General features: G+C 43.9%; 2 protein-coding genes across 2 annotated transcripts; both read right to left on the bottom strand.

The window, feature by feature from the left end:
* Positions 1 to 3,973: 3,973 nt before the first annotated feature.
* On the bottom strand, positions 3,974 to 21,220 carry LOC124281699. The gene is made up of 5 exons (XM_046717650.1): positions 21,183 to 21,220; positions 5,553 to 5,628; positions 5,193 to 5,339; positions 4,810 to 5,028; positions 3,974 to 4,030 (listed from the first exon to the last, which is right to left on the bottom strand). Exons 1-5 carry the CDS (start codon positions 21,218 to 21,220, stop codon positions 3,974 to 3,976), a joined length of 537 nt encoding a protein of 178 aa, XP_046573606.1.
* A 17,740-nt stretch (positions 21,221 to 38,960) lies between these two features.
* On the bottom strand, positions 38,961 to 40,202 carry LOC124281698. Its single transcript, XM_046717648.1, has one exon. It carries the CDS (start codon positions 40,200 to 40,202, stop codon positions 38,961 to 38,963), a length of 1,242 nt encoding a protein of 413 aa, XP_046573604.1.
* Positions 40,203 to 60,948: the final 20,746 nt, after the last annotated feature.

The following is a 60,948-nucleotide window of genomic DNA, read 5'->3' as shown; positions in this document are numbered from 1 at the left end:
ATCTACCCAGGGATGTCAGGGTGACAGTATCACCCTGCTCCCCACCCCCAAACAACCCCTACACGATACACGATCTACCCAGCGATGTCAGGGTGACAGTAACACCCCTGCTCCCCACCCCCAAACAACCCCTACACGATACACACGATCTACCCAGGGATGTCAGGGTGACAGTAACACCCCTGCTCCCCACCCCAAACAACCCCTACACGATACACACGATCTACCCAGCGATGTCAGGGTGACAGTATCACCCCTGCTCCCCACCCCAAAACAACCCCTACACGATACACACGATCTACCCAGCGATGTCAGGGTGACAGTAACAGCCCCTTCTCCCCACCCCAAAACAGCCCACACGATATAGACGATCTGCCCAGGGATGTCAGGGTGACAGTAACACCCTGCTCCCCACCTAAAACAACGTTACCCCTACACGATACACACGATCTACCCAGCGATGACAGGGTGACAGTAACACCCCTGCTCCCCACCCCAAAACAACCCCTACACGATACACACGATCTACCCAGGGATGTCAGGGTGACAGTAACACCCTGCTCCCCAACCCAAAACAACCCCTACACGATACACGATCTGCCCAGGGATGTCAGGGGTGACGGTATCACCCCTGCTCCCCACCCCAAAACAACCCCTACACGATACACACGATCTGCCCAGGGATGTCAGGGTGACAGTAACACCCTGCTCCCCACCCCAAACAACCCTACACGATACACACGATCTACCCAGCGATGTAAGGTGACGAGTATCACCCTGCTCCCCAACCCAAAACAACCCTACACGATACACGATCTACCCAGGGATGTCAGGGTGACAGTAACACCCCTGCTCCCCACCCCCAAACAACCCCTACACGATACACGATCTGCCCAGCGATGTAAGAGTGACGTATCACCCTGCTCCCCAACCCAAAACAACCCTACGATACACACGATCTACCGAGCGATGTAAGGTGACAGTATCACCCTGCTCCCCAACCCAAAACAACCCCTACACGATACACACGATCTGCCCAGGGATGTCAGGGTGACAGTATCACCCTGCTCCCCAACCCAAAACAACCCCTACACGATACACGATCTACCCAGCGATGTCAGGGTGACAGTAACACCCTGCTCCCCACCCCAAACAACCCCTACGATACACGATCTACCCAGGGTTGTCAGGGTGACAGTATCACCCTGCTCCCCACCCCAAACAACCCCTACACGATACACGATCTACCCAGCGATGTCAGGGTGACAGTAACACCCTGCTCCCCACCCCAAACAACCCTACACGATACACACGATCTACCCAGGGATGTCAGGGTGACAGTAACACCCTGCTCCCCACCCCAAACAACCCTACACGATACACACGATCTACCCAGCGATGTCAGGGTGACAGTATCACCCCTGCTCCCCACCCCAAAACAACCCCTACACGATACACACGATCTACCCAGCGATGTCAGGGTGACAGTAACAGCCCCTTCTCCCCACCCCAAAACAGCCCACACACGATATAGACGATCTACCCAGGGATGTCAGGGTGACAGTAACACCCCTGCTCCCCACCTAAAAACAACGTTACCCCTACACGATACACACGATCTACCCAGCGATGACAGGGTGACAGTAACACCCCTGCTCCCCACCCCAAAACAACCCCTACACGATACACACGATCTACCCAGGGATGTCAGGGTGACAGTAACAGCCCTGCTCCCCACCCCAAAACAACTCCTACCTGATACACACGATCTACCCAGGGATGTCAGGGTGACAGTAACACCCCTGCTCCCCACCCCCAAACAACCCACACACGATACACACGATACACACGATCTACCTAGCGATGTCAGGGTGACAGTAACACCCCTGCTCCCCGCTGTAAAACAACCCCTACACGATCCACCCAGCGATGTCAGGGTGACAGTAACACCCCTGCTCCCCACCCCAAAACAACTCCTACACGATACACATGATCCACCCAGCGATGTCAGGGTGACAGTGACAGTGCCCACGTATACCAGCGCGTGGGCTGCGCGAGACAGTCACGAGCCCACAACACTACCTCATACCCCCCTAAAGGCCCCTCCTCCCCCGCCCCCTCGCCACATAAACGGCTAGCACGCGACCACGTGCAAACACTGTCACTGTGCCAGTCCTGTTAATACACGAGACGAGGAAGTGCAACCGCTATACAAGCAATCCGTAAAATGAGACAGACAACGGGGATATCAGATGCGTTTGACGCGTGCGCGGTGACCTCGGGGTGTACTTCCTGTTCGATCGCGTGGACCAGCGTGGCTGAGACATTAAGCCGAGTGACGACATGAGCGTTGACGGAGTCGGCGACAAATCTTATCGCATCATCTCTAAATATTGGCTTTCCTGTGGTTTATCGTATTTGTGACTTGAGGCTGCAGGCCGGTGTTTGCTTTGTTTCTGAACAGAGTACGTGAGGTAGATAACTATCGGTCATGCGATGATGATTGTGTCAATTTCTAAACTTCACAAATGACACAAGTGAGTGGGTGAGCTAACGAGTGAGTGAGTGAGTAGTGAGTGAGTGAGTGAATGAGTGGGGAACTATCAAATGAGACGAATGTGATTTACAATCAAACAACTGTTTGCCAGTCGTGCACTTGTATTACTGAATCACCGGGTAGCACAGCTTCGCCATTTATCTGACAGACGCCTGTTTGGAGTATCCACTTGCTTTCCGTCATAGTGGCAAGTTGGAGTGTCCAAATCATGCCTTTAAAACCTACCCTAGCTATAGTTCAACTAAACGCCAGTCCTGTCAATTATACAAAAATGACATTCATTCAGCAATGTTAAAATGGATAATGTCAAATGTAGGCTGGAGATGTAGAGACCGACCGTGTCTTATTATAGGGACTGGGGAAGGTGGACTGCACATTGCCTGAGGAAAACCATCACATTCTGGACCCATGATGTTGAAAACCTGACATCTAACATATTTTCCATGCATTTTCTAGATTATTCAAACAAACCTTTTCGGTATCACAATATCTTGCTATGAGCTACGTCATTGTGTCCTCCACCTTGACTGGTGGACAGGAGGAGGGGATGCATCAAGTCATACCCAGTCGTTACCGACGACGTCGTTGTTTTGAGGACGACGCCAGCTGACAGTTTCATTAAACTCCGATCTCTGATGACGCAATTCCTCACTGCCTCGCGATGTGATGACACTTCCTCAGTCTAAATTAACCAATCCGATGTCAGCTTTCTCAAACGATTTGGTTCATTGTTTTCCCACGTCGATTCAGAATTGTGATTTTATTGAACAGTCAGGGAATAGTCCCTACTTCACAACCTGTTGTAACCGTTATTTAAACATATACAGAAAAACTTGTATTCCCTTACCGTTATTTAAACATATACATAATTAATTTGTATTCCCTTACCGTTATTTAAACATATACAGAAATAACTTGTATTCCCTAACCGTGATTTAAACATATACAGAAATAAGTTGTATTCCCTAGCCGTTATTTAAACATATACAGAAATAACTTGTATTCCCTAATCACTGATCTGTCAGGTGGGGTTATGGTGAGAGTTGGAAAAAAACAGAAAACAATTAATTTTCGAACAAGAAAACAAATGTGTCGTGTTTTTCATCAAGGAACACAGACAACACATAATTGCTTTGTTGTGGCCTTATAAAGTTTTCATCTTATTTTTTCTTTACCTTCAACAAACAAACCCCTTTCAGCACCCATGATTCGAGGACATTGTTCGTTATGTCATATCTGCCATAGCGGCCATTTTGAAAACGGTTTATGAAAGTTTTTGTTGCGTGTATTATAGACCGTGCGTGCATACAAAGGACCACTTTCATTGGAGCTGTTGTTTCTGTGGCGATGTATTCGTCGCTTGACAGACAGCTCTTCAAGGTGGAAGGTGTTTCAGTGGGGAGCCATTGTATGCACCTAGTTGAGATGTCCGGATGACTGGCGCGGCAATGGTGGAGTGTGGGCGCGTTCGGCCTTAAACCAAACATACAAGCACTTCACAGTGGCAAAAAATACTTCAGGGCTGAATGCGTGGATGGAATATTTTTTTTATCATAGACTTGGGAAAAACTAATGTTCCCAGTCCACATCTGATCTTGCGCCATCAGTGTTAAAACCAATATTTGGCTTTGGGCCAGGTGAGCTAAACTCAGATGGAAAATTGTGCTGAATGTGCAAATGTTCTTTTCAACAAGTTAAAGATCATTAAGTTTTTAAAACAACTATCGAAAACAGCTGAATCCAACTATGCGACAGGCACACAAGCGTTCCTTGTCCTTTGCTGTTGGAGAGTATACTCGCCTTGTTGATACAGAGTATACATCCATTGTTGTTACAGGGTATACTCCCCTTGTTGTTAGAGGATATACCTCTCTTGTTGTTAGAGGGTATACCTCCCTTGTTGTTAGAGGGTATACCTCCCTTGTTGTTAGAGGGTATACTCGTCTTGTTGTTAGAGGATATACTCCCCTTGTTGTTAGAGGGTATACTCCCCTTGTTGTTAGAGGGTATACTCATCTTGTTGTTAGAGGGTATACCTCCCTTGATGTTAGAGGGTATACCTCCCTTGTTGTTAGAGGGTATACCTCCCTTGTTGTTATAGGGTATACCTCCCTTGTTGTTAGAGGGTATACTCGTCTTGTTGTTAGAGGGTATACTCGTCTTGTTGTTAGAGGGTATACTCCCTTTGTTGTCAGAGGGTATACTCCCTTTCTTGCTGGAGGATATACTCGTCTTGTTGTTGGAGGGTGTACTCGTCTTGTTGTTAGAGGGTATGCTCCTCTTGTTGTTAGAGGGTATGCTCCTCTTGTTGTTAGAGGGTATGCTCCTCTTGTTGTTAGAGGGTATACTCGTCTTGTTGTCAGAGGGTATGCTCCTCTTATTGTTAGAGGGTATACTCGTCTTGTTGTTAGAGGGTAAACTCCCTTTGTTGTCAGAGGGTATACTCCCCTTGTTGTGAGAAGGTTTACACCCTTGTTGTTAGAGGGTATACTCGTCTTGTTGTTAGAGGGTATACTCGTCTTGTTGTTAGAAGGTATACTCGTCTTGTTGTTAGAGGGTATACTCCCTTTATTGTTGGAGGGTATACTCCTCTTGTTGTTGGAGGGTAGACTCCCTTTATTGTTGGATGGTATACTCGTCTTGTTGTTAGAGGGTATACTCCTCTTGTTGTTAGAGGGTATACTCGTGTTGTTGTTAGAGGGTATACCTCCCTTGTTGTTAGAGGGTATACTCGTCTTGTTGTTAGAGGGTATACTCCCCTTGTTGTTGGAGGGTATACTCCCTTTATTGTTGGATGGTATACTCGTGTTGTTGTTAGAGGGTATACTCATCTTGTTGTTAGAGGGTATACTCGTCTTGTTGTTAGAGGGTATACTCGTCTTGTTGTTAGAGGGTATACTCCGTTTGTTGTTAGAGGGTATACTCCCTTTATTGTTGGATGGTATACTCGTCTTGTTGTTAGAGGGTATACTCATCTTGTTGTTAGAGGGTATACTCGTCTTGTTGTTAGAGGGTATACTCCGTTTGTTGTTAGAGGGTATACTCCCTTTATTGTTGGATGGTATACTCGTCTTGTTGTTAGAGGGTATACTCGTATTGTTGTTAGAGGGTATACTCGTCTCGTTGTTATAGGGTATACTCCCTTTATTGTTGGAGGGTATACTATGTGACATCCCGTCACCTACAACGCTAAACGAAGTTATAGATATCAACGTATCCACCCACCCCACAAAGTAGCAGGTAGGATCTCTCGGTGAAGTATTTATTGACAAAAGCTAGTGTTCACACAAAAACCTGTCTTCCCTCAGAGTTAAAAGGGTGAGATTGCCTGTGGCTATTGCTTCAACTGTTACACTGCACTAATGGTCGGCTTTTCGGGAGTTTTAATTTCCCTGATTACCACGCCATGGTGCCTCTGAATTAGTCCAACATAAACGCCCATAATACAAAACAAGTAAAATGTAACAACTTTAATCCGATTTTCATTCAAACGATGCAAAAAGAGAACCCCTTTCCTCAAAGGGCCTTTCACCCTTCGCTGATCTGGCCAAATGAAATTGTCATAAGGCAGCGCCATCTATTGACAGCGCTCAGCAACACTTCTTCATCTGCATAACGTACGACGCAGTAGATTGACAAATACTACTAAATTCAGATAAATTCAAACCAATAAGTGACTTTAATCACAATATACTAAACACTTTGAATTTGGGATCAATGGGTTCTCTAAAAAGCAAGGTTTGCGAAGTGAAAAAATATTATTTTTTTAGAAATGGCCTTTTTTGGCGACTCTCTGTCCTTGTAAAAATGTTGTACATCTGGCCTTGGTATTTAGTACAAACACGCAGAGTCTTTGTACTTTGTACTTTTAAACGTTATGACGCAGTTGGTCCCGAGCCATTGTATCTGGCCCGGGTATGATCCTTAATACGCGCGTGGGGATTCAGTGTAGATGTCCCCAGTAATACATGGTGGGGGTGGGGGTGGGGGTGGGGGTGGGCGTGGATGCTGGATCTGAGGGTAAAGCTCAGTCACTTGGTTGATATCGTAACTCTGCTCTCAATATCAATGACTGGTTGGTTTGGTCCTTCCTATTCTAGGAAAAAGAGAGGGAGGTAGAGTAGGAGGATGAAAGAAAGAGAGGATGAAGGAGGCGGAGAAGTAGGGATGACGGACAAAGAGGAAGAAGAAGATGAAAGAGGATGAAGGAGGATGAGGATGAAGGAGAATAATTGGTTGAGAAGGAGAAGATATAGAGAGATAGAAGAGCACGAGAAGTAGAAGAGCTGGAGTAGAAGGAGAAGGACGAGGAAGAAGAGAAGAAGGACGAGGAAGAACAGGAGAAAGAAGGAGGGGAAGAAGAAGAAAGCAGAAGTATAAGAGCAGAAGTAGAAAAGCTGGAGTAGAAGGAGAAGGGAAGAAGAATTAGAAGCAGAGACGGAGGAGTTCTGTAATAACGTGTTAAATGTCCTGGACTAGACTAAGTGCTGGCGACTTCTAGTGTCCATCGTTCTGTATATGAACAAGACATTGTATTTGCTGGGGTGGCACAGTGGATGTATTTGTATCTATGTGTACAGGCGTACATCGTTTCGTCGATCTATGCCATTGAGACACGGTCACACATATACTCGAGAATGCAACCTCGGGAAAACACACACGCGTTTCTTAGCGGTTTACGCTTGTTTTCATTGCTAGCTGATTGTAAAAGTTTTGTTAAAATGAATGTCTTAAGTTTCCTTGATATCGTGTCTGGCATAGAATAATCATTTTGGCATTTCAGAATTTAGGCTTCGTTCAAGTTATTCACAATATTACACTTTACACCTCAAAATGTTTGTGAAAGAAGCAGTATGGCTGTTGATATCAGCTGATTCTTGGACGGCGGGCGTGGCTTACACTGGTACAACTGCCTACAGTCGCAGGGACTTGTCCTGGAAACACCGAGTCCTGAAGCCGTGCGCCAATGTGTAGGCTATTAGCAGGGGTAATACAAGCCCCATTGTACACGTCACAACACCCGGTGAACGCGGGGGTGGGTGCTTTGATTGTAACGGGCAAGGTGCAGCGGGAGAAAGTGCTTTTTGTGTTCGGTTACGCTGAACGCTACACGCGAACACCCAAACATCTGGTAAATTGTGTTGTAAGTTGGTATTCTTAGCAGTGTTATGACAAGCTTTACTTGATGACGTTGTTATCTGTCATCGTTGCCGAACACACCGGTAGCTGACGTTTGTTAGCAACATCGTTGTGAGACATGCACAATATGTCTAACTTTACATACATACATCTCTTGTCTCAAAAGAGGTGTCCACATTTCTTTATCCCAGATTTCTTATGGTCAGCTTCAGTCTCTTTACTTCATCAACGTTGTCTTGAGAGTTATCTAAGCATGCGTGTCCTGAGAGTTATCTAAGCATGTGTGTCTTGAGAGTTATCTAAGCATGCGTGTCTTGAGAGTTATCTAAGCATGTGTGTCTTGAGAGTTATCTAAGCATGTGTGTCCCGAGAGTTATCCAAGCATGTGTGTCTTGAGAGTTATCTAAGCATGCGTGTCTTGAGAGTTATCTAAGCATGTGTGTCTTGAGAGTTATCTAAGCATGCGTGTCTTGAGAGTTATGTAAGCATGTGTGTCTTGAGAGTTATCTAAGCATGTGTGTCTTGAGAGTTATCTCAGCATGTGTGTCTTGAGAGTTATCTAAGCATGTGTGTCTTGAGAGTTATCTAAGCATGTGTGTCTTGAGAGTTATCTAAGCATGTGTGTCTTGAGAGTTATCTAAGCATGCGTGTCTTGAGAGTTATCTAAGCATGTGTGTCTTGAGAGTTATCTAAGCATGTGTGTCTTGAGAGTTATCTAAGCATGTGTGTCTTGAGAGTTATCTAAGCATGTGTGTCTTGATCTAAGCAGTGTCTTGAGAGTCTAAGCATGTTGTGTCTTGAGAGTTATCTAAGCATGTGTGTCTTGAGAGTTATCTAAGCATGTTTTATCTAAGCATGTGTCTTGAAAGTTATCTAAGCATGTGTATCTTGAGAGTTATCTAAGCATGCGTGTCTTGAGAGTTATCTAAGCATGCGTGTCCCGAGGAGTTATCTAAGCATGTGTGTCTTGAGAGTTATCTAAGCATGTGTTTACTTACTTTACTTACTGCCAAATCCATCAGCAGCAGCAGACCATTTTTCTTCTTCAGAAAGAGCCACCATTTACTACTGTTAAGCTACACAGCATTGCTCTTCATGCTCCTGCTTTACTAGCCGGTGAGCAGCTTGTTCTGACTACATACAATGTGGAAGTCCGGTGTCCCCCAATCGTTTGTTAAAGTGAGTAAAACAAACCTACTTCCCACTCCACTCACTCACTTCTACTTCCACTTCTCACTACTGCTACTACTACTGCTACAACTCTACTGTCTCCTGTTGCTACTTACTACTACTGCTACTTCACTACTACTACAACCACTACTACTGCCACTGCTATTTCTCACTAGTTGTTGCTACTGCCATGTGGAGCACACTTTCAGAACATTTTACTTCATAACCACTACTATTAACTACTTCACTTCACTACCACTACTCTTCAAGCACTGCCACACTACTACTTACCACATTACCACTGTTTGTTGCTACTGCTACTCACACCACTTCACAATCCACATTTACTACTTACTGCTACTACAACTACTACTACTACTGCTTCTGCTACATTTACCTTACTTCACCACAACTACTACTACTACTACTGCTACTTGTATCTATTTTTACTGCTTCTTGTTTTTGTTAAGCATTAATTACTTTCATTAACTTTAACATTGCTTCTAGGGCACACATTACTGTCTTTACATGACTTACTTACTTACTGCTTACTGCTTTACTATAATCCAGCAGCAGAAAATATTTACATTTATTTACTTTACTTGCTATAACGGATTCATTGTTAAGCATTACACAGCATTATTTATTACACATTACTTGACATTACAGCATGCTTGACAGCAGCAAGAAAGCATTTCATTACTACTACTACATTATTTACCATTTTTATCAGAGTTTAATAACCTTACTGTGGTTGTAATTAATCACATCTTGCATTAATTTTAATTACCATTAATTTTAGGAATTACCTGCCTTTGACTTTCTTGCCTGTTTTTACTCCTCCTTTTCCTTTATAGTTTACTTTTCACTTGTCTACTACACTCTTTACTATCCTATTGCTACTGCTGCTGCTTTACTTCATTGCTACAGCCTTTACACCTTATCCTTCTGCTTTACTACTGTCTGACTGCTGTCTCCACAGCCTTTAATTCCTTCTACTAGCTTTACTGTCTCCTACAGTTATCCTTTTCTGCTTTACTTCATTAAGTCTACTACAGGATCCCCATTGCTTCTACTGTCTGCCTGCTTCTACTTCATTTTGTCTCCCATAGCTGCTGCTGCTGCTACTTTATACCCATGCTGCTTTTACTGCTGCTCTCTGCCTTACTGCTGCTCCAGCAGCTTACATGCACTTAACGCTTAACGCTGCTACTCCATCCTTTCAGCAACGCTTGCTCATTTGTCTGCCTGCCCCCATCTTTACTGTCTACTCACTACTGTTCACTGCCTTTACACCCATCCCTGCATTAGCTTTTGTCTGCTGCTGCTTACACCCATCCCTTCTACTAGCTTCTACTACTAGGTTCATCATACGGGGTAGCCCCATCCCTTCTAGCCGTTTCTACTTCCCCACATGGGCCAAAATGGTTCTCCTAAGTGTCCTACAGCCGTGATCCTTTTCCTGGAATATTAGCTTTCTAGTGGCGTAAAATCTAACTTACTCAGCCTTTCCTCCTTCTGCTACTACTGCTCTACTGCTTCATGTCACAGCAATTCTACTGCTTTTACTACTGCCATAGCCTTTACGCTTTCTGCTACTACTTGCTGCCTACTTGCAGCCTTTATTAACCTCCTTTCTGCTTCATTTACTAAGTCTCCAATAGCCTTTACTGCTACTGCTGCTGCTACTACTGCTGCTGCTGCTTACTGCTGTTATGACCCATCCTACTGGTATAGCTACTACTGCTTGTACTGCTATTGCCTTTACCTCCTTCTACTGCTTCTGCCCATTACTGCTTTTACACCCATGCTGCTGCTAGTCCCTTCTACAGCTTCTACTACTAAGTCTCCTACAGCCTTTACCCCATCCCTTCTACAGCTTCTACTACTAAGTCTCCTACAGCCTTTACACCCATCCCTTCTACAGCTTCTACTACTAAGTCTACTACAGCCTTTACCCCCATCCCTTCTACAGCTTCTACTACTAAGTCTACTACAGCCTTTACCCCCATCCCTTCTACAGCTTCTACTACTAAGTCTACTACAGCCTTTACAAGTTCTACTCCAACGCCAGTTACAGCTTCTACTACCAAGACCTCATGCAGCTACAACTATCACGTCTACTACAACAACAGTAAGTAAATCAATACTGGCTATCTCCCGTCACCACGATGCCGTCATTGACGAACGGTGAGACACGCCCACACATATCTGGGGCGACTTGGTTAGCATCCAGTTTGTTTCAGGTTGTCCCATCATGTTTGTGAGCTGAGGATGCACATGGATCTGGATGTTACAGCTCAGCTCCACACAGTGTTCCCATGTACCCGACTAGGCCTTGATAATGGATTTGGATGTTACAGCTCAGCTCCACACAGTGTTCCCATGTACCCGACTAGGCCTTGATAATGGATCTGGATGTTACAGCTCAGCTCCACACAGTGTTCCCATGTACCCGACTAGGCCTTGATAATGGATCTGGACATTACAGCTCAGCTCCACACAGTGATCCCATGTACCCGACTAGGCCTTGATAATGGATCTGGATGTTACAGCTCAGCTCCACACAGTGTTCCCATGTACCCGACTAGGCCTTGATAATGGATCTGGATGTTACAGCTCAGCTCCACACAGTGATCCCATGTACCCGACTAGGCCTTGATAATGGATCTGGATGTTACAGCTCAGCTCCACACAGTGTTCCCATGTACCCGACTAGGCCTTGATAATGGATCTGGATGTTACAGCTCAGCTCCACACAGTGTTCCCATGTACCCGACTAGGCCTTGATAATGGATCTGGATGTTACAGCTCAGCTCCACACAGTGATCCCATGTACCCGACTAGGCCTTGATAATGGCCAACCGGATCCTAGTCTTCTCGTCAAACGACGACATGTGGACATTCTCTGTGAACCGCCTTCTGCTAAATACGAATACAGATTCTTGACGACAACTCCCGCAGGCACTACGTCCATGGGCTGACATCATTAGCGAATGAGCTGGCTTTGAAAATAACTGTACTTGCATCTCGGCGCGTTATGTAGAGCACACATCACCGCACTGGTAGGACGCAGGAGCCGGGCATACCAGTCTGTGATTCTCACCTACGCAAGGCGTACAAGGGACATAACTCTTCACAACTAATTACGGCGGCTTTGACGACGTGGCCTCTACAGCACCAGCTGTCACAAACGTATACTGTTAAAAAACTTCAGAACCACTCGATTTTTACTATTACTGTAGTTAATATGCGCAATGAAGACCAACTGTTGAAGTATGAAAGGATGGGGTGGTACTGTACTGGTTCTATGTTCACCACTTGCAAGCATGACGTTACCGCTCGGGGGAGTCATTATGTGACCAAAAGCTTTTAAACCGTGAACGCCAGAGCGGCGACACAGAGACGTTGACAGAAGGAGTGCCTGCCGTTGTGCTTCTACTTGTCTGTCTTGCATTAATTGCCGTTGACAAACAATATTCAGCTTGTCATTGAAATGAAAACTATGCGAGGTATTCCAACATCAACATACCGATCGCAACATTTGTTGGCCGGGATTCCATGAATGTTATTATGGAGTATTCAAATTAACATAACAATCATTCAATCTGTTTCACATTAAATATATTTAACACCGTTTTGTTAATTTTCAAGTGTGTACATAGTTGTCGATCTCTCAAAACCGTTATAGTAATGACATGTTCGTTGATATGGTCGACACTTCCTAATGGGCCTATAGAACGGTCGCCAGCTGTACCTCTTGTAAAGGGGCGTAACTCTAACATTATCTCATGTAAGAGTCGAATGGTGTTGAAGAATTAACACACCTTTGTTGCTCAAGTGGACTGTAAGTATCACATTCGTTGTGTAAAGTTGACAATAGTAATTTACACAACATTCTTAATTCCACGGTACGTTTCCGTTCTTGATGGTTTAGGAAAGTTCCGGAAACAAAGCAAAGAGTGTATGATATGCACATGCGCAGCATGCATTATGGGTGTCTGGAAGTTGAAAAAAGCGAATTAAGAACTAAAAGAAACATATGCTCACATGTGATAAGAAAAACAGAACGTTTTCAATGGTGGCATGTTTGGGCCCAGCGATGATGGCGGCTGGCGATGACGTATTCTGGGATTGATGCTGTTGTAGCAGACCGATCTAACGGTTAAATGCTGCCGTCTCAGTTAAATCTGCAGATTAGGTGGACGTGGTTTCATATTCTAGTCACACATGTCCTCAAACAGATGTGATCCTGAAACAAGATGGTTTTCTCTTAAAGAGGCATTTTCTGTTCTCGTGACCATGCATTAACTGAACTCTAAGAGTTTCCGAAAGCTGCCATGTCTGTGAGGCCGTCAAGGCGCTTGTAGCCTACGAACACACGTATTATTTTATTAGCATATTTCAATTTAGTCAAATTCGATTCTCAGCTGTAGCTGGGGAAAAAGTCAGGAATTATTGTGAAAAACTTGGACAAGCATCGAAGCGAAATGGTTAATCTCCATTCTCATGTGGAAATTATAATCGTTTGTTTGACGTGTCATTGGATCTGACGATGTTGGGAGACGCATACAATTAGAATTCAGCTGTTGAAGACATAAAAAACATTTTGGACGAAATCATACCATGAAAAGTAGTCCCTATGCGAGTGACGCCCTCTTCATGCTAAAAGAAATGTTGGGTAGTATGGTAAAATCTTTTCCTTTCATAAATTTATGCATGACATTTTTTACGCCTCACAATCGGTAAAAACAACCTTTTAACTCCCCTTCTAAAGCAGGCTTTGTTAGTATAGGGTTGTATTCGACAAGGTGTTCAAAGAGGGGTATTTTTTTGGGTTTAATATCAGAAATCGCGGCATTATCAATTGCCTGCAGAGAGTTGAGTTTTAAGGTAATTGTAGCGGTTTGAATGAAATGAGAAAAAAATAGCCTCAGCTGCCCATTCTATTATCTTTGGGCAAATTTACAGCAACTGAAAGTTTCCTACACTTTTTAAAGAGCCGCCAAAATACAACGCGAAGCTTTCAAGCTTGCAGAGCACGGCCGAAGTTTGACAAAGTTTTGAATTTGCCGCCTGGCTAAAGAGCCGTGGCCAGGACTAAGCGGGAAGTGCTGTTTGCAGCGTTTTGGCGCTGCTTTTAGACATGGAGCGGGGCGTTTCAAACAGTCGGTCGAAACGCGTGCCGATGTAACAGTTTAATCAGGATAGCTATTATCATCGTGAGCTGAAGAGTACTGTTATACGAGATGCAATGTCGGGAGTTCCTGCTGATTCTGGAGGACCTGGGGATGTGGCGAGGTGGGACTGATCTCAGCCTCCCCGGACGGTGATGGCAGCAAGGCAGTCCGTGTTGTCGGCAATGTTATATATAGTATTACCGTATTCCAATAGTACTGTGATTCTTAGGTGAAAACGTTTCAGTCCAGCTGATTGTAAAACAAACACTTTGAGAGTTCATTTTGAAACTTTAACAATATTTTCACACTTGTTTATGTCTTGTTGACAGGTTGAACAGTGCGGTGTTCCGGGTCAGCCGAGTTGATACTTTGTGTAGGAAGCCGTCACTCCGTCTACATGGATAGGCCAGCATATCACCCACCCACCCATCAACAAAGCGAACAATGAAATCCCAGCTAAAGATTAACAGTAAATAATTTCGTTAGAAATTCCGTTAAAACCATTCCGTTAAATATGAAATTTAACGTTTAAAATTAATTTGCTAGTATTATTTGTTGATAAGTTTCTGTTTTAATGAATGATTTAGTTGACGTTCACGGGGAGTACGCTAGCTGCAAACATAGACGCCAACACCTGCCCGTTTTGCAATAAGTGATCATGTAACAGCAGACGATTCCTCGGTGGTCACTGTACTGGAGAGAACACTTCATACAAGGACACAGTTCTATACAAACTACAAAATACAAGGACACAGTTCTGTGCAGACTACAAATTACAAGGGTACACAGTGCTCTACAAACTACAAAATACAAGGTTACACGTGCTCTACAAACTACAAAATACAAGGATACACAGTGCTCTACAAACTACAAAATACAAGGTTACACAGCCCTGTACAGACTTCAAAATACAAGGTTACACAGTGCTCTACAAACTACAAAATACAAATATACACAGTGCTCTACAAACTACAAAAAACAAGGTTACACATCCCTGTACAGACTACAAAATACAAGGTTACACAGTGCTCTACAACCTACAAATATACACAGTGCTCTACAAACTACAAAAAACAAGGTTACACAGCCCTGTACAAACTACAAAATACAAGGTTACACAGTGCTCTACAAACTACAAAATACAAGGTTACACAGTGCTCTACAAACTACAAAATACAAATATACACAGTGCTCTACAAACTACAAAATACAAGGTTACACAGCCCTGTACAGACTTCAAAATACAAGGTTACACAGTGCTCTACAAACTACAAAATACAAATATACACAGTGCTCTACAAACTACAAAAAACAAGGTTACACAGCCCTGTACAGACTACAAAATACAAGGTTACACAGTGCTCTACAAACTACAAAATACAAGGATACACAGTGCTCTACAAACTACAAAATACAAATATACACAGTGCTCTACAAACTACAAAATACAAATATACACAGCTCTGTACAGAATACAAAATACAAGGTTACACAGCTCTGTACAGACTACAAAATACAAGGGTACACAGTGCTCTACAAACTACAAAATACAAGGACACAGTGCTCTACAAACTACAAAATACAAGGATACACAGTGCTCTACAAACTACAAAATACAATGTTACACAGTGCTCTACAAACTACAAAATACAAGGTTACACAGTGTTCTACAAATTACAAAATACAAAGATACCCAGTGCTCTACAAACTACAAAATACAAATATACACAGTGCTCTACAAACTACAAAATACAAATATACACAGCTCTGTACAGACTACAAAACACAAGGTTACACAGCTCTGTACAGACTACAAAATACAAGGTTACACAGTGCTCTACAAACTACAAAATACAAGGACACAGTGCTCTACAAACTACAAAATACAAGGATACACAGTGCTCTACAAACTACAAAATACAAATGTACACAGTGCTCTACAAACTACAAAAAACAAGGTTACACAGCCCTGTACAGACTACAAAATACAAGGTTACACAGTGCTCTACAAACTACAAACTACAAATATACACAGTGCTCTACAAACTACAAAATACAATGTAACACAGCCCTGTACAGACTACAAAATACAATGTTACACAGCTCTGTACAGACTACAAAATACAAGGGTACACAGTGCTCTACAAACTACAAAATACAAGGACACAGTGATCTACAAACTACAAAATACAAGGATACACAGTGCTCTACAAACCACAAAATACAAATATACACAGTGCTCTACAAACTACAAAAAACAAGGTTACACAGCCCTGTACAGACTACAAAATACAAGGTTACACAGTGCTCTACAAACTACAAAATACAAATATACACAGTGCTCTACAAACTACAAAATACAAGGTAACACAGTGCTCTACACTCTACAAAATACAAGGATACACAGCTCTGTACAGACTACAAAATACAAGGTTACACAGCCCTGTACAGACTACAAAATACAAGGTTACACATTGCTCTACAAACTACAAAAAACAATGTCACACAGCTCTGTACAGACTGCAAAATACAAGGATACACAGCTCTGTACAGACTACACAATACAAGGTTACGAAGCCCTGTACACACTACAAAATACAAGGATACACAGCTCTGTACAGACTACAAAATACAAGGTTACACAGCCCTGTACAAACTACAAAATACAAGGTTACACGTGCTCTACAATCTACAAAATACAAGGATACACAGTGCTCTACAATCTACAAAATACAAGGATACACAATTTTGTACAGATTACAAAATACAAGGGTACACTGTGCTCTACAGTCTACAAAATACAAGGATACACGTGCTCTACAAATCTACAAAATACAAAGATACACAATTTTGTATAGACTACAAAATACAAGGGTACACAGTGCTCTACAATCTACAACATACAAAAAGGATACACGTGCTCTACAATCTACAAAATACAAGGATACACAATTTTGTATAGACTACACAATACAAGGGTACACAGTGCTCTACAATCTACAAAATACAAGGATACACGTGCTCTACAATCTACAAAATACAAGGATACACAATTTTGTATAGACTAGAAAATACAAGGGTACACAGTGCTCTACAATCTACAAAATACAAAAAGGATACACGTGCTCTACAATCTACAAAATACAAGGATACACAATTTTGTATAGACTAGAAAATACAAGGGTACACAGTGCTCTACAATCTACAAAATACAAAAAGGATACACGTGCTCTACAATCTACAAAATACAAGGATACACAATTTTGTATAGACTACAAACTACAAGGGTACGCAGTGCTCTACAATCTTCACAATACAAGGATACACAACTTGGTACAGACTACAAAATACAAGGGTACACTGTGCTCTACAATCTACAAAATACAAGGATACACGTGCTCTACAATCTACAAAATACAAGGATACACGTGCTCTACAATCTACAAAATACAAGGATACACTTGCTCTACAATCTACAAAATACAAGGATACACAATTTTGTACAGACTACAAAATACAAGGGTCCACAGTGCTCTACAATCTACAAAATACAAGGATACACAATTTTGTACAGATTACAAAATGCAAGGGTCCACAGTGCTCTACAATCTACAAAATACAAGGATACACGTGCTCTACAATCTACAAAATACAAGGATACACAATTTTGTATAGACTACAAAATACAAGGGTACACAGTGCTGTACTTTACGTTAGAAAATGTAGCTTGACTTTGTAGTGGCGGTGGTTGTATTGCTGTTGGATGGTGTCCGTTGTTATGGCGGTGGTTGTATTGCTGTTGGATGGTGTCCGTTGTTGTGGTGGTGATTGTATTGCTGTTGGATGGTGTCCGTTGTTACTGCGGTGGTTGTATTGCTGTTGGATGGTGCCCGTTGTCGTGGTGGTGGTTGTATTGTTGTTGGATGGAGTCCGTTGTTATGGTGGTTGTATTGCTGTTGGATTGTGTCCGTTGTTGTGGCGGTGGTTGTATTGCTGTTGGGTGGTGACTGTTGTTGTGACGGTGGTTGTATTGCTGTTGGATTGTGTCCGTTGTTGTGGCGGTGGTTGTATTGCTGTTGGGTGGTGACTGTTGTTGTGGCGGTGGTTGTATTGCTGTTGGATGGTGACCGTTGTTATGACGGTGATTGTATTGCTGTTGGATGGTGTCCGTTGTTATGGTGGTGGTTGTATTGCTGTTGGATGGTGTCCGTTGTTATGGCGGTGGTTGTATTGCTCTGGGTGGTGTCCGTTTTTGTGGCGCGTTGGTTGTATTGCTGTTGTATGGTGTCCGTTGTTATGGCGGTGGCACTGTGGCAACAAGGGCTGTAGTGATATAAATGTTAGTCTCCGCCAGACAATCCAGTGTTTGTCAATATTAACATTGATCTACGCAATTTGAACACGCTGAAAATATTGATTTCCATATATTTCAAACATGTTTTGATTGTCAGTACTACAAACTTGTTAAAATGCGCGGAAAGTATAACTAGTGGACTGAATAAATAGGAATTTATCTTCAAATCTTGACAATTTCAATCATTGCTGTAATGTGTGGTTTCCATTCCCTATTAATGTGAGTGAGTGAGTGAGTGAGTGAGCTGGGTTAGACGCCGTGTTGACCTGTGCCCTACTCACAGACGCGTCTGCTTCAGCTGAGGAGAGAAGCCCGAAGTTATGTTGGTGTCAAAACTCTAGAACAGGAGTATGGTGGGAGGCCAAAGATCATAATTGGGGTGAATGTGGGATTAGAACCACGACCATAGGATCAGTGCACATCTAAGGGAGACAACTCTACACAGGGATTGGGTCACATCGAAGGGAGATACCTCTACACAGACTGAGGCACATCTAAGGGAGACAACTCTACACCGTCACGGGGACTAAAAAAGCGAGTTCAGTATTCTGTTTATTACTGTCCAACATAAATTGATAGCAACTGCCTACAGTGTGATGACTCTCAGCTTTCCGTGAGTCAAACAAGAGGCTTTAGCATTGCGACATTATTACTGTAAACCATTATGACGTCATACCTCTAGCGGTATTACTCTAGTGTAATGTTGTCGTAAAAATATACACTGCAGTATTTTACACGGGCGAGTAATAAGAATGTTTACCACACATTCTACGTCATGGTGAATATTGCTAAATATCAGTGAGAAATTGTATATGATCCATTGGTGAAATAAACTCATAACCGTGACAACGCATGAAGCAGGTCAAGTGTATTACAGGGAGTTACCATGCACCTGTAAAGCTGAACGATCGAGCATTAATGTAAAACGTGTGTAAAATAGCTAAATATTCGCACGTATGTAAAACAACGCTTCAGCTGATGAAAACGTTTCATGAACTGAAATGAAACTAAACGTAAAGATGCCGGCACCAGCGTGACTGGACCATTGATGCCGTTAGTAAAGTGACTGGACCATTGATGCCGTCAGTAAAGTGACTGGGCCATTGATGCCGGCAGTAAAGTGACTGGACCATTGATGCCGGCAGTAAAGTGACTGGACCAATTGATGCCGTCGGTAAAGTGTCAGGACAATGATGCCGGCACCAAAGTGACTGGAACATTGATGCCGTCAGTAAAGTGACTGGACCATTGATGCCGGCACTAAAGCGACTGGAACATTGATGCTGGCAGTAAAGTGACAGGACCATTGACGCCGGCAGAAAAGTGACTGGACCATTGATGCCGTCATTATAGTGACTGGACCATTGATGCTGTCAGTAAAGTGACTGGACCATTGATGCCGGCAGTAAAGTGACTAGACCATTGATGACGTCAGTAAAGTGACAGGACCATTGATGCCGGCAGGTAAGTGACAGGACCACTGATGCCGGCAGTAAAGTGACAGGACCATTGATGCCGTCAGTAAAGTTACAGGACCATTGATGCCGTCAGTAAAGTGACAGGACCATTGATGCTGTCAGTAAAAGGAAAGGACTATTGATGTTGGCAGTAAAGTGACAGGACCATTGATGCCGTCAGTAAAGTGATATCAATGTAACGGTACGATTGTAAATTGGGGAAAAGAAATAACCGCTTAAAGAGTAGAAAAAACGGCAACAATTCATATCCATATTCAAAATCCATTCCTGATCGTGTGTTGGACAGAACGACTCGGTCGCTCTAGGCTTGCAAACAAGCAACCCTTGACTCGGACGCTCTTTAGTCTTGTATTCAAGCAGCCCTTGACTCGGACGCTCTTTAGTCTTGTATACAGGCAGCCCTTGACCCGGACGCTCTTTAGTCTTGTATACAAGCAACCCTTGACTCGGACGCTCTTTAGTCTTGTATTCAAGCAGCCCTTGACTCGGACGCTCTTTAGTCTTGTATACAGGCAACCCTTGACTCGGACGCTCTTTAGTCTTGTATACAAGCAGCCCTTGACTCGGACGCTCTTTAGTCTTGTATACAAGCAGCCCGTGACTCGGACGCTCTTTAGTCTTGTATACAAGCAACCCTTGACTCGGTCGCTCTAGGCTTGCAAACAAACATCCCTTGACTCGGACGCTCTTTAGTCTTGTATACAAGCAACCCTTGACTCGGACGCTCTTTAGTCTTGTATACAAGCAACCCTTGACTCGGACGCTCTTTAGTCTTGTATACAAGCAACCCTTGACTCGGTCGCTCTAGGCTTGCAAACAAACATCCCTTGACTCGGACGCTCTTTAGTCTTGTATACAAGCAACCCTTGACTCGGACGCTCTTTAGTCGTGTATACAAGCATCCCATGACTCGGACGCTCTTTAGTCTTGTATACAAGCAACCCTTAACTCGGACGCTCTTTAGTCTTGTATATAAGCAGCCCTTGACTCGGAGGCTCTTTAGTCTTGTATGCAAGCAACCTTTGACTCGGACGCTCTTCAGTCTTGGACACAAACAACCCTTGACTCGGACGCTCTTTAGTCTTGTATACAAGCAGCCCTTGACTCGGACGCTCTTTAGTCTTGTATACAAGCAACCCTTGAGTCGGACGCTCTTTAGTCTTGTATACAAGCAACCCTTGACTCGCACGCTCTTTAGTCTTGTATACGAGCAGCCCTTGCAGAGAAACCCTCTCTTCCGCGAAAGTCAAAATTCCCCGAGTAAGGGAGCAGGTGTCTGTAACAGCCCGCCCCTCCACGCCCACTGTTCCTCCTCTGGGCAGGCGCAGGCTCCACACGACATACCGTATCCCTGCTACAAATAGAACCTCTTCTGTGTAACTGCAATTGTAAGGAATAGTGCTTCCGGCTGTCGTTAACAAACATCACAACGACACTTTCAGCAGATAGATGGTCTTATATTTTGGGTCGATTGTGGAAATAATCAAAATCGGAAAATTCGTGGTTAAACCCTTTGATTGCTTCATCGAAGGACGGGGTTCGGTTCCCCTCGCAGTTGCAATGTTAAAAGCCCAGAGCTCCCAGCCGTGATATATCTGACGTAGTGTTAAAACAAGCGTAATACCTGCTGCGGACTGCAGAGAGTGGGTGGGTTGATATCTGACCAGGATTGTCGGAGGTTGATGGGTTGATATCTGACAGGGATTGTAGGTGGTGCATGGTGTGATATCTGACAAGGATTGTAGGTGTTGGATGGGGTAATATCTGACAAGGATTGTAGGTAGCGGATGGAGTGATATCAAACAAAGATTGTTTGTAGCGGATGGGGTGATATCTAACAGGGATTGTTGGTAGCGGATTGGGTGATATCTAAAAAGGATTGTTGGTAGCGGATGGGGTGATATCTGACAAGGATTTAAGGTAGCGGATGGGGTGATACCTGACAAGGATTGTAGGTGGTGTATGGGGTGATATCTGACATGGATTTAAGGTAGCGGATGGGGTGATACCTGACAAGGATTGTAGGTAGCGGATGGAGTGATACCTGACAAGGATTGTAGGTGTTGGATGGGGTGATATCTGACAAGGATTGTAGGTTGCGGATGGGGTGATACCTGACAAGTATTGTAGGTTTTGGATGTGGTGATACCTGACAAGGATTGTAGGTGTTGGATGGGGTGATATCTGACAGGGATTGTAGGTGTTGGATGGGGTGATATCTGACAAGGATTGTAGGTGATGTATGGGGTGATATCTGACAAGGATTGTAGGAGTTGGATTGGGTGATATCTGTCAAGGAGTGCAGGTGTTGGATGGGGTGATGTCTGACAAGGATTGTAGGTGTTGGATGGGGTGATATCTGACAAGGATTGTAGGTAGCGGATGGTTGATATCTGACAAGGATTGTAGGTGTTGTATGGGGCGATACCTGACAAAGATTGAAGGTAGCGGATGGGGTGATACCTAACAAGGATTGTTGGTAGCGAATGGGGTGATATCTGACAAGGATTGTAGGTGGTGTATGGTGTGATATCTGACAATGATTATCGGTGTTGGATGGGGTGATATCTGACAAGGATTGAAGGTGTTGGATGGGGTGATATCTGACTAGGATTGTAGGTGGTGTATGGTGTGATATCTGACTAGGATTGTAGGTGATGGATGGGGCGATACCTGACAAGGATTGTAGGTAGCGGATGGGTTGATACCTGACACGGATTGTTGGTAGCGGATGGGGTGATATCTGACAAGGATTGTAGGTGTTGGATGGGGTGATATCTGACCAGGATTGTAGGTGTTGGATGGGGTGATATCTGCCAAGGATTGTAGGTTGCGGATGGGGTGATATCTGACAAGGATTGTAGGTGGTGTATGGTGTGATATCTGACAAGGATTGTAGGTGATGTATGGGGTGATATCTGACCAGGATTGTAAGAGTTGGATTGGGTGATATCTGTCAAGGATTGTAGGTGTTGGATGGGGTGATGTCTGACAAGGATTGTAGGTGTTGGATGGGGTGATATCTGACAAGGATTGTAGGTAGCGGATGGTTGATATCTGACAAGGATTGTAGGTGTTGTATGGGGCGATACCTGACAAAGATTGAAGGTAGCGGATGGGGTGATACCTGACAAGGATTGTTGGTAGCGAATGGGGTGATATTCGACAAGGATTGTAGGTGGTATATGGTGTGATATCTGACAATGATTATCGGTGTTGGATGGGGTGATATCTGACAAGGATTGAAGGTGTTGGATGGGGTGATATCTGACTAGGATTGTAGGTGGTGTATGGTGTGATATCTGACAAGGATTGTAGGTGATGGATGGGGCGATACCTGATAAGGATTGTAGGTAGCGGATGGGTTGATACCTGACACGGATTGTTGGTAGCGGATGGGGTGATATCTGACAAGGATTGTAGGTGTTGGATGGGGTGATATCTGACCAGGATTGTAGGTGTTGGATGGGGTGATATCTGCCAAGGATTGTAGGTTGCGGATGGGGTGATATCTGACAAGGATTGTAGGTGGTGTATGGTGTGATATCTGACAAGGATTGTAGGTGGTGTATGGGGTGATACCTGATAAGGATTGTAGGTAGTGGATGGGTGATATCTGACAAGGATTGTTGGTAGCGGATGGGGTGATATCTGACAAGATTGTAGGTGTAGGATGGGGCGATATCTGACAAGGATTGTAGGTGGTGTATGGGGTGATATCTGACACGGATTGTTGGTAGCAGATGGGATTAGACCTAACAAGGATTGTAGGTGGTGTATGGGTGATATCTGACAAGAATTGTAGGTAGCGGATGGATGATATCTGACAATTATTGTAGGTAGCGGATGGGGTGATACCTGACAAGGATTGTAGGTAGCGGATGGGGTGATATTTGACAAGGATTGTAGGTAGCGGATGGGGTCATACCTGACAAGGATTGTAGGAAGCGGATGGGCTGATACCTGACAAGGATTGTAGGTAGCGGTTGGGGTGATATCTGACAAGGATTGTAGGTGTTGGGTGGGGTGATATCTGACAAGGATTGTAGGTGTTGGATGGGGTGATACCTGACAAGGATTGTGTATCCGCTACCTACAATCCTTGTATGGTGTGATATCTGACACTGATTGTAGGTGTTGGATGGGGCGATACCTGACAAGGATTGTTGGTAGCGGATGGGGTGATACCTGACAAGGATTGTTGGTAGCGGATGGGGTGATATCTGACAAGGATTTCAGGTTTTTTATAGTGTGATATCTGACAGGGATTGTAGGTGTTGGATGGGGTGATATCTGACAAGGATTGTAGGTGTTGGACGGGGTGATATCTGACAACGATTGTAGGTAGCGGATGGGATGATATCTGACAAGGATTATAGGTGGTGTATGGGGTGATATCTGACGAGCGTTGTAGGTGTTGGATGAAGTGATATCTTACAAGGATTGTAGGTGGTTTATGGTGCGATACCTGACGAGGATTGCAGGTGTTGGATCGTGTTATACCTGACGAGGATTGTAGGTAGCGGATGGGGTGATATCTGACAAGGATTGTAGGTGGTGTATGTGGTGACATCTGACAAGGATTGTAGGTGGTGTATGGGGTGATATCTGACCAGGATTGTAGGTGTTGGATGAGGTGATATCTGACAAGGATTGTAGGTGTTGGATGAGGTGATATCTGACAAGGATTGTAGATAGCGGATAGGTTGATATCTGACAAGGATTGTAGGTGGTGTATTTGGTGATATCCTACGAGGATGTAGGTAGCGGATGGGATGATACCTGACAAGGATTGTAGGTTTTGGATGTGGCGATACCTGACAAGGATTGTAGGTAGCGGATGGGGTGATACCTGACAAGGATTGTTGGTAGCGGATTGGGTGATATCTGACAAGGATTGTAGGTGGTGTATGGTGTGATATCTGACAAGGATTGTAGGTGTTGGAAGGTGTGATATCTGACAAGGATTGTTGGTGTTGGATGGGGTGATATCTGACAATGATTGTAAATAGCGAATGGGGTGATATCTGACAAGGATTGTAGGTAGCGGATAGAGGACATCTGACAAGGATTTTAAGTAGCGGAAGGGTGATATCTGACAAGGATTGTAGGTACCGGAAGGGGTGATATCTGACAAGCGTTGTAGGTGGTGTATGGGGTGATACTTAACAAGGATTGTAGGTCGCGGATGGGGTGATATCTGACAAGGATTGTAGGTGTTGGATGGGGTGATATCTGACAAGGACTGTAGGTAGTGGATGGGTGATATCTGACAAGCGTTGTAGGTGATGTATGGGGTGATACTTGACAAGGATTGTAGGTGTTGGATGGGCTGATACCCGACAAGGATTGTTGGTAGCGGATGGGGTGATATCTGACAAGGATTGTAGGTGTTGGATCGGGTGATATCTGACAAGGATTGTTGGTAGCGGATGGGGTGATATCTGACAAGGATTGTAGGTGTTGGATGTGGTGATACCTGACAAGAATTGTTGGTAGCGTATGGGGTGATATCTGACAATGATTGTAGGTAGCGGATGGGGTGATATCTGACAAGGATTGTTAGTAGCGGATGGGGTGATATCTGACAAGGATTGTAGGTAGCGGATGGGGTGATATCTGACAAGGATTGTAGGTGATGGATGGGGTGATATCTGACAAGGATTGTTGGTAGCGGATGGGGTGATATCTGACAAGGGTTGTAGGTGTTGGATGGGGCGATATCTGACAAGGATTGTAGGTGGTGTATGGGGTGATATCTGACGAGTATTGTAGGGGTTGGATGGGGTGATATCTGACAAGGATTGTAAATAGCGGATGGGGTGTTATCTGACAAGGATTGTAGGTTGCGGATGGGGTGATATCTGACAAAGGATTGTAGGTGGCGGATGGGGTGATATCTGACGAGGATTGTAGGTAACGGATGTGGTGATATCTGTCAAGATTGTAGGTGTTGGATGTGGTGATATCTGACGAGGATTTTAGGTAGCGGATGGGGTGATATCAGACAAGGATTGTAGGTAGCGGATGGGGTGATATCTGACAAGGATTGTAGGTGTTGGATGGGGTGATATCTGACAAGGATTGTTGGTAGCGGATGAGGTGATATCTGACAGCGATTGTAGGTAGCGAATGGGGTGATATCTGACAAGGATTGTATGTAGCGGATGGGGTGATATCTGACAGGGATCGTAGGTGGTGTATGGGGTGATATCTGACAATTGTAGGTAGCGGAATGGGGTGATATCTGACAAGGATTGTATATAGCGGATGGGGTGATATCTGACAGGGATTGTAGGTGGTGTATGGGGTGATATCTAACAGGAGATGTGTCAGTAGCGGATGGAGTTGATATCTACAGATTGTTGATATTGCGGTAGCGGATAGGGTGATATCTGACTGGGATTGTAGGTAGCTGATAGGGTGATATCTAACAAGGATTGTCGGTAGCGGATGGGGTGATATCTGACAGGGATTGTAGGTAGCGGATGGGTGATATCTAACAGTGATTGTAGTTGGTGTATGGGGTGATATCTGACAGGGATTGTAGGTGTTGGATGGGGTGATATCTAACAAGGATTGTAGGTAGCGGATGGTGTGATATCTGACTAGGATTGGAGGGTGTTAACGGGACGACTGTGTACACCACCAAGAATTCTTCAAATCATTGAGATCCAAGCACTTAAGGATCATTAGTAGAAATGTGTGGACCCAGGCGGCCATTACATTGAAAGATAATGAGACACCGTCTTAAAATAGTTGGGACTAACCGAATATTTAAATACACATCATGTGCTGCAGGAACCGCTAAACTGCTCGTGTATAATGTACGGTACACTTGAGCTGGGCGCTCCTTGTCGCCGATAGCATGTGCAGGGTTACCACACAACCAGGGACAGCCAAGGGGCCATGTTAATCCGGGGTATTGGTTTGTGTCCCTTCAATCACAAAGTCATTGACTTTTGTCGGACACCTGAGTTTAGTCAATGGGAAAACATGATTGAAATTCATTTTGGGTCGGCATTTGTGGCGCAAACGGGATCTTATTCTGGGGAGTTTAGTGGCTCCTGACGAATCGATGTGGGGCAGGACTGAGGGGTGTGAATAGATGTGGGGGCAGGGCTGATGGTTGTGAATAGATGTTGGGGCAGGATTGAGGGGTGTGAATAGATGTGGGGCAGGATTGAGGGGCGTGAAGCGATGTAGGGGCAGGATTCGTGAGTGTGAATAGATGTGTGACAAGATTGAGGGATAGGGGCAGAATAATGGGGTGTAGATGAGTGTGGGGCAGGAATGTGGGGTGTGAATAGATGTGGGGGAAGGATTGAGGGGTGTGAATACATGTGGGGGCAGGATTGAGGTTTGTGAATAGATGTGGCGGCAGAATTGAGGGGTGTGAATAGATGTGGGGCAGGATTGAGGGGTGTGAATAGATATGGGGGCAGGATTGAGGGGTGTGAATACATGTGGGGAAGAAGTTGAGGGTGTGAATACATGTGGGGGGCAGGATTGAGGTTTGTGTGAATAGATGTGGCAGCAGGTGAGGGGTGTGAATAGATGTGGGGCAGGATTGAGGGTGTGAATAGATATGGGGGCAGGATTGAGGGGTGTGAATAGATGTGGGGGCAGGATTGTTGGGTGTGAATATATGTGGGGGGCAGGATTGAGGGTGTGTGAATGGATGTGGGGCGGGATTGAGGGGTGTGAATAGATGTGGGGCAGGATTGAGGGGTGTGAATAGATGTGGGGCAAGATTGAGGGGTGTGAATAGATGTGGGGGCAGGGTTGATGGTTGGGAATTGATGTGGGGAAAGGACAGGGTGTGAATACATGTGGGGGCAGGACTGAGGGTGTGAATACATGTGGGGGCAGGATTGACGTTTGTGAATCGATGTAGGGGCAGGATTCGTGAGTGTGAATAGATGTGTGATGGATGGGGGCAGAATAATGAGGTGTAGCTGAGGGTGGGGCAGGATTGACGGGTGTCGGTAGGGGTGGGGTAGAATGTAGAGGTGTGAATGGAAGTGGTTCAGTGTTGAGTGGTGTAGATGGGTTGGGTTAAAGGGGAGTAGATTGTGGTGCTGTGAACTGTGGAGAGGGGTTTAGATTGAGGGGAGTAGATTGTGGTGGGTGTGAACTGTGAACATGGGTTGAGTTTGAGGGGAGGGGATTGTGGTAAGTGTGAGCTGTGAACATGGGTTTAGTTTGAGGGGAGGTGATTGTGGAAGTTGTGAGCATTGTAGAGGGATTAGTTTGAGGGGAGGGGATTGTGGAGGTTGTGAGCTTTGTAGAGGGATTAGTTTGAGGGGAGGTGATTGTGGAGGTTGTGAGCTGTGTAGAGGGATTAGTTTGAGGGGAGGTGATTGTGGAGGTTGTGAGCTATGTTGAGGGTTTAGTTTGAGGGAGGGATTGTGGAGGTTGTGAGCTATGTTGAGGGGTTTAGTTTGAGGGGAGGTGATTGTGGAGGTTGTGAGCTTTGTAAAGGGATTAGTTTGAGGGGAGAGGATTGTGGAGGTTGTGAGCTGTGTAGAGGGATTAGTTTGAGGGGAGGTGATTGTGGAGGTTGTGAGCTTTGTAGAGGGATTAGTTTGAGGGGAGGTGATTGTGGAGGTTGTGAGCTATGTTGAGGGATTAGTTTGAGGGGAGGTGATTGTGGAGGTTGTGAGCTTTGTAGAGGGATTAGTTTGAGGGGAGGTGATTGTGGAGGTTGTGAGCTTTGTAGAGGGATTAGTTTGAGGGGAGGTGATTGTGGATGTTGTGAGCTTTGTAGAGGGATTAGTTTGAGGGGAGGTGATTGTGGAGGTTGTGAGCTGTGTAGAGGGATTAGTTTGAGGGAGGGGAGGTGATTGTGGAGGTTGTGAGCTTTGTTGTAGAGGGATTAGTTTGAGGGGAGGTGATTGTGGAGGTTGTGAGCTTTGTAGAGGGATTAGTTTGAGGGGAGGTGATTGTGGAGGTTGTGAGCTTTGTAGAGGGATTAGTTTGAGGGGAGGTGATTGTGGAGGTTGTGAGCTTTGTAGAGGGATTAGTTTGAGGGGAGGTGATTGTGGAGGTTGTGAGCTTTGTAGAGGGATTAGTTTGAGGGGAGGTGATTGTGGAGGTTGTGAGGCTATGTTGAGGATTAGTTTGAGGGAGGTGATTGTGGAGGTTGTGAGAGGGATATGTTGGGGAGGTGATTGTGGATTAGTTTGAGGGGTTTGAGGGGATTGTGGAGGTTGTGAGCTGTGTAGAGGGATTAGTTTGAGGGAGGTGATTGTGGGGAGCTGTGTAGAGGATTAGTTGAGAGGTGATTAGTTTGAGGGAGGATGAGTTTGTGGGAGGTGATTGTGAGGTTGTGTTAGTTTGAGGGGAGGTGATTGTGGAGGTTGTGAGGCTTGTAGAGGGATTAGTTTGAGGGGAGGTGATTGTGGAGGTTGTGAGCTTTGTAGAGGGATAGTTTGAGGGAGGTGATTGTGGAGGTTGTGAGCTGTGGAGAGGGGTTTAGTTTGAGGGAGGTGATTGTGGAGGTTGTGAGCTGTGTAGGGGATTAGTTTGAGGGAGGTGATTGTGGAGGTTGTGAGCTTTGTAGAGGGGATTAGTTTGAGGGGAGGAGGTGTGACAGGGCTTGTTTGAGGAAAATTGTGAGGATGTGGAGAGAGGGATGAGAGGTCAGGAGGGTAGAGGTTGTGGTTAGGGTTTAGAGGGGAGGGATTGTGGAGGAGGTGGGCTGATGTAGAGAGCTTGTTTGAGGGGAGGAGGTGATGATTGTGGAGGTTGTGAGCTTTGTAGAGGATTAGTTTGAGGGGAGGTGATTGTGGAGGTTGTGAGCTGAGTAGAGGGGGTTTGAGGGGAGGTGATTGTGGAGATTGTGAGCTGTGTTGAGGGATGAGTTTGAGGGAGGTGATTGTGGAGGTGAGCTTTGTGGGGATTAGTTTGAGGGAGGTGATTGTGGAGGTTATATTGAGGCTGTGGAGAGGGATGTTTGTAGTTTGAGGGGAGGTGATTGTGGAGGTGATTGTGAGGCTGTGAGCTGTGGAGGGATTAGTTTGAGGGGAGGTGATTGTGGAGGTTGTGAGCTGTGTTGAGGATTGGTTTGAGGAGGTGATTGTGGAGGCTGTGAGCTTTGTAGAGGGATTAGTTTGAGGGGAGGTGATTGTGGTGGTTCTGAGCTGTGGAAAGGGGTTTAGTTTGAGGGGAGGGGATTGTGGATGTTGTGAGTTGTGTAGAGGGGTTTATTTTGAGGGGAGGGGATTGTTGAGGTTGTGAGCTTTGTAGAGGGGTTTATTTTGAGAGGAGTGTGGTTGAAGAGGGTTACTGAGGGTAGGAGAAGGCGTGGGGGTTGTAGTGGGGTTTAGGGTGTAGTTGGGTTTAGGGGTGTAAATGGGGTGGGGGAAGGCTTGTAGGGTGTGGTGGACATGGGATGGGTCGCCGGTTACCTTCTAGGGTAATCTGGAACAGGGGGAAAGTGGGAGATGGTGTTGGAAGGGGACGGCGTGCTATTGAGAGTACTGTCAGGATCTTGTCAAGGAAAGAAGTGTTTGCTTTGATTCAGATTACAGATACTGATAAATTGTTTGCCTTCACAACCCACGAGCTTGTGTATCTTGTGGCGCAGAGTAAGTGTTTCAGGACATTTTACCTGGTGGTGCCAAACGCAAGCGAGGCACGTTGTCAAACAGTCAACTTTACTAATCTCCTTGTTTAGTCAGGGGCCAGGAATATGTGACTATAGGGAAAACTACATCCTAAGCCTCACGAAACTACATTTCAGCAAAAGAGACATGGTTAGTTAATAAGACGTTCTGTTACACTGGTCAATAGAGAGAACCAGAACTAACATGGATTCGGCGTTAAACCCTGTTCACTCACTAACTCATTTTTGAAGGGGTATGGTGTATAGGAGTTTAACACAGACCTCGTCAAACATGTATAGGAGTTTAAAACAGACCTCGTCACACATGTATTGGAGTTTAACACAGACCTCGTCAAACATGTTTCGGAGTTTAAAACAGACCTCGTCACACATGTATAGGAGTTTAACACAGACCTCGTCAAACATGTATAGGAGTTTAACACAGACCTCGTCAAACATGTATAGGAGTTTAAAACAGACCTCGTCACACATGTATAGGAGTTTAACACAGACCTCGTCACACATGTATTGGAGTTTAACACAGACCTCGTCAAACATGTATAGGAGTTTAAAACAGACCTCGTCACACATGTATAGGAGTTTAACACAGACCTCGTCACACATGTATTGGAGTTTAACACAGACCTCGTCAAACATGTATAGGAGTTTAACACAGATCTCGTCACACATGTATTGGAGTTTAACACAGATCTCGTCACACATGTATAGGAGTTTAACGGGGTCAGCCCAGTTGACTTTGATGTGCTTTTATGGTCGACACGGTGGACTGGCCAGCAGCTATCTAACTATAGCATGGTGTCACAAGAAATATTTATGACTTTGATATGCGTTTGATATATTCTATTGAACTTTTGTTAGGGACAACTCAATGTTACCGCCAGTTTGTTAATGTTGCCAGTGACATTTGATATTGCCACAGGGTTTTGTTGGGGATATTTAGTGTGGAAACCAAATGTTGCTGCCAGCTGGAATACTTCCAATAAAGACTTACTGGCGCATGACGAGCTCCAGGATATATTTCCATACAACATGCCCTTCTTTAGTAAGCATGTGAACTAATTCAGTATCCTTAGCAAAAGTAGAGCAGAATATCAATGATATTTCACACAAGTATGTGTGTCTACATACCGGTATCTGTCGACGTGTATATATTTCACACAAGTATGTGTGTCTACAAGCCAGTATCTGTAGACGTGTAGATATTTCACACAAGTATGTGTGTCTACATACCAGTATCTGTAGACGTGTACATATTTCACACAAGTATGTGTGTCTACATACCGGTATCTGTAGACGTGTACATATTTCACACAAGTATGTGTCTAAATACCAGTATCTGTAGACGTGTACATATTTCACACAAGTATGTGTGTCTACATACCAGTATCTGTAGACGTGTACATATTTCACACAAGTATGTGTCTACATACCAGTATCTGTAGACGTGTACATATTTCACACAAGTATGTGTGTCTACATACCGGTATCTGTAGACGTGTACATATTTCACACAAGTATGTATGTCTGTATACCAGTATCTGTAGACGTGTACATATTTCACACAAGTATGTGTGTCTACATACCGGTATCTGTAGACGTGTACATATTTCACACAAGTATGTGTGTCTACATACCGGTATCTGTAGACGTGTACATATTTCACACAAGTATGTGTGTCTACATACCAGTATCTGTAGACGTGTACATATTTCACACAAGTATGTATGTCTGTATACCGGTATCTGTAGACGTGTACATATTTCACACAAGTGTGTGTGTCTACATACCAGTATCTGTAGACGTGTACATATTTCACTCAAGTATGTGTGTCTACATACCAGTATCTGTAGACGTGTACATATTTCACTCAAGTATGTGTGTCTACATACCAGTATCTGTAGACGTGTACATATTTCACACAAGTATGTGTGTCTACATACCAGTATCTGTAGACGTGTACATATTTCACTCAAGTATGTGTGTCTACATACCGGTATCTGTAGACGTGTACATATTTCACACAAGTATGTGTGTCTGCATACCGGTATCTGTAGACGTGTACATATTTCATAAAAAAACTTACAGAATCCAGTTATATAAGCAACAAACGGTTTCCATTAAATGTAACCCAACTACTACATTGTCCACGATTTCCTTATATCTTCTCGCGAGTATATTTCACTCGCAAGGATGCTTTCTCTGCCAACTACTTGTGTCATATACAATCCATGTATACATGAACATTCTTTCAACATCGTTTTATCGAAAATAAGAAATCTGATTACAAACGAGAGTTGGTTTCCCGAGTGAGTACAAGATCCATTATATCCGAGAGAGGCTGCAGCTGTTGAGGACAACAATCGTGGGGGACAGCTTCGTGACTATATCCACAACACAGAACGCATTAAGCTTTTCAGAAATACACGCAAGTCCGTAAACAGTAATAATATTTCAGTAATTGAAAAGAAAACACACTACAGGCCCCTTCTCAGTGCTGATTCAATTAAGATTTCTTTCCAAATGTCAGATATGCATACATTACCTGTACAGCTCTGGAACAATCTGTGTATGGCAACATGCTGATTGAATAATTACACTACAATGTGGCGTTGATTCAAGGGTAATATAAAATCTATCAAAATGCAACGTGTGCATGATTCTGGCAATTGGAATCGACTTTGATCTTTATCACCTTGATTGATAAATTAAATTTCAAAAGTGGTTTCAATAAATGCACGTTCTTGTAACCTTTGGAATTTCTTGATCTAAACGTGAAGCATGAGCTGACGAAAATAATGAGTACTGTAAACAAGGTGGTGATTGCCTCAGGGGCTTCTAGTCCTCACTAAGTCTCCCAGGTCAATGTCTGAGCAGCCACGGAGACACACATACAGCATTCAGGGAGTCACAGGGTAGGACAATAACACATATACCGGAAGAATTGACCCAATAACATGCGTTTGTTTTGCATATTCAAGAAGATGACCATGGCATTATTTGCAGTGCGGATTTCATGCGAGGCGCAATCTCCACATGCATTGTGTGGCTTGTTCATACACCACAAGCCGATCTTCAATATAGTCCCGCTTTTGGACACCTTCGCCCCACTCATTTGGTCATTCGTGTTCAATTTGATACCAAAGTGACCCCAGCAGACCGCGGTAATAAGCGTGATTAATTTAAAAATACGAAGGAGTAGTCAGCCTTGCCTCAGACCTATTTCACAAAAGAAGGACTGGGCTACCTTTCGAAACGAAAAGTTAATCCGGCACGTGGCACAAGCTGAACTTGATTCTATGGTTAAGCCCCTCCGTTGGATTACAATTCAGAGTTTGCTTTCATGACTTAGTTTTTAAACCACCGGGGTCGAGCATGCCACAAAGCAGGACTAAAGTCAACAGATGATCGTAAACTGCCCCGGCAATCTCTCACACCTGCTGAACGCCAGCCTACAGCCGTAATCACAGGGTCAGTTTCATTTCGACCATTAAGGACGGTCGCTGTGATTTATGTCCGTGACTTGAGATCAAACAAGGTGTCACTGTACGATATAACTTAGTAATCGTGTATCTATCTTTGGTCTGAATCCTATACACCTGAGCGTAACGAATGGTGTGAATATTCCACCAGTGGTGGTGAGATGTTTAAATGGATAGCTGATGATACCATGCGGCACGCCAGTCACGTGTTTGGACTAGAGCTAAAGGGGCGTATTGACGGCGTCGTTACATTGACATAGAAAAAACCCAACAATGCTTCCTCCGATAAAAGGCGCTGTTATTGATATTAAAACGTGATCCCATATCTTTATTACAAAAGAACAAATGATGTACAACATCCCTTACAATGAACAGTGGCCCATCGATAACTGATACCTCTTCAGTCGGGACACTTTGCATTACGGATCGGTAAAATAACACCTTGATGTACAGGCTTGTTGTGGTAAAGGAAATGAAGACCTTTATTGACATCCTTTTTCTCTGGTCTCAGAATGAGTGAGTCAGTTGGGTTTAAATACATTTCCGCTATATCTCAGCATTTCAGAGTGTACCGGTCTTTGGCGTGGAACCTTTGGTGAAAGTGCCTTGCACGGATATCGTCAAGAGGACAAAACTTTCAAACAAGGATGAGCGGATCCTGACACTACTAAGGGACGTAGCTACAAGAACTGCAAAACTTCAGTGTGGGCGTCTCGGATATCCTCCTTCTAACGCGGGGCATGCTGCTGCCTACAACATGTTCACTTGTACAGGCGTCACACAGACTCAGTTTACTCTCAACCACAGATATAAACTATAGAATATATCGTATACAATATAATGTGTACAATATAATGTATATAAATAGAATGTATATTTATATAGTGTGTACAGTATAATATATAGAATATATCGTATACAATATCAAGTGTACAATATAATGTATTAATATAAATATATTGTATCCAATATAATGTGTGTGTGTGTGTGTGTGTGTGTGTGTGTGTGTGTGTATGTGTGTGTGTATGTGTGTATAGAACATAATGTATATAAATATGATGTATACAATGTATTATTACCCTTAACATAAATTTGTCGAATTCTGATTGGTCAATAGCCAAAGCATACGAAACCATGTAGGCGGATTTTCCGCGCCTCAGGAAATACGGAATTTACAATAGTCTTACAGTCCCGTACACCCATTCCAAACACCGTGGAACTAATAATGTTTACAACAATATGATGAATATAACAATGTGTACATTATAATGTATGTTCTGGTTTGCTATAGTTGTTATTTAACGCCCCACAAAGCAATATATGGCGGCCGTCTGTACATACTGGAGTGTGCATCAGGCAATCCAGTGATCAACACCATGAGCATCGATCTATGCTATTGGGATACGATGACATGTGTCAACCAAGTCAGCGAGCCTGACCACCCGAACCCGTTAGTCGACAAGGTTGCCGAAGATCACAATATATGCAATCTAATGGTTTTCAAATGTATACTTTATGGATCATATAGATAATCAATAGATCATAATATATCGTTCAAATTTGGCGCAAGTCATTACCACTGACCGAGTTTCATTATGGCGCGCATAAATCAATCGAATTTCAAGGTGAAGGTCATCTGTTCTCAATGTCTTGTATGGCCCTCATGACAGACCAGAACTGCCTGGCACCGTCACTATATGGAACCAGTCAGATTAGGAACTGTGGCCTGTGAATGATCACCCTTCCTGAAGTGCTTCTGCCAACTGTTGGAGGTTCTGTGGCTGTGGATGATCACCCTTCCTGAAGTGCTTCTGCCAACTGTTGGAGGTTCTGTGGCTGTGGATGATCACCCTTCCTGAAGTGCTTCTGCCAACTGTTGGAGGTTCTGTGGCTGTGGATTACGTGATCGTAGTGATCCCAAGATCTTGAGACCTTGACGGCCATGACAGTACTTGATTGTGGTTCCTTAAACAAGCAGTTGTTTTGTCGTGTGATGGTGAGGCGTTGTCATTACATTCCGGCAACCCAACTTGTCCACTTCCTGTCTGCAGGTCGCAGCATAACGTTCCCCACGGCGCATGTAAACACGACGTCTTCCGCCTGTACAGAGAAGCGGGTCACTAAACAAAACACGTCTCCAGCGCTGTTGTGGCCGTTCTTGACACCACCGACGTCGCAGCCGACGTTGCTGATCAGTCAGAATGACGCCTTCAGCTGGTCGTCTCGGGCGAACAATGTGGCGTGTACACGGTTCCTCACTGTTTGTACTGACGTCATTCACCCTGTTGTTGCTGTAGCTGTAGAGGTGGCCGGGGTGTCTGTCATGGAGGTGACGAATACATAGGAACCTGTCCTACAGTTGTGACACGTGGTCCACCGGATCTGTCACGTGTTGACCCCTGTCTTGCTGCTCTTCTGTCAGTGGTGGCATGTTGTCAATGTCTTTTCATCTGTGGTGACAGACACATGAAAATCACAGCCTAACAATTCATGCTGCACGTTCATTCCATGTTGGTGTGTCGCCACGCTCCCACGTGGTTGCACTTTTGGTCGTACTATAGTCTACCCGCATAGATCACCAACGTTTCATTAAGTTTACCTTTACACTCCCATCTCATTAAGTTTACCTTTACACACCCATCTCATTAAGTTTATCTTTACCCTCCCATCTCATTAAGTTTACCTTTACACTCCCATCTCATTAAGTTTACCTTTACACTCCCATCTCATTAAGTTTACCTTTACACTCCCATCTCATTAAGTTTACATTTACACACCCATCTCATTAAGTTTACCTTTACACTCCCATTTCATTAAGTTTACCTTTACTCTCCCATCTCTTTAAGTTTACCTTTACACACCCATCTCATTAAGTTTACCTTTACCCTCCCATCTCATTAAGTTTACCTTTACACACCCATCTCATTAAGTTTACCTTTACACTCCCATCTCATTAAGTTTACCTTTACCCTCCCATCTCATTAAGTTTACCTTTACACTCCCATCTCATTAAGTTTACCTTTACACTCCCATCTCATTAAGTTTACCTTTACACTCCCATCTCATTAAGTTTACTTTTACGCTCCCATCTCATTAAGTTTACCTTTACACACCCATCTCATTAAGTTCACCTTTACACTCCCATCTCATTAAGTATACCTTTACACTCCCATCTCATTAAGTTTACCTTTACACACCCATCTCATTAAGTTTACCTTTACACACCCATCTCATTAAGTTTACCTTTACACACCCATCTCATTAAGTTTACCTTTACACACCCATCTCATTAAGTTTACCTTTACACACCCATCTCATTAAGTTTACCTTTACACACCCATCTCATTAGGTTTACCTTTACACATCCATCTCATTAAGTTTACCTTTACACTCCCATCTCATTAAGTTTACCTTTACGCTCCCATCTCATTAAGTTTACCTTTACACTCCCATCTCATTAAGTTTACCTTTACACTCCCATCTCATTAAGTTTACCTTTACCCTCCCATCTCATTAAGTTTACCTTTACACTCCCATCTCTTTAAGTTTACCTTTACACACCCATCTCATTAGGTTTACCTTTACACACCCATCTCATTAAGTTTACCTTTACACTCCCATCTCATTAAGTTTACCTTTACACTCCCATTTCATTAAGTTTACCTTTACTCTCCCATCTCTTTAAGTTTACCTTTACACACCCATCTCATTAAGTTTACCTTTACCCTCCCATCTCATTAAGTTTACCTTTACACACCCATCTCATTAAGTTTACCTTTACACTCCCATCTCATTAAGTTTACCTTTACCCTCCCATCTCATTAAGTTTACCTTTACGCTCCCATCTCATTAAGTTTACCTTTACACTCCCATCTCATTAAGTTTACCTTTACTCTCCCATCTCATTAAGTTTACATTTACACACCCATCTTATCAAGTTTACCTTTACACTCCCATCTCATTAAGTTTACCTTTACACTCCCATCTCATTAAGTTTACCTTTACATTCCCATCTCATTAAGTTTACCTTTACACTCCCATCTCAGTACATATCATCTTTTATACTTGCACAACTTATGGCAACATATAAAGTGAGTTCCATGTCGTTACTGCATTACGAGGTTGTCTTTCCCCGACTATCACAGGTTGAAATTTCGATTTCATGTGTATGCAGTGAGATTTAAAGACTCACCTGTGTACAATGAACTTATTAACATATAGAGTGTACCAGAAACAATAAGCCAGATGGGAAACCTTCGCTTACTTCCCGTGGGTAGATTAATCATAGGGGCACAGCAGGGAGGGGCCGCCGGTGGAGGTAGCAGTGAAGTACTGCAGATATAGTGTCTTGTACCTCACTGTTCTCTCTTATGTTTGGGGACACCATAGGTCTATTTGTAGACACCATGACTACTGATGTAGGCGGGCACCATACTGATGTAGGCGGGCACCATACTGATGTAAGCGGGCATCATACTTATGTAGGCAGGAACCATACTGATGTAGGTGGGTATCATACTGATGTAAGCGGGCATCATACTGACGAGGCGTGTATCATACTGATGTAGGCGGGCACCATGCTGATGTAGGCGGGCACCATGCTGATGTAGGCGGGCACCATACTGATGTAGGCGGGCACCATACTGATGTAGGCGGGCATCATACTGATGTAGGCGGGCATCATACTGATGTAAGCGGGCACCATAATGATGTAGGTGGGTATCATACTGATCTAAGCAGGCATCATACTGACGAGGCGTGTATCATACTTATGTAGGCGGGCACCATACTGATGTAGGCGGGCACCATGCTGATGTAGGCGGGCACCATACTGATGTAGGCGGGCACCATGCTGATGTAGGCGGGCACCATGCTGATGTAAGCGGGCACCATACTGATGTAGGCGGGCACCATACTGATGTAGGCAGGCACCATACTGATGTAAGCGGGCATCATACTTATGTAAGTAGACATCATACTGACGAGGCGTGTATCATACTTATGTAGGCGGGCACCGTGCTGATGTAGGCGGGCACCATGCTGATGTAAGCGGGCACCATACTGATGTAGGCGGGCACCACACTGATGTTAGCGGGCATCATACTGATGTAAGCGGGCATCATACTGATGTAGGCGGGCACCATACTGATGTAGGCGGGCATCATACTGATGTAAGCGGGCATCATACTGATGTAAGCGGGCACCATGCTGTTGTAGGCGGGCACCATATTGATGTAAGCGGGCACCATACTGATGTAGGCCGGCATCATAGTGATGTAGGCAGGAACCATACTGATGTAGGCGGGCACCATACTGATGTAGGCGGGCACCATACTGATGTAAGCGGGCACCATACTGATGTAGGCGGGCACCATACTGATGTAAGCGGGCACCATACTGATGTAAGCGGGCACCATACTGATGTAGGCGGGCACCATACTGATGTAGGCGGGCATCATACTGATGTAGGCGGGCACCATACTGATGTAAGCGGGCATCATACTGATGTAGGCGGGCACCATACTGATGTAGGCGGACACCATACTGATGTAAGCGGGCACCATACTGATGTAAGCGGGCATCATACTGATGTAAGCGGGCACCATACTGATGTAAGCGGGCACCATGCTGATGTAGGCGGGCACCATACTGATGTAGGCGAGCATTATACTGATGTAGGCGGGCACCATACTGATGTAAGCGAGCACCATACTGATGTAGGCGGGCACCATACTGATGTAAGCGGGCATCATACTGATGTAAGCGGGCACCATACTGATGTAAGCGGGCACCATGCTGATGTAGGCGGGCACCATACTGATGTAGGCGGGCACCATACTGATGTAAGCGGGCACCATACTGATGTAGGCGGGCATCATACTGATGTAGGCGGGCACCAGACTGATGTAAGCGGGCACCATGCTGATGTAGGCGGGCACCATACTGATGTAGGCGGGCATCATACTGATGTAAGCGGGCACCATACTGATGTATGCGGGCACCATACTGATGTAGGCGTGTATCATACTGATGTAGGCGGGCACCATACTGATGTAGACGTGTATCATACTGATGTAGGCGGGCACTATACTGATGTAGGCGGGCACCATGCTGATGTAGGCGTGTATCATACTGATGTAGGCGGGCACCATACTGATGTAGGCGTGTATCATACTGATGTAGGCGGGCACGATGCTGATGTAGGCGGGCACCATACTGATGTAAGCGGGTACCATACTGATGTAGGCGGGCACCATAACTATTTAAGTTAGCAGGCACCATACTGATGTAGGCGGGCACCATACTGATGTAAGCGGGCACCATACTGATGTAAGCGGGCACCATAACTATTTAAGTTTGCAGGCACCATACTGATGTAGGCGGGCACGATGCTGATGTAGGCGGGCATCATAACTATTTAAGTTAGCAGGCACCATACTGATGTAGGCGGGCACCATAACTATTTAAGTTAGCAGGCACCATACTGATGTAAGCGGGCATCATGCTGATGTAGGCGGGCACCATATTGATGTAGGCGGGCACCATACTGATGTAGGCGGGCACCATAACTATTTAAGTTAGCAGGCACCAAACGTGATTGAGTGTCCATTTAAAGCCTGTCTTAGCGTGAAGTCTATCAACTCACTCACTCACTCTGTGACTTTTCGTCTCTACTAATAAGTCATCGCAGATAAAATTGAATTCCCGAGTTTATATCCACAATTGATCTTACGTTATCTCTCAGTTCCTGATGTGGCTTCACATGGGCTACACATTCAGACCCATGTACCGACATTTACCAACTCGCCTGCCGTCCCTCACTGACAGGATGCCAGAGTCATATGAATATATAAATACAGCCAAGTCTTACAGTAATGTCGACCCGGGTGGTTCTGTGTCGGTTCTTCACTGTGTAGACGTAGAACCCTTGAAGACATGTATGCCGCTGGCAGATTTTGAAATATACATGGCGATCCGACTTCTAGCCCAATATCCTGACACGCTCAAGTGTCACAACTCATGGCGATCCGACTTCCAGCCCAATATCCTGACACGCTCAAGTGGCACAACTCATGGCGAGCCGATTTCCAGCCCAATATCCTGACACGCTCAAGTGGCACAACTCATGGCGAGCCGATTTCCAGCCCAATATCCTGACACGCTCAAGGGACATAACTCATGGCGAGCCGACTTCCAGCCCAATATCCTGACACGCTCAAGGGACATAACTCATGGCGAGCCGACTTCCAGCCCAATATCCTGACACGCTCAAGAGACATAACTCATGGCGAGCCGACTTCCAGCCCAATATCCTGACACGCTCAAGGGACATAACTCATGGCGAGCCGACTTCCAGCCCAATATCCTGACACGCTCAAGAGACATAACTCATGGCGAGCCGACTTCCAGCCCAATATCCTGACACGCTCAAGGGACATAACTCATGGCGAGCCGACTTCCAGCCCAATATCCTGACACGCTCAAGAGACATAACTCATGGCGAGCCGACTTCCAGCCCAATAGCATGACACGCCCAGGGGACATAACTCTGCACAGCTAACTGCGGCGTAGCAAAGGACTTGGCTGTCTGTGCCCCGGCAGCATAAATCCAGAGGATGAAATACGGTATTTGTTGGTGTCACATAGGTTAAACATGCAAATATCAAAGGTCAGGTAGGTACTAATTTTACTGTTTGACAACAAACATGGCGCCGAGCTGGCTATCGCCTGTTACGTGTCCATCAGTCATCGGGGACCTGAACAAACTACTTATTCATTGTTTACATTATATTAAAACACACACCAACCCCCAAAAAAAAAAAAAAAATACGAAAAAGAACACAAATATGAACAACAAAAACCATCCCCAATCAAACAAAACAACAACAACATTCCAAACAAACAAAAGAACCAAAAAAACCCAAAAAAACAACCGAAAACCAATAATCAAACCTAAAACAAACTAGGATACCGATAATCGCTGTCTAACAGAGACTCGTCACGTTTGTCAAGATGTGGCAGAAACATTTTATTTGGCGATGACGCGTTCCAGAAAAGTTTCCATGTGTATATACTTCTGCGACTTTCCCCCAATTTAAGACAGCTTTATTATGTGGAATTATTAAGTGTGTGAGTGTGTGGACATCAGCTGCGTTATGACGAGGTAGGCAAACTGTGAACAAATGGATCATCGGATGGAACAACTTTGATAAAGGGAGGTTACACTAGAGGCCGGAAGGGCAGATAGATTGATTGCTGCTAAACTCAGAAAAAATCCACTGTCTAAAACTGTCTGTACTGATGGTTGTTACTGTCCGACATTGACCTCCTGACATACGTTTATGACTAACATCTTAGAATGTCATAGTATGATACCGAGGTTATCACGATGGTGTGTTATAGTGAATACTGTCTTCAACAATAACATCTTAGAATGTCATAGTATGATACCGAGGTTATCACGCTGGTATGTTATAGTCAGTACTGTCTTCAACAATAACATCTTAGAATGTCATAGTATGATACCGAGGTTATCACGCTGGTGTCTTCTAGTTAATACTGTCTTCAACAATAACATCTTAGAATGTCATAGTATGATACCGAGGTTATCACGCTGGTGTGTTATAGTGAATACTGTCTTCAACAATAACATCTTAGAATGTCATAGTATGATACCGAGGTTATCACGCTGGTGTGTTATAGTTAATACTGTCTTCAACAAAAACATCTTAGAATGTCATAGTATGATACCGAGGTTATCACGCTGGTGTGTAACAACAAGAACATCTAAAATAGGATATTTACCCGCCTACAAGGTGTGCACTCAACAGGATATTTACCCGCCTACAAGGTGTACACTAAAACAGGATATTTACCCCCCTACAAGGTGTGCATTAAAACAGGATATTTACCCGCCTACAAGGTGTGCACTAAAACAAGATGTTTACCCGCCCACAAGGTGTACACTGAAACAGGATATTTACCCGCCTACAAGGTGTGGACTAAAAGAGGATATTTACCCGCCTACAAGGTGAACACTATAACAGGATATTTAACCGCCTACAAGGTGTACACTAAAACAGGATATTTACCCACCTACAAGGTATGCACTTTAACAGGATATTTTCCCGCCTACAAGGTGTACACTAAAACAGGATATATACCCGTCTACAAGGTGTGCACTAAAAGAGGATATTTACCCGCCTACAAGGTGTACACTAAAAGAGGATATTTACCCGCCTACAAGGTATGCACTGAAACAGGATATTTACCGGCCTACAAGGTGTACATTGAAACAGGATATTTACCAGCCTACAAGGTGTGCTCTAAAACAGGATATTTACCCGCCTACAAGGTGTGCACTAAAAGAGGACATTTACCCGCCTACAAGGTACGCACTATAACAAGATGTTTACCCGCCCACAAGGTGTACACTAAAACAGGATATTTACCCGCCTACAAGGTGTTCAGTGAAACAGGATATTTACCCGCCTACAAGGTGTACATTGAAACAGGATATTTACCCGCCTAGACGGTGTACACTAAAATAGGATATTTACCAGCCTACAAGGTGTATACTAAAACAGAATCTTTACCAGCCTACAAGGTGTGCACTTAAACAGGATATTTACCCGCCTACAAGGTGTGTACTCAACAGGATATTTACACGCCTACAAGGTGTACACGCCTACAAGGTGTACACTAAAACAGGATATTTACCAGTCTACAAGGAGTACACTAAAGCAGGACATTTACCCGCCTACAAGGTGTGCATTAAAACAGGATATTTACACGCCTACAAGGTGTGCACTAAAACAGGATATTTACCCGCATACAAGGAGAGCACTAAAAGAGGATATTCACCCGCCTAGAAGGTGTGCACTAAAACAGGGTATTTACCCGCCTACAAGGTGTACACTAAAACAGGATATTTACCCGCCTATAAGGTGTGCACTAAAACAGGATATTTACCCGCCTACAAGGTGTGTACTAAAAGGGGATATTTTCCCGCCTACAAGATGTTCACTGAAACAGGATATTTACCCGCCTACAAGGTATGCACTATAACAGGATATTTACCCACATACAAGGTGTACACTAAAACAGGATATTTACCCACCTACAAGGTGTACACTAAAACAGGATATTTACCCGCCTACAAGGTATGCACTATAACAGGATATTTACCCGCCTACAAGGTGTGCACTATAACAGGATATTTACCCGCCTACAAGGTGTACACTAAAACAGGATATATTCCCGCCTACAAGGTGTGCACTATAACAGGATATTTACCCGCCTACAAGGTGTGCACTATAACAGGATATTTACCCGCCTACAAGGTGTGCTCTAAAACAGGATATTTACCCGCCTACAAGGTGTACACTAAAACAGGATATATTCCCGCCTACAAGGTTTGCACTAAAACAAGATGTTTACCCGCCCACAAGGTGTGCACTAAAAGAGGATATTTACCTGCCTACAAGGTGTACACTAAAACAGGATATATTCCCGCCTACAAGGTTTGCACTAAAACAAGATGTTTACCCGCCCACAAGGTGTGCACTAAAAGAGGATATTTACCTGCCTACAAGGTGAACACTATAACAGGATATTTACCCGCCTACAAGGTGTACACTAAAACAGGATATATTCCCGCCTACAAGGTTTGCACTAAAACAAGATGTTTACCCGCCCACAAGGTGTGCACTAAAAGAGGATATTTACCTGCCTACAAGGTGAACACTATAACAGGATATTTACCCGCCTACAAGCTTTGCACTGAAACAGGATATTTACCCGCCTACAAGGTGTACACTAAAACAGGATATTTACCCACCTACAAGGTGTACACTAAAACAGGATATTTACCCGCCTACAAGGTGTACACTAAAACAGGATATATTCCCGCCTACAAGGTGTGCACTGAAACAGGATATTTACCCGCCTACAAGGTGTGGACTAAAAGAGGATATTTACCTGCCTACAAGGTGAACACTATAACAGGATATTTACCCGCCTACAAGCTTTGCACTGAAACAGGATATTTACCCGCCTACAAGGTGTACATTGAAACAGGATATTTACCCGCCTACAAGGTGTGCTCTAAAACAGGGTATTTAACCGCCTACAAGGTGTTCACTAAAAGAGGATATTTATCCGCCTACAAGGTGTGCACTAAAACAGGATATTTACCCGCCTACAAGGTGTACACTATAATAAGATATTTACCAGCCTACAAGGTATGTACTATAACAGGATATTTACCCGCCTGCAAGGTGTACACTATAACAGGATATTTAGCAGCCTACAAGGTGTGCACTAAAACAGGATATTTACCCGCCTACAAGGTGTGCTCTAAAAGATGATTTACCAGCCTACAAGGTGAACACTATAACAGGATATTTACCCGCCTACAAGCTTTGCACTGAAACAGGATATTTACCCGCCTACAAGGTGTACATTGAAACAGGATATTTTCCAGCCTACAAGGTGTGCTCAAAAACAGGATATTTACCCGTCTACAAGGTGTGCACTAAAAGAGGATATTTACCCGCCTACAAGGTATGCACTGAAACAGGATATTTACCCACCTACAAGGTATGCACTATAACAAGATGTTTACCCGCCAACAAGGTGTACACTATAACAGGATATTTACCCGCCTATAAGGTGTACACTATAACAGGATATTTACCCGCCTACAAGGTGTTCACTAAAACAGGATATTTATCCGCCTACAAAGTGTCCACTAAAACAGGATTTTTACCCGCCTACAAGGTGTACACTATGATAAGATATTTACCCGCCTACAAGGTATGTACTATAACAGGATATTTACCAGCCTACAAGGTGTACACTATAACAGGATATTTACCAGCCTACAAGGTGTGCACTAAAACAGGATATTTACCCGCCTACATGGTGTGGACTAAAACAGGATATTTACCAGCGTACAAGGTGTGCACTAAAAGAGGATATTTACCCGCCTACAAGGTATGCACTGAAACAGGATATTTACCCGCCTACAAGGTGTACATTGAAACAGGATATTTACCCGCCTACAAGGTGTGCTCTAAAACAGGGTATTTACCCGCCTACAAGGTGTTCACTAAAACAGGATATTTATCCGCCTACAAGGTGTGCACTAAAACAGGATATTTACCCGCCTACAAGGTGTACACTATGATAAGATATTTACCCGCCTACAAGGTATGTACTATAACAGGATATTTACCCGCCTACAAGGTGTACACTATAACAGGATATTTACCAGCCTACAAGGTGTACACTAAAACAGGATATTTAGCCGTCTACAAGGTGTACACTAAAACAGGATATTTACCCGCCTACACGGTATGGACTAAAACAGGATATTTACCAGCCTACAAGGTGTGCACTAAAAGAGGATATTTACCCGCCTACAAGGTATGCACTGAAACAGGATATTTACCCGCCTACAAGGTGTGCACTAAAAGAGGATATTTACCTGCCTACAAGGTATGCACTGAAACAGGATATTTACCCGCCTACAAGGTGTGCACTAAAACAGGATATTTACCCGCCTACAAGGTGTACACTATGATAAGATATTTAACCGCCTACAAGGTATGTACTATAACGGGATATTTACCCGCCTACAAGGTGTACACTATAAAAGGATATTTAGCAGCCTACAAGGTGTAAACTAAAACAGGATATTTAGCCGTCTACAAGGTGTACACTAAAACAGGATATTTACCCGCCTACATGGTATGGACTAAAACAGGATATTTACCAGCCTACAAGGTGTGCACTAAAAGAGGATATTTACCCGCCTACAAGGTATGCACTGAAACAGGATATTTACCAGCCTACAAGGTGTGCACTAAAAGAGGATATTTACCCGCCTACAAGGTATGCACTGAAACAGGATATTTACCCGCCTACAAGGTGTACACTAAAACAGGATATTTACCCGCCTACAAGGTGTACACTATGATACAGGATATTTACCCGCCTACAAGGTGTGCACTATAACAGGATATTTACCCGCCTACAAGGTGTACACTATAACAGGATATTTACCAGCCTACAAGGTGTACACTAAAACAGGATATTTACCCGTCTACAAGGTGTGCACTAAAACAGGATATTTACCCGCCTACAAGGTGTGCACTGAAACAGGATATTTACCCGCCTACAAGGTGTGCACTATAACAGGATATTTACCCGCCTACAAGGTGTACACTAAAACAGGATATTTACCCGCCTACAAGGTGCGCACTGAATCAGGATATTTACCCGCCTACAAGGTGTACATTGAAACAGGATATTTACCCGCCTACAAGGTGTGCACTAAAACAGGATATTTACCCGCCTACAAGGTGTACACTAAAACAGGATATTTACCCGCCTACAAGGTGTGCACTAAAACAGGATATTTACCCGCCTACAAGGTGTGCACTAAAACAGGATATTTACCCGCCTACAAGGTGTACACTATAACAGGATATTTACCCGCCTACATGGTGTACACTATAACAGAATATTTACCCGCCTACAAGGTGTGCACTAAAACAGGATATTTATCTGCCTACAAGGTGTGCTCTAAAAGAGGATATTTACCCACCTACAAGGTGTGCTCTAAAAGAGGATATTAACCCGCCTACAAGGTGAACACTATTACAGGATATTTACCCGTCTACAAGGTATGCACTATAACAGGATATTTACCCACCTACGAGGTGTACACTAAAACAGGATGTTTACCCGCCTACAAGGTATGCACTGAAACAGGATATTTACCCGCCTACAAGGTGTACATTGAAACAGGATATTTACCCGCCTACAAGGTGTACACTATAACAGGATATTTACCCGCCTACAAGGTGTGCTCTAAAAAGGATATTTAGCCGCCTACAAGGTGTACACTAAAACAGGATATTTACCCGCCTACAAGGTGTGCACTAAAACAGGATATTTATCCGTCTACAAGGCATGCACTATAACAGGATATTTACCCCCCTACAAGGTGTACACTATAACAGGATATTTATCCGCCTACAAGGTGTACACTATAACAGGATATTTACCCGCCTACAAGCTTTGCACTAAAACAGGATATTTACCCGCCTACAAGGTGTGCACTAAAAGAGGATATTTACCCACCTATAAGGTGTACACTATAACAGGATATTTACCCGCCTACAAGGTGTACACTATAACAGGATATTTACCCGCCTACAAGGTGTGCTCTAAAAAAGGATATTTAGCCGCCTACAAGGTGTACACTAAAACAGGATATTTACCGGCCTACAAGGTGTGCACTATAACAGGATATTTACCCGCCTAGAAAGTGTACACTATAATAAGATATTTACCCGCCTACAAGGTATGTACTGTAATATAACAGGATATTTACCCGCCTACAAGGTGTACATTGAAACAGGATATTTACCCGCCTACATGTTGTGCACTAAAACAGGATATTTACCCGCCTACAAGGTATGCACTATAAGAGGATATTTACCCGCCTACAAGGTGTACACTATAATAAGATATTTACCCGCCTACAAGGTATGTACTATAACAGGATATTTACCCGCCTACAAGGTGTACATTGAAACAGGATATTTACCCGCCTACAAGGTGTGCACTAAAACAGGATATTTACCCGCCTACAAGGTGTACACTATAATAAGATATTTACCCGCCTACAAGGTATGTACTATAACAGGATATTTACCCGCCTACAAGGTGTACACTATAACAGGGTATTTACCCGCCTACAAGGTGTACACTAAAACAGGATCTTTACCTGCCTACAAGGTGTGCACTAAATGGATATTTACCCGCCTACAAGGTGTGCACTGAAACAGGATATTTACCCGCCTACAAGGTGTACACTGAAACAGGATATTTACCCGCCTACAAGGTGTGCACTAAAACAGGATATTTATCCGCCTACAAGGTATGTACTATAACAGGATATTTACCCGCCTACAAGGTGTACATTGAAACAGGATATTTACCCGCCTACAAGGTGTGCACTAAAACAGGATATTTACCCGCCTACAAGGTGTACACTATAATAAGATATTTACCCGCCTACAAGGTATGTACTATAACAGGATATTTACCCGCCTACAAGGTGTACACTATAACAGGGTATTTACCCGCCTACAAGGTGTACACTAAAACAGGATCTTTACCTGCCTACTAAGGTATTCACCCGCACTAAAACAGAGGATATTTACCCGCCTACAAGGTGTGCACTGAAACAGGATATTTACCCGCCTACAAGGTGTACACTGAAACAGGATATTTACCCGCCTACAAGGTGTGCACTAAAACAGGATATTTATCCGCCTACAAGGTGTGCACTAAAAGAGGATATTTACCCGCCTACAAGGTGTGCACTAAAAGAGGATATTTACCCGCCTACAAGATGAACACTATAACAGGATATTTACCCGCCTACAAGTTTTGCACTGAAACAGGATATTTACCCGCCTACAGATCACACCCTGGAGATAGCTGCTGTGATTTTGTTAAGTTTGCAAATCAATTTTAATGGACTCTTTCATACAGCACGCTAACACACTAGGATGTCAGTCTGCTCAGATCTGTCTCACACGGAAGTCCTGGATCCTGCCTCCTGCATTGTAGGCAGCATTGATTGGTTGAGGCCGACACCAACCACGCCCCCACACGCGTCTGTGTCGCGGCTCGGATCCGGCAATGTATCGCTTTCAGTTTAATTGGTAAGACATCTATGCCGGATTCTCCATGTCAGGATAACAGGATGTTCAAATGTTTGTAAAGATTTATGACAGAAAACTGAAGCCATGTTTTGCGAACTGTTCGCACGCACACAAACTAAACAATATAGACCTGTTCAGAAACATACACCAACAAGTACAATAGATCAACCCAATACTTGTGTTGGCAATACCTGTCCATATCCCCTCTATTAAATATATATACATATCTACTGTATTTGTTCTGCGTAACATATAAAATATATTCAACTTACAAAGTCTCGACACATTGAGTTTGACAAACGAAAGAACGAAATTAAGGTTTTGCGTCGGCTTTTAGCTTAGCCAATGTCGCCGACGGAGTAGGTGGGGTTTTAGATAAATTAATTAATTATGTATTAATAAGGGATAAACCACCGTACCCAAAATTGTAAATGTAGGGCTTTAAACTTACCAGAATTTTTAAATAAAAAACGTTTATAAGAATTATAAAGGGAAGAGAAAAATAAAGCAGTGTGTTAATAATAAGAGGAGTTAGACTTGAATAGAGAGTGAATAAGATTGCTGTGTGTGTGTGTGTGTGTGTGTGTGTGTGAGAGAGAGAGAGAGAGAGAGAGAGAGAGAGAGAGAGAGAGAGAGAGAGTGAGAGAGAGAGAGAGCAGTAGTGGGATTAAGTTGTATCATATTTTGGGCTTAAGTTTGTCGGTACATGTATGCCGATGCCTGTGTGTTTGTTTGTGCCGAGAGATGCATCCGTATATATGTGGGTGTGTAGAGGGTAGTTTGAGTTTATATGGGTTTGAATGAGATTTGTTTTGGTGTGGATGTCAGTGTTTTTAGGGAGATTTTGGAGTGTGCATGCAAGGGTGGTGTCTGTAGTGGGTGGGGGTTTGTCGTGGATGTAGCTTGTTATGGGAGGTGTGTGCTGGATGTTGTTTAGCTGTTGTGTATGTAGCAGACTGTTCAGGTGGGTGAGTAGGGGGGCTTTGTTGGGGTTGATTTTGAATTTTTGATAGTGGATTTTTTGGTGTTTGTATATTTTATTGAGATTAGTTTGAGAATACGCCCGTGTATGGCATTTTTCTGGAGCTTTTGGATGAGGCCGTTATGCCAAACCATGTCGAAAGCTTTGCTAAAGCAATAAATATGGCCAGCGTGTAGTGTTTTTGTTCCAAATGTAAAATGTGGTCTAATATTTGTCGCTGGAGTGAAGCCGCTCTGGTCCTGTTTTATTAGGTTATGGGATAGAGTTTGGTGCTTTAGTCTATTACAATGTATTTACTATAGACTCTAGAGTTTGGTGCTTTAGTCTATTACAATGTATTTACTATAGACTCTAGAGTTTGGTGCTTTAGTCTATTACAATGTATTTACTATAGACTCTAGAGTTTGGTGCTTTAGTCTATTACAATGTATTTACTATAGACTCTAGAGTTTGGTGCTTTAGTCTATTACAATGTATTTACTATAGACTCTAGAGTTTGGTGCTTTAGTCTATTACAATGTATTTACTATAGACTCTAGAGTTTGGTGCTTTAGTCTATTACAATGTATTTACTATAGACTCTAGAGTTTGGTGCTTTAGTCTTTTACAATGTATTTACTATAGACTCTAGAGTTTGGTGCTTTAGTCTATTACAATGTATGTACTATAGACTCTAGAGTTTGGTGCTTTAGTCTATTACAATGTATTTACTATAGACTCTAGAGTTTGGTGCTTTAGTCTATTACAATGTATTTACTATAGACTCTAGAGTTTGGTGCTTTAGTCTATTACAATGTTTTTACTATAGACTCTAGAGTTTGGTGCTTTAGTCTATTACAATGTATTTACTATAGACTCTAGAGTTTGGTGCTTTAGTCTATTACAATGTATTTACTATAGACTCTAGAGTTTGGTGCTTTAGTCTATTACAATGTATTTACTATAGACTCTAGAGTTTGGTGCTTTAGTCTATTACAATGTATTTACTATAGACTCTAGAGTTTGGTGCTTTAGTCTATTACAATGTATTTACTATAGACTCTAGAGTTTGGTGCTTTAGTCTTTTACAATGTATTTACTATAGACTCTAGAGTTTGGTGCTTTAGTCTATTACAATGTATGTACTATAGACTCTAGAGTTTGGTGCTTTAGTCTATTACAATGTATTTACTATAGACTCTAGAGTTTGGTGCTTTAGTCTATTACAATGTATTTACTATAGACTCTAGAATTTTGCATAAGTGGGAAGTGAGGGACATAAGGCCGAAATGAAACTGGGGAGTTGATGGGTTTCCCTGGCTTTAGGTTTGGCACCACCTTGGCTGTTTTCCAAGAAGAGGGTGTGTTACCTGTGGTCCAGATTTGGTTGAATAATGTAAGTGTGAGGTTGAGCATGTTTGGTGGGAGTTTGTTTAGTATAGTGTATGTGATGTTATCTGGGCCAGGGGCTGAGGCTGTGCTTTTGTGTTTGAGTGCAGATTTGAGTTCATGCATGTTTATGATTTTGTTAATAAGTAGGCGAGTATGGGGTGGTTCAGGCGTGTGTGGGGTGGTTCAGGCGTGTATGGGGTGGTTCAGGCGTGTATGGGGTGGTTCAGGCGAGTGTGGGGTGGGTCAGGCGAGTGTGGGGTGGTTCAGGCGAGTGTGGGGTGGTTCAGGCGAGTGTGGGGTGGTTCAGGCGAGTGTGGGGTGGTTCAGGCGAGTGTGGGGTGGTTCAGGCGAGTGTGGGGTGGTTCAGGCGAGTGTGGGGTGGTTCAGGCGAGTGTGGGGTGGTTCAGGCGAGTGTGGGGTGGTTCAGGCGAGTGTGGGGTGGTTCAGGCGAGTGTGGGGTGGTTCAGGCGAGTGTGGGGTGGTTCAGGCGTGTATGGGGTGGTTCAGGCGTGTATGGGGTGGTTCAGGCGTGTATGGGGTGGTTCAGGCGTGTACTGGGATGTTTTTTAATGGTGTTTTGGAAGTGTAGTTGGTGGAGCTGCTGGTTTCCGAGAAGTGGGCAGCAACTGCATTAGCTTTGGATTTGTTTGTGGGGAGGTTCGGGAGGTTTGGTTGAATTATTTTTTTTGAATTTCCCTGAATAGCTTTAAATTTATTCCACATTTTCCGTGAGTTGTGATTGTTTAGCCTCAGGGTTGAGCAAAATTTTCTTCATTGTTCCTTTTTAGCTGCCCTGATAATTTGATTGGTATTATTTATGAGCTTTTTAGCCAAATATAATTTTGAACGGTCCCTCTTAGATTGATTGAGAGTCTTTTTTCTTGCCTTTCTGGCGTAAGTGATGTTTGGTAGGGAAATGTTACCTTGAACCCTCTGAAATTGATGTATTTGTAGTTTATGTTTTGGTTTTTGAGGCAGAGGGCAAATTTGTTGGTCGAATAGGTTTGGTTTAGTGCTGTGTTTGTGTTTGTGGCGAACGCTAGGCGTAGGTTTTGGGTGGGTTGTGGTTGGGGTGGGGTGTCCTTGGCACATGCTTTTTTGTTTGCCTGTTGGGATTCTTCGGGAGATATGTGGGGACGTTTTTTGTTGGGTTGGGTATTTGAACTAGTAGTGGTTGGTGGTGGTGGTAATTTGATGGTTTCTAGTGGTTGGGATGGTAGAATTTCTTCAAGATCGATGCCAAAATTGATAGGGATTGGGTTGATATTGTTGGGGGAAGTGAGTTTGAGGAATTCTTAGTTGGGGTGGAAAAGAGTGACGTTGATAGTAATGGGGAGCACATGTTGGGGGTGGGGTGGGTGGGGAAGGGATAGGGTCTTGAGTGTGGGGAGCGCGATGGGGTGGGTTTGGGGGTGTGAAACATACAATAGATACAATGTGAGACAATATATACATACAATGATGAGACAATATATACATACAGTGATGAGATGATGAACATGAAATATTTACAAGTTGATTTAGATGGTTGATTATTTACAAGAAAGACAAGCGAGACTTGTCGCCCCATTAGGTGGGGCCCGGGAAGACGGGGGCTAGGCGCACTGTTCAGGATTTGAGAGAGAGTCTTTGATCAGGGTTAAGGTAGGAGTGAGGAAAAAATGGCGACGGCAGGGCTGGATGCTGATTGTCTCCGTGGATGCAGCGACGATTTAGGCGACCAGCTCCAAGGAAGCTCAATGAATGAATGAATGAATGAATGAATGAATGAATGAATGAATGAATGAATGAATGAAGGAAGCTCAATGAATGAATGAATGAATGAATGAATGAATGAATGAATGAATGAATGAATGAACCAAGGTGCAACAGGGCGTCCTAAGGAGCAGGGCGACATTCACCTTAGGAAGTTATCCAGAGTGGCAGGCAAAGTGTTCTCAGTGTTTAACAAAAGCAGCAGAAATTACAACAGTAATATTTGTATGGGGAAGTTAATTACAACAACAATTAATCTACAGAATGTAAATCCTGAGTTCCCCAGAGTCAACCATTGTGCTTCCTGTGAAGACAGCGGAACTGTGATACGGGGACGGGTGTCTGTAGTGTCTGTTTCAGGCACGTGGCAATAACACGATGGCGCGCGAGCTATGGTGAAACCTATCTAATATTGAATGCCTGTTGGAGGAGAGATAAGGTGGATGTGCCATTGTTCCGCCGAACACTGCAGGTGAACTTGATAACCAGACATTCACAGAAACCGCTTCAATGAACATGCGGGATACTTTTCACTTAATCGTCAGTATGGAGAATATCGCGAGATGGCTATACCCGGTTTTGGCTCGCCTAAATAAAGCACGGCGATTTTTATCGCCTCGAGCAGTTCGTATATCCTAACTGAATACCCCACTTCTGTGAAACAATTGATGCACGCTCGCCCTTATTGGCGCAGGAGCAGGACAAAAGGGGAACCTAGTTAATTTAACATAAAAACTGTGAATTGACAATAACGCCATCGCATCTCCTCGAGATATTCACCAGATGAAAGGATTTAGAATCTGGACGGGGCAAACTCCTCCATCTTCACTGGAAGCGGGTCAAGCAGTCATCATGATAAACGCTGAACCCTCTTCAGATGGGAGGCAGTTGACAACACCCAGGCGGTCTCACGTCAGTATATCATCGGATATTTACTATTGTGTAAGTATCGGATGACCCAATGTTCAATCAGGGAGCAATAATTTGATTTCAATCTGAGTTTGCTGGTGGTAGGATATTCCATGATAAACCCAAGGTCAGGGTCTCCGAGGTTTTGTGTTAATGATTTAGTGGTTCCCTCACTCGACCCGACAGTGCGTGGATGCAGTAGGGGCTGTAACTGCCCATAATCTATCTGTAATCGGAAATGTCACGGTTAGAGGTGAGGTGAGGTGACATTGGAGGAGGCGGTCCACGGTCAGAGGTTCGTTAGTCTGGGCTGTCTACCGACTCCATGCAGCACAATGACAAACACGACATCATCCACAGGTTGACAGTGGTGCTGTGTTGGTCACGACATCATCCACAGGTTGACACTGCTGGTGTGTTGGTCACATCGTCTACAGGCTGACACTGCTGGTGTGTTGGTCACATCGTCTACAGGCTGACACTGCTGGTGTGTTGGTCACATCATCTACAGGCTGACACTGCTCGTCTGTTGGTCACGTCATCATCCACAGGTTGACACTGCTGGTGTGTTGGTCACGACATCATCTATATTTTGACACTGCTGGTGTGTTGGTCACATCATCTAAAGGCTGACACTGCTGGTATGTTGGTCACATCATCTACAGGCCGACACTGCTGGTGTGTTGGTCACGACATCATCCACAGGTTGACACTGCTGGTGTGTTGGTCACGACATCATCCACAGGCTGACACTGCTGGCGTGTTGGTCACGACATCATCCACAGGTTGACACTGCTGGTGTGTTGGTCACGACATCATCTACAGGCTGACACTGCTGGTGTGTTGGTCACGACATCATCTACAGGTTGACACTGCTGGTATGTTGGTCACGACATCATCCACAGGCTGACACTGCTGGTGTGTTGGTCACGACATCATCTATAGGTTGACACTGCTGGTGTGTTGGTCACGACATCATCTATAGTTTGACACTGCTAGTGTGTTGGTCACATCATCTACAGGCTGACACTGCTGGTGTGTTGGTCACGACATCATCTATAGGTTGACACTGCTGGTGTGTTGGTCACGACATCATCTACAGGCTGACACTGCTGGCGTGTTGGTCACGACATCATCTACAGGCTGACACTGCTGGTGTGTTGGTCACGACATCATCTATAGTTTGACATTGCTGGTGTGTTGGTCACATCATCTACAGGCTGACACTGCTGGTGTGTTGGTCACGACATCATCTATAGGTTGACACTGCTGGTGTGTTGGTCACGACATCATCTACAGGCTGACACTGCTGATGTGTTGGTCACGACATCATCTACAGGCTGACACTGCTGGTGTTTTGGTCACGACATCATCTACAGGCTGACACTGCTGGTGTGTTGGTCACGACATCATCTAAAGGCTGACACTGCTGGTGTGTTGGTCACGACATCATCCACAGGCTGACACTGCTGGTGTGTTGGTCACGACATCATCTATAGGTTGACACTGCTGGTGTGTTGGTCACGACATCATCTATAGTTTGACACTGCTAGTCTGTAGGTCACATCATCTACAGGCTGACACTGCTGGTGTGTTGGTCACGACATCATCTATAGTTTGACATTGCTGGTGTGTTGGTCACATCATCTACAGGCTGACACTGCTGGTATGTTGGTCACGACATCATCTATAGGTTGACACTGCTGGTGTGTTGGTCACGACATCATCTACAGGCTGACACTGCTGATGTGTTGGTCACGACATCATCTACAGGCTGACACTGCTGGTGTGTTGGTTAAGACATCATCTACAGGCTGACACTGCTGGTGTGTTGGTCACGACATCATCTATAGTTTGACATTGCTGGTGTGTTGGTCACATCATCTACAGGCTGACACTGCTGGTGTGTTGGTCACGACATCATCTATAGGTTGACACTGCTGGTGTGTTGGTCACGACATCATCTACAGGCTGACACTGCTGATGTGTTGGTCACGACATCATCTACAGGCTGACACTGCTGGTGTGTTGGTCACGACATCATCTACAGGCTGACACTGCTGGTGTGTTGGTCACGACATCATCTAAAGGCTGACACTGCTGGTGTGTTGGTCACGACATCATCTACAGGCTGACACTGCTGGTGTGTTGGTCACGACATCATCTACAGGTTGACACTGCTGGTGTGTTGGTCACGACATCACCTATAGGTTGACACTGCTGGTGTGTTGGTCACATCATCTATAGTTTGACACTGCTGGTGTGTAGTTCACATCATCTACAGGTTGACACTGCTGGTGTGTTGGTCACGACATAATCTATGGGCTGACACTGCTGATATGTTGGTCACGACATCATCCACAGGCTGACACTGCTGGTGTGTTGGTCACGACATCATCTATAGGTTGACACTGCTGGTGTGTTGGTCACGAAATCATCTACAGGTTGACACTGCTGGTGTGTTGGTCACGACATCATCTACAGTCTGACACTGCTGGTGTGTTGGTCACGACATCATCTACAGGCTGACACTGCTGGTGTGTTGGTCACGACATCATCTACAGGCTGACACTGCTGGTGTGTTGGTCACGACATCATCTACAGGTTGACACTGCTGGTATGTTGGTCACGACATCATCCACAGGCTGACACTGCAATAACGGGTAGGCAATAACGGATGGGCCAAAAAATAACCCGGGTGTGCAATAACGGGTGTGGAATAACGGGTAGGCAATAATGGATTGGCAATAGCGTGTGGAGAATAACGGGTGGTCAATAACGGGTAGGTAATAACGGGTAGGTCATAACGAGAAGGCAATAACGGGTAGGTTGCGTTATGGGGGTACTGTCTTGAGGGAGTCGAGACCTGATCATCACTGACTCCACCCCTCTGTTAGATGCACGACCGTAAAGAGAGAAACAAATATCATAAATAGACCGGTGCTCAAAAGAAACTATACACCGCACAATATTACATAAACATTCACAAAAATAAAAATGAAGCGATAAAACCAAACGGAGCCATGTCATACACGTACAGACCCATCCTTTCCGGGAACAAACATCGAAACAAGTTAACGAATCGACGTTCATATACATTATGCTTTTGGTTTCTTTTGAAGTTTGGTCAAAGACACTGCATACTTTCTTTTGAACACTAGTTTATACACCAGTTCACTGGAACATATCATCACGGTACACAAATGTATTGTTGTGACGAAATTAAAAAACACTTTCCATTTGTTAGATGTAAGAAAAAGGAAATATGTATCAAGTACATGCAAATGAAAACGTTTTACACGGCTACAGCACACCGATTAAACGACGTACGTGCTTATTAGATTACAACATTTAAATGTATATAGCTATTGATATGTAAACAAATTGTAAAAATGAAACAACTTATGGATGCAATCAGGGTAAAAGTATAACGATGTTGAAAAATACGCAAAGAAGTTTTGTTTTTCATAACATGTTCAATTGTATAACCCTGTGATTTCTTGTAAATGTTCTCAAATAGCATTTTCTCGGAAGAAAAAAAACCGGACCAGGATATAACGTAGTACAGAAGTATCATATTCTTTTCCATAAAAATCACATAATCATGACACGAGTTTTATGATAAAAGGAAACCAGGTTGAAGCACTCTTCAAGTGACACATGTTTGTCTGGATTGCGTGCAACCAACATAATGCCAACATAATGCCAACATGATGCCAACATGATGCCAACATAATGCCAACACAATGCCACCGTCAGCGCTGTACAAAAACAGCAGTGTAAGCTTGAAGACACATTTGAAATGAAATTTGACCTAACGCTTGTACCAAAATGTTTTGCTGGAGACGGATGTAATGAGTATTTGAACACCAAAAGTGATATTTATGACATTCCTGAATCACCTTTATGCAACTTGTTTGACGTAACGCTTCCTAATGGCTGGTCGAATCAATGCGACACATGTTGCACACATCCGGGTTCCGGGGAGATTATCTAAATGGGATCAAAAGGTTAACGTGCGACTCCCCAACTTCACCACAATATTCACAACTGTCAGTATCTATTGTACAAACTTGATTATATAGCATGGATAGCATGCACGTGTATTTGAATGTACACCGGGACAATAAGAAACTTTGTCCGAAGGATTGGTCCGATTTTGACCGGTTCCACATAAGGTGTGTGTCGGGGATAAGTACTTAGCCCGGGGTTTTTTAATGTCGCATAAATGATGTTGTGCGTGGGACTGTATGGAAGTGTCCAACTTGTTCACAGCTATTCCCCGTTTGTTTAGGTGTGTGGACATGAACTCGACAATCGTATTTACTCCAAGCCCATTACACGTAAGGACAGTATGAATCTGCATTTGAATCAAGTATAGGGATAAGTTAGGGACGTTTTGTCAGCATTTTCGGAAACAGGTAATTGTGTTGATTCATATGCCACAACCTCCCAGAACATCAAAAAGTTGGCCACTATTACTATTGAAAAATACAGGAGGATATGTGTGGATGTGTTACATGAATGAACCTGTTTGTAAATGCAGACATTACTGGGCTATTTTCCTTAATTGTCCAACTATTCTCCCAGGTGAATAATCCCAAGGAAAGATGAAGAAGAGACATAAAGTAAGTCGGAACCAGGCCCAACAAACGTCCACTTCGTTGACTCTTGCAGCTCTTGCTTTAAGATGATGTCTCTTTCCGTCAGTCAACACGATTAGATTATGTTCAATGAAATGTTGGTTGTACCAGAGTTTTGGGGCAAGAGCTCCGCTAGGTATATGACTAATTATCCCGCTACCACGTGTGTTTACTTTAGGTTTGCCGGCAGTCTAATGCACCTGATATCTGCAGCCTCCTTTACGGACACAGCATAGAAAATTACTACCAATCTGCACGTGCCGACCGCAGCTCCGCGGCGAATAAACCGACGATTCGCACACGCATGACCTTCCTAATTTGCATACGCATGGTATCGCGCATGTAGTTTTTTTGTTCTCCCCTCTCAGAGTTTCGTAAAAACAAACCACGTGGCAAATACGGCGGCCAGTTTAAAGTGTCGTCTGGTCGCCCTTGGTCTCCGGCTGCCATTTTGTTCATACAAACATCGGAAGGGCCATTAACGTTTAATACCGATCATGAAACGGGAGGAATGAACTATTCATTTTCTCGTCTTTTTTCTTAAACTGAAACAAGGCTGCGACTGCCGATTTTGCATTGTGCCTTCGGTGCTCAGGTCGCAAGCCGGACACGTGCTTCGCCAATTCTCAGCGCAGTCAGAAATAAGCCTTTCGCAATGGCGATCGTCTTTGGTTAAATCGTTCGCTTAGCAGGAATACTGCCAACGAGTGTCTACACGAGTGAGGAGTTTGTCATGTGATTAATGTGTTTTGTAATTATATAATACCCTTTGGTTGAAGTTGAAGCAGAATTCGATTAACTATTGTAACAGCTTGAAACCCAGCATGACGTGAAAGTGACAACCGTATACGTCACTCTGCATCGCTTCACTCTGTCGTACCGGGACATACGTCACTCTGTACAGTTTGACTCTGTCGTACAGAGACATATGTCACTCTGTACAGCTTCACTCTGTCGTACAGTGACATACGTCACTCTGTACAGCTTCACTCTGTCGTACAGTGACATATTGCACTTTGTACAGCTTCACTCTGTCGTACAGTGACATACGTGCGTCACTCTGTACGGCTTCACTCTGTCGTACAGTGACATACGTCACTCTGTACAGGTCCACTCTGTCGTACAGTGACATATTGCACTTTGTACAGCTTCACTCTGTCGTGCAGTGACATACTTCACTCTGTACAGCTTCACTCTGTCGTACAGTGACATATTGCACTTTGTACAGCTTCTCTGTCGTGCAGTGACATACTTCACTCTGTACAGCTTCACTCTGTCGTACAGTGACATATTGCACTTTGTACAGCTTCACTCTGTCGTGCAGTGACATACTTCACTCTGTACAGCTTCACTCTGTCGTACGGTGACATATTGCACTTTGTACAGCTTCTCTGTCGTGCAGTGACATACTTCACTCTGTACAGCTTCACTCTGTCGTACAGTGACATATTGCACTTTGTACAGCTTCACTCTGTCGTACAGTGACATACTTCACTCTGTACAGGTCCACTCTGTCGTACAATGACATACTTCACTCTGTACAGCTTCACTCTGT

The sequence above is a fragment of the Haliotis rubra genome, unplaced genomic scaffold (genome assembly GCF_003918875.1).
Source record: "Haliotis rubra isolate DU_JTF1 unplaced genomic scaffold, ASM391887v1 Scf288, whole genome shotgun sequence".
NCBI lineage: Eukaryota > Metazoa > Mollusca > Gastropoda > Lepetellida > Haliotidae > Haliotis > Haliotis rubra.
The sequence above is the reverse complement of the archived record's forward strand: the minus strand, read 5'-3'. Positions and strand labels throughout refer to the sequence as shown.

Coding starts and splice junctions, on each gene's coding strand:
- LOC124281699 (XM_046717650.1), bottom strand. CDS start 21,220: ATGTCGTGTGGAGCCTGCGCCTGCCCAGAGGAGGAACA. Junction 5,629..21,182: donor GCCTGCCCAGAGGAGGAACA/GTGGGCGTGGAG, acceptor TCTAACAACAAG/ACGAGTATACCATCCAACAA. Junction 5,340..5,552: donor ACCCTCTAACAACAAGACGA/GTATACCCTCTA, acceptor CCAACAATAAAG/GGAGTATACCCTCCAACAAC.
- LOC124281698 (XM_046717648.1), bottom strand. CDS start 40,202: ATGGTGCCCGCCTACATCAGCATCGTGCCCGCCTACATCAGTATGATA.